The sequence below is a fragment of the Monodelphis domestica genome, chromosome 6, assembly GCF_027887165.1.
Source record: "Monodelphis domestica isolate mMonDom1 chromosome 6, mMonDom1.pri, whole genome shotgun sequence".
NCBI classification, from domain to species: Eukaryota; Metazoa; Chordata; class Mammalia; order Didelphimorphia; family Didelphidae; genus Monodelphis; species Monodelphis domestica.
Genome location: NC_077232.1, coordinates 35842198 through 35914286, shown reverse-complemented (window position 1 = coordinate 35914286; position 72089 = coordinate 35842198). Strand labels below are relative to the sequence as shown.

Here is a 72089-nt window from a genome sequence, read left to right as displayed (position 1 = left end):
ATCATTCTGTCTCAGGATATAAAATGAAAAAAAAAGAAATAATTTCTAGGAAAATATGATGTCCTTTCTCTTCAGAGGATTCCATATTGTACTGATATCTGTCTTCTTGGCATTTTCCCTGTGATTGGAGAAAGGCCTCAGTGTCGGTGGTCCCTCTTGCAAGAGTCTCTCAAAAGCCCCAACCCACAAATAGTCTTTCCTCTGTGCCCTTTGTGTTGACATTCAATGATGTATATGTATTGTTTATGGTGGGGGAGGGAGGACAATACATATCAGTGCTGATCCCTGACCCACCTATCACAACCCTACCCTCCACTTGATGCAATAAGGTACACCTTAGCTTCTACCCATCTATATCTGGTTCCTTCCCACCTCCCCATCTTGAAGTTGCTTCCAGATAGATATTTGGCCAATGAAATAGTTTCTTCTTTAATCTCATTCTCTGGCATCATAGACTTTCAGCAAAGGTTTGTATAAGGATATGAATAGGTAGGTAGCATGACAAGTTCCTCCTGCTTTGGATATCAGTTGGTCTTTATCCTTGGGTCTCCTTAAGAAGTGGGGCCAGTGACCCAAAGGTAGACAATGTATGAGGCAAGCAGGGATATAGAGGAAGCAAAGACAGAAATATGCTCTGCAATCCATTCTCTGGAACCTCTATCCCTATTTCTACTTAACTTGTTCTTCATCCAGAGAACCACAAAAGTTTTTGCCTCAGGTACCTTTCCACAGAATTTTAAATCAGGAAAGAAACTCCACTACTATTCTTGGTCAAGGCATCCATTGTACAGATGAAAGAACTAAGGCACAGAGAGAAAATTATTTGCCCTTAAGTCCCACAAATAAGAATGATAAAGCCACCATTTGAAACCAGGATATTTTCATACCATCCTTTAATTCTAGGGTAGTTGTGGGAGTGTGGAAGATGCCTCCCCCTTTGCTCTGCTCCCCTCCATTCAGGATGTATAAAGTTGACTACCTCATCAGGACCTCCTTTCCCTTCTCCAGGAGCAGGAAGGTACTCATTAAGTTTATAATATCAAGTGCCTCATGAAAGAAGGAGGGAAGAAGAGTCACAGGGCCATGTGGGACAGTGTTCTTGACTCAGGTCCACCACAAGATTAATAACAAGGCTTCTGTAGATTATTTTTCAGGAGTCATGAGCACCATACAGAGTTATAATAGGAAATACAATATAGTTCTCTGAAGGAAGGGAAGGGAAGGAAGAAGGGAAGGGAAGGGAAGGGAAGGGAAGGGAAGGGAAGAGAAGGGAAGGGAAGGGAAGGGAAGGGAAGGGAAGGGAAGGGAAGGGAAGGGAAGGGAAGGGAAGGGAAGGGAAGGGAAGGGAAGGGAAGGGAAGGGAAGGGAAGGTATGGGAAGGGAAGGGAAGGTATGGGAAGGGAAGGGAAGGGAAGGGAAGGGAAGAAGGGAAGGGGAGTGGAGGGGAGGAGAGGAGAAAAACAAAAACAACAAAAAAGAAAAAGAAGGAAAGAAGGAAGGAAAGGGGGGAGGAAGGTAGGGAGGGAGGAAGGGAAAAAGGGAGGGAGGAAGGAAGGAAGGAAGGAAGGAAAGACGTGTTTTCTAAACCTAAAAATACCATATAAAAGATTATTATTATTGTCAATGATTGTGTTATTTTCTTTTCCTACATTGTTTCATTTTAGATTCACAACAACCTAGTGGGATAGAGATCAAGGACATTAGCTTCATCCCCATTTTAACTGTCAGAGCTTTGTGCTGACAGATCTAAAATAGGCCAAAAAAATGAAAACAACAAGAAAATTAAGCTAAACTTTGCACAAACTTCAATTTCTAAAGCCAGTGTTAGTCCCACAAATAAAATGGAAAAATGCACTTTCCTTTGAAAAGGAGTGAGACTATGGATGTCAATGTATCAGATGGCTTTCCCTTAACTGTTTTTTGTTTGTTGTTTGTTTTCTTAGCAAGAGAAGGATTGAGGTTAGAAACAGGACTGATGCAAAATAATATCAGCAGCAACAAGACAACCACCACATTTCAAAGGAATACAAATAATCTACAATAAAGGAATTACTGGAAGACAGCATCTTACTAAACCTATCTTCACAAGCAATTTCTTCTCTGCTTTAAAGTCTGATGTAAATCTGGGTTCTCATTATTAATATCTTGACAAAGTTTCCAAGATTCCTAAAGATTTTCCTCAAATTGCCTGAAAAGGCACAAAGAATTAGGACAATATTGGCACACCCTAGTGCATTTGATTTTTTTAAGAGGAAAAACATAATAAATTCTCTCCTAAGGCCAAGGCCAAAAGCAAAAGAAATTTATTGGATTCTAGAGTGGCTTTAAAGGTCATGGTGGCTTGTTTATACAGTATACAACATTATTACAGTCTAATAGAAAAAGGTAACTCACTCATTTCTCCACTTGGTCATTCTATTTGCCATACAGTTTCATCAGCTGTCAGCACTAACTTAGAACTAATTAGAAATCCAATGTATTATCTAGTCATCAGAAGACTTTAACATTTTTGGGGAGAGGGGATTGGGGAATTACAGAGTAGTCAGCATTTTATGGTAGAAGTAAAGATTTTAACTTATATGTTTGCTCCTTGTCAGCAGTGATCAAAGCTTTTTGAATGAACTGTGATTGAGTATGCTGCCTGAATTTCAAATAATTGCATTTTTACATGTTATTTATTTAAGGGAAAAAACAAAAACAGAAACAAAAAAAATGACAGAATAGAAACCTAAGATCTAGTTATTGAATTTCCTCCTTTGGGAAATGAATAGGAATGTTGAGCAAAATGAAGAATTATCTGTACAGATGAGGAGGCCAGGTTAATACCTACTCTCAATGATATCAGTTCAGAGAACTGCCTTCCAAATGAATCCATTCACAGATCAAGCCCACTATAGAATGTTAATGGGACAGTATTCTAGACACTCCTTTCTCCAAAGCATAGACCATCCATCTGTGTTCTAGAAAACCCAGATCTAAACAAGTCATTGTTCCTACTCAGTAATCTTCAACAATTCCTTATTACCATACCCACCCCCAAAAAGAAAAGAAAACAAAACAAAACAAAAAACTTCTTAATCTGGAATTGGAGTCCCTCTACAACTTGTCTCCCATCTAACTTTCTAGAATTACTACATATGACTCCTCATTTTACTTCCTACATCCATTATTTTACCCAAACTGATTAATTAGCTGCTCTATATACATGCCATTCTATATCCTACCTCCATGTGTATATTATGTTAACATGTTCAGATATAAATGTGTGCACACACCCAAACTTATGTGTGCATAAGTGCATAATGAATATAGAAATGTACACAAATAAATAAATGTGTGTACAATGCACACATATGGGTATGTACATATATGTTATACAAACATATAGAAATAGCTTGTTTGTGTATACAAATAAAATTATATGTTCACATGCACATATATAAAAAGTACTTTCAAGCACACATACACAATTGAGGGGAGAGAGAGAGCTCTAGCTGATGAGAAGATGAGAAAAATCTTCTGGAAGAAATTGCTCAAGCGACTCTATGAAAGAGACTGAGGAATTGATGATATAGTGCATTCCAGGCACAAGGTATGTTTCTTTCCTTATCTATAAAATGAAAGCTATTTTTCCTTAAGTTTCCTTCACTCCAAAGTCTTCTTATTCTTCCATATTGTCTCTTGGTTGTTTCAGGGGTTGTTCCTTTCCTTCATGCCTGTCTGTCAGGGGAACTTGTTACCTCTTTAGATAGGAGGTGGACTGAGGATAGTTCTATTTCTTGCTTTTTCCTGATACTTGCCATTCTGCCCTCCATTAAATGCTTTCCTAGTTGATCAATGATTACTCTTTGGCCCCTTCATACAGAGTCCTCTAGGTGAGGAATAGAGCCCTACATATATAATTATGAATACCTCAAATAGAACCCAATTTAAGTAACAAAATGTTCTATATTCTAGCAATAATTATGTTACTTATCAATTTTTATTTTAGTTATTAATTGAAAAAAATCACAGTCAGAAAATACTGATTAGTCCATCATCCCATTATCATATGTGACTGCTCCCTTTTTTCATAATCATTCAGAGTGACTGGGCTCATCCGATGTTTATATGTCTTAAGCAAAGGAACAGCAGACTGTGATTATGTGAGTTGGCACCCGCACCCAGAGTGCGGGTATAAGTTGGTTCAGTTATATTTAGTAAAAAGCATATACCCATAATGTCAAAATCTATCAGTTCTCTAAATTTAAAAGGAATAAAATTTCATGAACATGGGGTTGTTTGTATTTCTCCCTCTCCCCTCTTATTGTAGAAGAAGAATCTTTGAAAATGAAATAAAGATAAACAGCCTTACAGGAAACCTATCACTGGTAGAAATTGTATAAAGGATTCCAAGTTTAATCAGGGCTCCTAATCCCACTGTGAAATGCATTTGCATTGCCTTTGTCCTATTAGGAACACTGTAGCATTGAGCACAGAATTTAAGGACAGGAAAATGGAAACTAAGAAGCCAAAAAAGTTCAACCAAGCAATGAGTGTCATCTCAAAAGTAAATGACTTTGTACACATAACAAATTCATTGTTTAGACTGACTGGATAGAGGGTTGCATATGTTAGAGAGAGGAAGGCTAAGTGTCTGAGTGCCACTCTATCCCTCCCAAAGGCTTGACTGATTATCACAGTTCCAGAATGTCAGTGTTACAAGGGATCTTGGAGGCCAATAAATCAATCAACAAGCACTTTTTAAGCATCTGTTTGTACCAGATGCTGTGCAAAGGGGTGGGAATACAAAGAGAAGGGGAAAAAGTGTCCCCGTCCTCAAGGAGCCTACATTTTGATGGGAAAGACAACATGGAAACGATAGGTACCTACAAGGTGTAGATGGAAGTTTATCTGTATAGTGATGCATGAGCAGCTGGAGCCACAAATGGAAGAATAGAGAGATGAAGTACTTCCACAGGGCAAATAATAGTCATGTTGTAGAGTCAGGACTAGAACCCAGCCATGTGTTTTGCTTTGTTTCGTTCTTTTTCACTCCAGTTCCTGTATTTTGAGATATAATTTTACTTCCCTTCTGACCATATATGATATATATTCCCAATATATTTATATTCCCAACTCCCTGGCCCATAAGGATAAAGAATGGACCTGTGATTTCATTGATATCATGAATTTTTAGGTGAGGAAATTCCCTATTAAAATGCAGACCAAAACCTTCGCCAAAACTTATAGTTCTAGAGAGTTGCATGGAACACTAAGAAGTTTATGTGCCTTGTCTAGGTTCTCTTAAGCAGCTATTTTTTCATGGTTGGATTTGAAGCCTGGTCTTCATGGCTTAAAATGTAGTTCTTTTTTCCACTAAGATCCACATGCTGTCTATCCATTGTGCACTTATGGCACATGGAAGGCAATTAAGAAATGCTTGTGGGGCATCTAAGTAGCATGGTAAATAGAATGCCAGACCAGGAAGTTGGAGGAAATGGTTCAAATCTGGCTTCAAACATTTCCTTGCTGTGTCACCCAGGGTAAATCACTTAACCTTGGTTGTCTAACCTTTGCTGCTCTTCTAGTTTAAAATTTGATATTAATGTTGAAGGTAAATTTTAAAAATCTTGCCTATTGATTGAATATTGATTAAGTTGCCTATTGAACCAAAGTAGGATTGTAATTCATGCCTTTTGGGTATAATTTACTTTTTTCTGACTACAAAAGAGTTAAAAGAATCCTATTTAGCAAGCTCAGAAATGTGAATTAAAAGACTGGATCCTCTCCATTTCTTGTTGCAGATTATGTTGTTTCTGGAGGAATGATTTTCTGCATAGCTTGTTTTTCAATATTCAAATCAACTTGGGATCTTAAGGATAATCTCTGCCCAAATGAAGAGTCCTGGGGCAATCAGTTTCTGATAAGCTTGCTTGATGTTGGAGCACTGGGGACTTCAAATTACTACCCTCACTCCCATTCAGACTAACTAGGAAGACAAATACTTTGGCCTATTTCCCTTCCAATGAAAATGACATTTAAAAAAATACAGAATATTTGTTTCCTGAAAACATTGGTAAAGTCCAGTTTGCCCATTTGAGTTTAGGGAGACTTGAGATTGGATTCAATTCAAACCAAAATGAAAAATCAAAACCCAACCAAACAGACCACATATTGTAGTTGAACCTTAAAATGTAAAAATCAAGATAAGCCCAGTATGCATGGAGCTTGGGAAGAATGTATACTATGTGTACACATGTAAACAAATAAATGATTTGAGGAGGAAGAAAGAAGTAATACCTAGTTGGATGAGAAAGGGCTCCATGGAAGATATAATTCTTGAATTGGATAAGATTGATTTATAAATGTGATGCTGAAAGGGACCTTAGAGGCCATCCAGTCTCAGCACTTCATTATCCAGATGAGGAACTGGGAGCTAACAGTTAAAATACTTGACCAAAATCAAAGAAATAATCAGAAACAGATTCTTGTATTTAGTTTAGGCTCTCAGATAACAAATCAGCACTTTTTCTTACTGTCTCACATTACCCTGAAGGAAGATAAGAATTCAGACAGAAGGAATGTATTCTGGCCATGGAGACCAAACTGCAAAAGCATGGAATTCGAAGATGGATGTTATTTTAGGAGGATCTCTCTTGTTTGAAATTAGGTGGATTGTAGGGTTCATGAATGGGGATGGAGGAAAATAAGAGAGGGAAAGATAGAAACAGATTGTTGACAGTTATAAATGTCATGGTAAAATGTTCATATTTTTACCAAGAGGCAATAGAGTTCTGTAGAAGAGAAACAGAATACTCAGACTTACACCTTAAGAAGAATTTATCCGCAACCATGTAGAAGGTGAATTGGTTAAGGATAACCAATAGAAGACAATCATCACCATGAAAATGAGAGGTGCTAAAAGTCTGAATTGGGGTGATGATGACATTAGTGTATAGGAGACCATGCAAATGGGGGAAATAAAATTATTAGACTTTGGAAACCAATTGTTTTGGAAGTAGGGGGAAGTGAGAATGAGAGAAGTCCCATAGGTGACTATCATGTACACCAATACAGGTGACTGGGTTGGTGGGGATGCTCTCAAAAAGAAAAGGAATTATGAAGGAAGATGAAGGATGCTCTCAAGTATGGATGGAAGGAAGGGAGTTAAAAAAAACACAACATAGATCTAGAGTTAGAAAAAAAATTCTGATCCCTTCAAGTCTAGCTTCTTCATTTTGAAGATGTAGAAACTGGAGCCCAGAGAATTCAAATGACTTCAATAGGCCCATAATTAGTAAAGTTTCTGGGGTAAGAGTCAAACCCAGATCATCATAATTCCAAAGTCTGATCACTATGTTGTACTGACTTTCCTACTACTATATAGTATGATCTTGGGCCTTGGGGTAAGTGATTTCTTCAAAAGTTGTACTAAACAGGTGATCACAGAAAGAAATTAGATTCCCTACAGTTCTCTGGAGAATTCAGAAGCATCCAAGCGACCAGGTGAGAGAAGAATAAGCCTCTACTTCTGAGGGTTGCTACTATCTGTGTGGGTTGGAGTGGCCAAAGGGACTAATACATAGCCATCTGTTCTTTCCACATGATGTATTTAGAAAAATCTCAGAGCAGCAGGAACACTAGACATGAACCACGACTTCATTATGCCCATGAGATAACTGGAAACCAAGCAAGTTTGGATGACTTGCCCAAGATCACATAATGAATTCTTAGCATAGCTTGTTGAGAAGCCAGGTCACTGGATACCTGGTCCAGGGCTCTGTGTGCTATACTATGTCATCTTCATCACTAAAGATAGGTCCTTGAATGACAGTTCTAGACACAAGAGTCAGAACATGTCAGTGATGGAGTGCCTCCATGAACAATCACCCATTTCATTCTTTTATATCCATGAAAAGCATCTTTTTAATTTGCATATTCAACAAAAATATCACTGCAAAATGGCACCAAAAAAGCACAACTTAAAATAGATGCCAGGCAGACCTCATACTAAATGTTGCTGGAGAATAGAGATTGTCCTAAATTGATTTTGAAGCTTCTATACATTTGGGAACAGCTACCTGTATCTAAACTATAGACTGTCTTTGCAAAGCAAATTTCTTAGTGACTTATATGAAGTCAGAGATGGTTTACTTATATGATTTGCATATTACACAAAGGTTAGAGGAAAAATTAATGCACCGAATGTCAGGATTTTAAAAGTTCTTCCCTTCAAGGGGACAACTAGGTGGCTCAGTGGATTAAGAGCCAGGCCTCGTAATGGGAGGTCCTAGGTTCAAATCTAGTCAACGACACTTCCTAGTGCTTACCACTCTTCTGCCTTAGAACCAACGTACACCATTGATTCCAAGATGAAAGATAGAGGTTTAAAAAATTCCTTCCAGGCCAGGACACTGAGCTAAATTTAATCATATGAAATTAAATAGCAATACATGCCAAGTCTTACACATGGTTCCAAAATAAGTTTCACAAGTCAAAAATGGAAGCAGCATGACTAGATCTAATTTTTTAGAGGTTTTCAATGAATAATGATCTCAATGTAAGTCAAAAACATAATCTAGCAGCAATGGCATTCTGAGACTTCATTTAGAAAAGGAATCGAAATCTAATCTTAAACAATCTCAGATTAAAAGCTACTGCATCCTAAGATTTCATTTAGAAAAGTAGTTTCAAGGACTCAGGAACTTGGAACTGTTTTTCTATGCCGTCATCAGAAAGAACACATCTGGCATTCAATGTTCAGTCGTTGATGTCGCATTTTAGAAAGTACATTAAGAAACCTAAATGGGTTCAGGGAAGTCAACTAGGATGGCAAAGGGTCTCAATATCATATCAAATGAGTATGAAGTAATGGGAGACATTTCCCTTTGAGAAGAGGAGGCTCATTAACACTTGCTAACTTTGTACAAGTATTTGAAGGGTTGTCAAATGGAAGAGGAAGGAATTTGTTGTTGATGTTTTTTTTTTCTATTTTACCTTAGAAGGGAGAATTATGAATAATGATTGGAAATGGTAAAGAGTCAACTCTCTACCTGATTTCCCAGGAAAAGTGTCCTAATGACTAGAGCTATCCAAAAGCTAAACAGGCTGCCTCAAGCAGCATTGGGTTCTTCCACTGAGATCTTGAGGCAAAGGCTTCATGACAGCCTGTTGGACATGGTATGAAGGCAATTCCCTTTCAGCTATAGGCTATACCAGATGGCCATTGAAGCCCCATTCAACTTGGAATTTCTGTGATTTTGTGATTGATCATGGTTTAATTCCAAGTCACAGATAATTAAGCAATGTCCTCTGTTTATAGAAAGGGGTAACATTGATCATTCCAGGGGATTTCTTGCAGTTTCCAGAGAGACCAAAGAAACACTGGGGATGATTATCAAGTGAGTTGTCACATTTCAAAATTACTCATGGAAATGTTCCTAATTACCTGTCTTAGGCTGCAGCAAATAACAGGCTTACTAAATTAGTAATGCGCAGCATGATTTAATGAACCATCCTGACACCTACTTCCCTTATAATGCAGGGAGGCAACAGAAAGACTTTTTTTTAATCATCGTGAAAACAAAACAAAACCAAAAACTCTTCAAAATGCACTTTTTATTGATGTATTATACAAATTCTTAGTAGCCATTGGAAATATTTAAAGGTCTGGCAGAAAAGGGGCTATAAGTATAAAAGGGAGAGCTCTTGAAATGTTGTCTTCATGAAAAGCTAATGAAGTTGGAATAGGCTGGGAACGTGTTCCCTTTCTTCTTCTCCCTGCCTCTTTCTGTCTTCCCTCTATGTTCTTTATTCCATTATTAGAAAGTAAGATCCTTGGCAACATGGATTGTCTTGTTCTCTTGTTTTTGTATTCCTAGAACTTAACACAATGCTTATCATATTGTAAGTTATTAATAAATATTATCTTTCTCCTTTCTTTCATCTACCTTTATCTCTTACCTTTACATCCATTTCTCTATCCATCTCATCCATCTATTCATTTTCCTATTGATCTCTCTATCTCTATCCATCTAACCATCTATCTCTCTATTCAATTATTCTCTCTATAAATAATTACATATATTTATGGTATTTGTGCATGTGTTTATTCCACTATTTCAAAAGTACTAGTTATTAAGGCCTAATAGCAGCATAGTATTATTCTACTTCAAGTCTTTGAAGACTGAAATGTTCCTCTATAATTCAATATTAAACACCAATAATGGTGATATGTTGCCATTAAAAGGTCTTGACTTTCTTTCAAAGAGAATTTGGAATCATCAAAATAATTTTTCTATTTTTGGAGTGCCTGTTCTTCTGTATGGTTCTGGGGTTGGGTTATCATTCATTTTCAGTATTTGTTCAAGATATTCTTGTCCATGATGGGGTACCACTTCATACCTAACAGATTGGCTAATATGACAGTAAAGGATAATGATAAATGTTGGAAGGGATGTGACAAAATTGGGACACTAATGTATTGTTGGTGGAGTTGTGAGCTGATCCAACCATTCTGAAGCACAATTTGGAACTATGCTCAAAGGGCTATAAAATTGTGTATACCCTTTGACCCCATAATACCACTACTGGGTCTATATCTCAAAGAGATCATAAAAAGGGGAAAGGACCTACTTACACAAAAGTATTTATTTTTGTTGTTGGAAAAGAATTGGACAAAAGTCAGGACAACTAGTGATGGTCTAGGATGCAGTGGATGATCTTGGTTTCTTTGATGTTGGATCAAGTTCTGAGCACTCTACAACCCTACTTTGGCTGCCTTTTTGGACACTGGAATACATTGTTTTCATCTGTCCATTCAGTCAAAAGAAGCCTTCACATGCTTGGAGTAGCCTTCTATCCTCCCCCTACTCATGATTGGGTTTGAGACCTGTGATATATTTTACCTGTTAGTTCCCCTTAACCTGGTTTAGCCCATCTCCCAAGACAGTATTACCATGGAGTGGCAGTTATTTGTCATATAGTTATTGGAACTACAGGTGAGAGTGGGGTGTCAGGTAGAAATCAAAGATGGATAAACAACTCTGATTTTGAAGATGAGTAAAATGTATTTCATTAAGATTAAGTGACAACATTCTAAAGGTCATTCATAGTAAATATTAAATGTGATATTTGAACCCATGTTCACTGACATAAGAGCCACTGACATTTCTATAGCAAATATAAAATCTGAACTTTTTCATTTTACAAATAAGCAAAATGGAGTCCAAAGAGTGACTTGCCTAGAACCACAGTAAGTATATATCTAAGATTGGATTTTACTTGATTCTTTTGAATTCCAGTTCTAATTCAGTAATCACTACACCAGTGGGGTCAAATTCAAATAAAATCAGGTTTCTATGGGTTCATATAGACTTAGAAAACAATATATTATCTGTTTTATCATATTTTACATGTTTTATTGAACACTTTAGTTTGGTCCCAGAAGCAAAACCACATATGTTTCTCATGAGTAGCTTGGAGACCACAACAGAATAAGAAAAAAGTACACAGAAGAGAAGACAAAATTTTTTGTGCCACCATTTTGAAAGGGCATAAATGAGAGTCACAGAGAGTAAACAGGTATGGGTGGGTGACAAACTGCATGATTGGAGGAAACATTTCTATGAGTGAGTCTATGAACTATAAAAAATCATGGTATAGAAGACAAAATAACATCAATAATAAATAATAGTGAAATAAAAATCCTTCCTAGATGGATGGGAGCTGATAACCACTCACCTAGGGACCTCTTCAGGACCAGTAAAGCACAAAACCCCTTGTGCTCTCGAAACAAGGTTTATTTTTTAGAATAGGAGTAAAGGGGAAATGATAGGTAGATTCCTAAAAGTATAGATCTAATCTCCATCCAACCTCTTTCACCTCGTGGTGAATTATTTCTTCTTGAGAATTCACTCAAGTTACTCTAAACTCCTTATCTCTAGCTAAGACCCAGAAAACCCAGCTATCTGACTATCCCATTATACTAATTAGCATGAATTATCAAAAACATAATGAGGAAGGACTCACAGATGTATTTGAGCCCTTATCTGAAGCCTGGGGTTGTTCCTAGGTATACCCAGAGTTCCATATGACCAAATCCTGTGGTTTACTGTCACCAAGTGGATTTCTGACAAATGGATCTGAGGCCGATGGTCTCTGTACTTCAGAGAAAAAGCATCATATTCCAAGGCAAACTCTCAAACCCAGGAATCACTAACCTTTCCACAAGATTAGGATTTCCAAGGGAAAATTGCCAGAGCAAAGATCCTCCTTCCAGTTCAGTCAAAGCCAGATCCAGAGAAAGTCGCAGTTAATGCCAATAAAACTCCCATGATCCTTTTCTCCTTGTCAGAATCTTCTCCCAGGACTTGCATCCAAATTCTCCTCCTTTCCTCTTAAAGCTAATCCATGAAATTTACTCTATTCCAAGAAATATTGGTTGCACTAATGGAATCATGTTTAGAATTGGAGAGGTATAGGGGAAATAGATCTGCACCTGAGATATTAGTCAATAAGTAGTTAGGTGGCATAACAGATAGAGTTCTGAACTTGGAGACAGATAGTCCTGAGTTCAAATCTAGTATCAACTCCTTATTGGAGGTATGACTCTGGACAAGTCACCTAAGCCTTCTTTGCCTCGTTTTCTTCATTAATAAAATGGCAATAATAATATCATTTATCAGAGTTGATTCAAGAATAAAATAAGATATTTATAAAGTACTTTTCAAATCTTACAGTGCTATATAAATGTCACCTATTGTATTGGTAATGATAAAAATGATGAAGTGAACTCCTTTTGCCAAAGCATGCCAGTAGTTTCTCTGTAATTTACTCAAACCAGTAAATGAGTCAAAACTAGTTAAAAGTGAAATAAAGGTGTTTTTTTTTTCAACAAAACTCCTGACACAGTTATTAAATAGTCATATGGTCTTAGACAAGGCAATTCTTCTCTCTAATCCCCAGTTCCCTCATCTATATAGTGAGGCTCTTCATCTCAATAATCTCTTTCAACACTAATATTTTAGTTTATAAGGACTTTCCTTCATTTAATACTTTTTCCCCTTTTCATAATTCTAATTCTAAAATATAACACCTCAGGAGAAGTGTTTCCTATGTGTTCAGAACTAGAAAAGAGATCTCCACATTCTTTTTTTTTATTTTTCCATTTAATATATAATGTTATTCTGATATGTCAGTCAACTGTTACTATGTAACTTTTGAATATGCCCTTCTATACTGGTACCATCTTTGTCCTTTCATCTAGTCTTCACATACCATGGAAACCCAAGACAATTTACTATCTTGGTATTCTTTCTCTGGACACTTTCTGGCTTATGCACAACTTTTCTAAGTTGAACTCAATGATCCAAATATCATCTGACCGGAACAGTCAGTCAATTAACCTTTATTAAATGCCTACCATGTGCAAAAGGCACTGTGCTAAGCAAGAAAGGAACAAAGAGAAAAAAATAAGTTTCTTCTCTCAAGGAGCTCCCAGTCTAGAAGAGGAAGACAGTACGATTCAGTATGATGCTACTTTAGGAGAAAACTTATCTCAAAATAATTACATATATACACATATACACACAAATATATACCCCTTTTATCTTTATTTTTTGTTAACACTTAAACCAAGGAATGCTCTTGTTTACTTGTTTTGAGTCGTGTATGACTTCATTACCACATACACATACACACATGACTTGAAGCACTGCAAAATATTTGCTGTTTACCAGAAAATGAACATTTTCACAGTTGAGGGAAGTTAAAATAATGTTCTTGTGTCTCAATAGAAAAGAGAAAAAAATAATAATAACTATCATTTATTTAAAGTTTTAAAGTCTGCAATGCCTAAATACTTTTCAAACTATCTCTTTTGGTTCTTAGAACAATGCTGTGGGGTAGTTACCATTATTATCCCCATTGTTCTTATGAACAAACTGTGTCTGAGAAGTTCAGAGATTTGCCCAGAGTCAAACCAGTCTCCAATGGCAGATACGACCTTTCTATCCAAGGTTCCTGACTCCAAGTTGAGTCCTTAATATATTACTCTATTTCAATAGACAATGTTTATAGCTAAGGCCATACGTGCCCTTTTATTTTTTTAATTTAAATTTATTTGTTTGTTTGTACATTAAAATACCCAGCTAATTCCCTCCTGACCTTCTGCTCTACTTAATAGAAAAGGCATCATTTGACAAAAAGATATTTGTGTGCGTGTGTGTGTGTGTATATATATATATATGTATATATATATATATATATAAGCTATGTCTAACATTTCTATTTATCAATTCTTTCTCTAGAAGTGGACTTGTCTAATTCCACCCCTCTTTTTTATCTTTTATTTTCTTGTTAACAATTAAAACAAGGAACACTGTTGTTCAGTTGTTTTTTAGTCATGTATTACCCTATTTTGGGTTTTCTTATAAAAGATACTAGAATGGTTCACCATTTCCTTCTCCAGCTCATTCTACAGATGAAGATACTGAGGCCAATAGGGTTAAGTGATTTCCTTAGGATCTGTTGGTATCTGAGGGAGGCCAAATTTGAACACAGGAAGATGAATCTTCTTCATTTCTGACCTACGTGCTCCATCTACTTCACCATCTATCTGCCTCTAATTAAGGAATAAGTTATGACCAAAAGGAATAATAGCCACTTTCTAGAAACACTACCAAGGACAGTAGTCTAAGAGACAGAAGATCCAGTCCTTCTTGTTCTTCTTCCACTACATAATCGAATGTCCTGTCATCTTAGTAACCTTTATAGACCTGTTTTCTCATGTGTAAGATGAGGAAATTAAACTGGCTGAGTGTCTCATAGCCCATGCTAGACAATGGACTGCTGAAAACCAAAAATATGTAGAACAAGCTATTAAGGTCTTCAGGATATGTACTCAAATCCTCCAAGAAGACCTGCTGTTTCATCAGTTGGTTGGCTCCCTTCCATGACACCTTGGTCTTGACCTGGCCATACCTGTCTCTCTTGCTTAACTCTTATCTATACCTAATTATAAGTTTACCATAAGTAATCCACTTAATGGAATGGAAACCCTTCCTCAATTTCTCCTAATATTTTAAGGATGTCACTGGAGCAATGGGATTGGCATCTCTCATCTTCATTGTATGATAATCTTCCTTCTTTTTCAGTAACATATTTCTTTGATGATACCTGCTATAGCACAAAATATATATTCATACATATGCATATCTATGTGTGTACAAGTCTGTATTTATATATTAAATGATTCAGTAAGATAAACTTTTTCATTTAAATCAGGGTTTTAATTCATGTTTTATTATCAAAATAAGACATTCCAGCATGAAGGAATTCTATTTAAATATAGATTATGTGAAATTATTATATGAAATATGCAAAATGATACAATTGTAAAAATTGAAGATAATCAGTGTGATTATTGTTGTCTTTTATTACTCATTTTTCTCATTTTTTCCCCTTTTTTCATTTACTTAAGTACTTGAAAAGCCCTTTTCAGAAACAACCTCTTTCTCCAAATAGGCGAAGAGGAAGGAAGGGGCTCTGCATTCCAAAAGGCTAAGCTAGAATAAATGAAAATGAAGAAAAAAGAGAGAAGGGATTGATTTCCCTAAAAGGAGGGAGAAAAAAATGAATTTGGTGTTGATTAGATCCCTAAGTGTTTCTGGAAATAATCCAGTTTGTTTGTTTTTTCCTCCTAGCCTATTCCATTATTCCTTTAAAATATTTCTAAACACTTTACATTTATAGCTCTCACAACCTTTCTTTCCTCATCTGTAAAAGGGATCAATGAGTCTATAATTGAACTCAGTTCTTCCCGACTCCAAACAATGTTCTATATACTGTGTTACTACTTAGCTATGATACTTTATGTGTACGTTGAATGTAATGGAAAAAGCTAGTAAGACACTGAGAAGTAATGGATAATAAGGTCAATATGTGTCAGAAGCAGGATTTAAACCCACATCTTCCCTGGCCAAAGACAGTATTGTCAGAGGGTCACTTTGAAACTACGTCTTGCTACCTCCATCTATTATATCACCTTGCTTCTCAAATAAAACATAGATGGCCATTGATTTAAAAAAAGAAAGACAAATTGTGCTAATGAGTGGGGCTACCAGAAAAGATGGTGGGTGGTTCAGTGGATAGAAGATAAGACCAGGAGTCTGGAAAATTCAACTTGAGTATAAATCTGGCCTCAGACACTTACTAATTGTATGACCCTAGACCAGTCACTTAACCCTGTTTGCCTCAGTTTCCTCATCTGTAAAATGAGATGGAAATTACTCTATATCTTTGCCAAGAAAACACCAAATGGGGTCACAAAGAGTCAGGCACAACAACAACAACAACAACAACAACAATAACAAAACTAGTCAAAAACTAGAAAAGATTTCCCATAAGAACTGTAGCTAAATTGGGCTCTGGAAGAAGCTACAGATTCTTTTTAATCAGAAATGAGAAGTAGCAACTGTTAGATCAATAGATTATGATAATATTTAAGGCAAGAGTAGAAAAGCATCTGAACTACTACAGAAGTGGTAATGAGCAAGGGAAGTGAGGATTGCAACAACAACAACAAAATACTACTAAAAATCAATAGATAGTGACACCAGCTTGGATTTGAGAAATGAGGAAAAAAGAGTTGAGCAATCAATTTCAATACTGGTTGTCTGGAAGGATAATGGCCCCATCACCAGACATAGTAGATTTAGAAGGAAGGACAAGTTTTAAGGGAATAGCAATGATTTTGTTTTCTTGTAACCTAAAGCTAAATGTGTTGTATTATTGATGATAAATGAAGAATTTCCTTCTAGTATCCCATGCTGCTTTGTTGCTTTTGTTGTGCACACACATGCCCATAGGTTCTGCATTCTATGCGATTTGTTCACAAATATTTAAAAAATTAATAATTCTTTCTCTGTCCTGATATACCACAAATTTTGCCAAAAGTCTTTTTCTGATTCATACTAAAGGCAGTTATTTCAGAGTTGATTGATATACTAGGGGTGTGATACACAGCTTTCAAAGGAAAAAATCCTTTATTGTTCCTAAATTAAAATTTTTCATCAAATACTTCTTCCACAGCAGTCTTTTTCTCCATAAAATACTTCCTAAGATAATGTTATTTTGGTTTCTATGTCCCTATATTGATTTACACTGAGCTGAAACCCCTTGGTCTCTTTTATCTCTTTTTTCTTTTTCACTTTTTTGACATAACCTCCTGTCTAATCCCTCTTTAGCCATCAAAATGTCATGTTCCATAGAGAAATAAAAAAAATTGCCTTTTCAATGTGCATATCTTGAGAATTACTAAGCAAATGCTCATGCCTGGAAGCACCCGTGGGTGACATTTAGGTATAAACATTTTTTAATGCAAGGAAAACATACAAGAATAAGAATTTATTAAGCATCTACTATGCCCCAGTCTTCAAATTCCAAATGAAATCTCACCTTCTACAAGAAATCTTCCCCAATTTTTCTTAATTTTTAGTGCTTACTCTCTTTTAATTATCTCTTATTTGTCTTGTATCTATGTCTCTTATTTGATTGTTAAAATCCTTTTTGAGCTCTTGTGGGAATTCTGTTTGGTGCTGAGGCAAATTTCCATTTTTCTTTGAGGCTTTTGATGTAGCAGTCTTGACTTCATTGACTTTTTCTGAGTTTATGTGTTCATCTTCCCTTTCACTATAGTGTCTTGCTATGATCAGGTACTATTTTGTTTGCTCATTTTGCCAGCCTATTTTTACCTTTATCTTAAAGTTATGCTCTATTTCTTCAATGTGTTCTGTGCCTCATTCACCTAGATATTGATTTTTTCATGTTTTCCTTATATCACTCTGAGATTCATGCAATTAATTTTTACTCTATTATTCCTACTAAATTTCATTTACGAGATTGAATTCATTATTCTGGTCAGCTGAGATAATGTTGCTCCTATTTCATTCAGCTTGAGTGCTTTCTCATAGTTTGTGTCACATCAGATTTGATAAATATGCCAACTATATACAATTTTTGACCAATTCTGAATCTTTCAAACTATGGTGTACTATCAATCAGCTAACTTATCTCTTCATCTTGTCCACAAGATTGTAATCAGAGACTTCTTAAATAGCTAAGTCTACTGTTTTTGCACTAATCTATTGGATTTGAAATGTGTTTCATGTATAATAGTCCTTGGCAAGTTCCTGCTTTTCAAAAATAAGCCAACAAACTTCTTAACTCCTATGTTATCCAAAAAGAGTTTGGCTGTTCAATTATAGTTTACCAGCCATTGAACCATATATTAGACTTATATTATAGACTTATAACCATATATTAGACATATATTAGAACCATATATTAGGTAATGGATTAGACTTGTTTGGCACCAAAAAGCAGAACAGTACATAGGAGAAGGAAGGGGAAGTGGCAGCAGGGGAATTTGGGGAGAAGTGGGTATTTCTGAAAATCCCAGTTATTCAGAAGTGGAATGAGCCTCCAGAAGAAGTATTATGAGTTCCACCTCAGTAGAGATCTGTAACTAGAAGTTTAATGACCACTCATCAAGTGTATTATAATGGAGACCATATCTGTTACGTATGATCTGGACTCTATGATTATTGAGGTTCCTTCCAACTGTCAGATTCTAGGATTCTGTGAGTGCTATCAAAAGCCTCTAGTGTCTACCATGGTCTATTGAGTTGGAAAGGAGATGAAAGGGAGAGCATGATCATTGTTTTCAAGTATTGGATGGGATGTCATATAGAAAAGAGAATAGAATTGCTATGGCCACAGAATGGAGATCTAGGAGCAATATGTGGATGTTTTAGAGAGAGATTCTGCTAGGTGCATAACAAGCATTCATTATGTACTCCTATGTGCTAGTCATTGCCCTAAGACCTAGAGATGAAAAGACAAGCAAAAAGAAAGTCTGCCCCTGCCAAGATTGCATTTTAATTGAATAAAGAGACAGAGAAAGGGAGATGTAAAGCATAGAGGTACGATGAGAGAATGGATGCACTAATTTTGGGGCATAGAGCTTAAATCTGGAAAGTAGGAAACAATGAAGAAGAGCCTAAAGGTTGGCCAGCTTAGTTTCTTCTATAAAATGGAGGGCTTAGGAGAAACTCACCAATAGGGAAAAGGGGTTGGCATCATAGATGGATATTCCTGGTTGAAGAGTCTCTAGGACTGAGTGATGTTCCAGGGAAAGACCAAAGCAGAGGAATGTGGCTGAAGTCTAGACAGATATAAGGAAACAACTTTCTAGTAACTAGACATACCCTAAAGTGAAATGGGTTACCCATAGAGATTCAACATCACCAGAGGCATTCAAACAAATGTTGACTGGCCAATATTTGACCAGCAGATCTTTTGAAAAAGATTCTCAGTCAGGAAATTGGTAGACTTTGTAGCCTCTGAGATTACTCTTCCCTCTGAGATCCCTTAAATATGCTGGTTCGAAAATAGGATCTATTCCTAGGTTTTAATCAATTCTTTTTCTTCAAAAGGTTAGACTTTTGAATCTTATGGCAACATTCATCCAAAGTATCCATACTAAGGTACAAATATTAATGCAGGTAGTTGCTAACTCATGAATCTATTAATAGAATCATCAAGGAACAAAGAGATTTTTTTTTCCACAAGGTTAACTAACAAATACAGAATTTGAACTCCCAAGTCATCAGCACGTATTCCAAACAGAAATGAGGGTCACAATTTCCTATTCTGTCTGAACGTTAAAAGCTTTGTTTCTTCCAATCTCTTCAGTGCTAGTATTTAACTCATCACTTTGAAAGCCACTCTGATGAGCAGATACCTTGAGAACTGAGGGGGCTATTAAAAAAATCTGCTTTGAAGTCTTAAAAATTCCATTAAAGAAGAGTTACTGAAATAGAAAATATTCCGATTGTTCACATCAGGATTTCCTAAGAGAAAGAGGAGAAATGTCTGCTTTCCATTGCAATTAATCAGAGAAACACAGATTTAACTGTTTCCATTTTGTAAAAATGCAGTTTAAAAAAATAAAAGTAGTCTTATGCTTAACCAAGGATTCATTGTTCCCTAATCCTTCATTAAATGTCCACTATAAATCTTTTGGGGAGTATCTGCATGCACCAAGTACACTGATAATATGGCTGTGTAGATTTAAGGACATTAAGCACAAATAAGAATGTCTCAGGAAGTTATTTGGATATAAAAAAGAAATATGGGACTCAAAACATACCACACAGCCCAAGTAGACAGTCAAGGCTGCACATGCTTTAAGCCTTACGTGCTTTCCAAGCAGTGGAGCTCTTTTTCAGTCCAAGCCTGTAATACATTTCTGATTCTCACAGAGACTTTTTGTTCGCAGCTGTTGGGGCATTTCCAAATTGGAAATTGAAAATTAGTCTTTGCCTCCTTCACAACTATCCAGGAAGACCAATGACCCCAGTAGCCCCTGGACTATGAATGAGGAAATCATAAAGCAGAAATGCTACATGTTGTTTTCTTTTGTTTTGTTTTTTCCATTAGAGTCTAACAAGAGTTTGGAGACAAAATCTCTAAAAGAATAGCCAGTGTGGAGTTCTGGGTTTGTTTGTTTGTTTGTTTGTTTGTTCTGTTGCCTGCTTTCCCAATTCCTCATTACTGTTGCCATCAGCTCTTCCCACCTCAGTTTCAACTGAACACTACCCAACCCTTCCACTGTACCCTGAAAAATGCCTGTTCCACAAATAACAAATTTCCCTTCATCTTATATTTTTCTTCTCCAACTCCTTCCACATAGTAAGTATTAATGAAATCTGTCTCTCCCTTAAGCCTTATCTAAGCTATGTGCAAAACACTTCTCTGTTCAGGACTTCTGAAATTCCCCCATTTGACCATAAGCTATTGGCTTTTCACCTCTCCCTCTCCCTTCCTTTACCAAACTCTACTTTTTGTCTACTCTATAACTTCTAATCCCTTGTCTGCAATATCCTCAGAGACCATCTCCTCTGCTTTAGCTATTCTCTCCAACTAGTAAACCAATTTAATATGAAACTGTCCTCCTTGACAGATTAGGAAACTGAGTCAAACAAGGTTGATGACTTTCCCAAGGTCACACAGCTAATAAAAGTTTGAGGCCAGATTTTAACTGAGGAAGGTGAGAATTCCTGACTCCAACACCAGTGTTCTATCCACTGTACTTAGCTTTACCCAATGCATAATATGTGTTTAATAAATACTTTTTCATTGCTTTTGTCTCTCCTTTTCATTATTATTTCCATCAGACTTATGAACCTGAATCTCACAACCAATAATGCCAACAACAATAACTGACATTTACATTTCTCTTTAAATTTATGGAGTAGGAACAGTCTCAGAGAAGAGTTTATACTACCCTCACTTCATTTTTGAGGTGGGGAACTATGGTTATAGAACGTTGCATACATTTTCAAATAAAGTTGAGTTGTTTTTAGCTTTTCTGAGCATCCCTCTCTGTCTGTTTGCCTGTCTGTCTGTCTGTCGCTCCCTCTATCTGTGTCTTTCTTTCTGCCTCTCTCTCTCTGTGTGCCTCTTTCTCTCCCCTTCCCTTCCCTTCCTTTCCCTTCTCTTCCCTTCCGTCCCCTTCCGTCCCCTTCCCTTCCCTTCCCTTCCCTTCCCTTCCCTTCCCTTCCCTTCCCTTCCCTTCCCTTCCTTCCCTTCCCTTCCCTTCCCTTCCCTTCCCTTCCCTTCCCTTCCCTTCCCTTCCCTTCCCTTCCCTTCCCTTCCCTTCCCTTCTCTTCTCTTCTCTTCTCTTCTCTTCTCTTCTCTTCTCTTCTCTTCTCTTCCCTTCCCTTCCCTTCCCTTCCCTTCCCTTCCCTTCCCTTCCCTTCCCTTCCCTTCCCTTCCCTTCTCCTCTCTTTTCTTCTCTTCTCCTCTCTTTTCTTCTCTCCTTTTGTCTCCTCTCCTCTCCCTTCTTCTCTTCTCTTCTCTTCTCTTCTTCTCTTCTCTTCTCTTCTCTTCTCTTCTCTTCTCTTCTCTTCTCTTCTCTTCTCTTCTCTTCTCTCTCCTCTCCTCTCCTCTCCTCTCCTCTCCTCTCCTCTCCTCTCCTCTCCTCTCCTCTCCTCTCCTCTCCTCTCCTCTCCTCTCCTCTCCTCTCCTCTCCTCTCCTCTCCTCTCCTCTCCTCTCCTCTCCTCTCCTCTCCTCTCCTCTCCTCTCCTCTCCTCTCCTCCTCTCCTCTCCTCTCCTCTCCTCTCCCTTTTTTTCTCCTCTCCTCTTCTCTCCTCTTCTCTTCTCTCTCTGTCTCTCTCTCTGTCTCTCTGTCTCTCTGTCTGTCTCTCTGTCTCTGTCTCTGTCTCTGTCTCTCTCTCTCTCTCTCTCCCTATTTCTTTACACAACAGAGGTTCACTGTGAGCATAGTGGATGGAAGTGGAATATATTCTGAAGCAAAATGAAGTGCAGATAATAGGCATCAATTAAAATAAGATAATCTTAAAAATAAAATTTATAAAACATTTTTCTGTGTTGTCAGTTAAGTCTCACAACAGTGTTATGAAGTGGTTGCTAAAAGCAATTATTAACCTCATTTATAGATGAAGAAGCTGAGACAAGAGTTTAAGTGACTTCTCTTGATCATACTAAATTAACAAATATCAGAAATTGGATTCAAACCCAGGAATTCTTGACTACAGAGACTTCTACAAAGATTTTCATGAAGTAATCTCTTGTCAAACACTATATCAAAGCCAAGTTTTGTACCTTTTTTACATGGAATATTTGTTACAATTATAAAGTGGTGAGCAGTTAGGTAGCCCAATGGGTAAGCACCAGACCTGGAGTAAAGAGGACCTAGGTTCAAATCTGGTCTCAGACATTTCCTAACTGTATGACTCTTCAGCAAATCACACTAAAATAGAAGTTAAGGGTTTAAAATTAATTATAAAACAGTTCATTATTAGATAGATTTGGATACATCCCAGGTCAAATGTTTTTTGAAAAAAAATAAAGTATCAATACAGGGATCTTCTTTTCACTTGAAGATCTCTAATCCTGGGGATATTTATTCTGTGAAATGGACTCGGAATGGATGGAACCACCAGACCCCAAGAATAGTGCTTATAAGCAGCAATGTTCCACACCCACAGTTCCCCACTTCTGTAAATAAGCATAAAATGAGGTAGGGAAAAGGATAGACAATATGTCTTTTCATAATCATTTATTTATGGAAAATTCTGGTATTTATAATTTTGCAACATTCAATTTCAATTATTAATAAATTGTGTTTGTTTCTTTTTTAAGGATCGAACATATTTAAAGACAGAAAAGAAAGGCCAATAGATAAGGATAAGTTGATGTGAATCAAGAGGAAATGAGGTTTAAAAAACAAATGGAGGGCTTAGCCTCAGTTGGGAAAAAATCCACCTCATTCCATGATCTGGTAACCAAAAGTATTTGTGAAGCTACTGAGATATTTTTAAGGGTAATGGAGAGGAGATAAGGGATTTCAAAGTAATGTCTTCAATCTCAGTAAATTAGGATTTAACATCATTTACTGAGGGATGGAAGAGAAGGAATAGAGTTTGGGACTTAAGGTATATAAAAGCTGCAATGGACTTTGTTATAAGCATTTAATCAACAGTGGGGAAAAAAGGATTTTCAGATAATATTAAAAGCTCTGTTGACATTAGACAACATAAATTTATACTCAACTGAATCATCACAAGTTTATGACTTCTTTTAGCAACTTGAATGGCTTAGGGGTTGGAGAAGAAAAGACAGATATTAGTATTGACCCAAGAATAAGCATTATTTTTGCCAGTCTAGGAAAGTAGGAAAACAAGAGGGAAAAAATGTTAGAAGGGGAGATGGTAGCCCACTGAACTTCCTAATTTTAGAATCAAGACAGTGAATGAAGGGAAATTGAACCAAGAATAGAGAATTTGGAAAGCTTGCAAGATCATGTGCTATTTGAAAATGAAAGGAAAGTTCAAGAAGATAAATATAGATGCACAAGAAAAACATAGTAGATTCAGAGCAGGGATTTTCACCTATCAGAATTATGGGGTAAAAGAGTTGAGTGTGATCATCGGATCTAAATTATGCCTATCCCTCAAACTGCTTGAGATAGAATAAAGATAGAGGTCATGGGATCTTGAGAAGGTTGATGAATTGGGAGACAAGGGTCCACAAGGATTTTCCATGTGAATCCTGTAACCACCAATAATTATGTTTACAAGGGTTGGTATAGAATGAAAAATTGGGAGCCAAGTGTTGAAGTCACTGATGAATAAGGGAGGCCTCCAATTAAATGACTGTATTTTAGGATATATTATTGGATGACTTAAACTTTAAAAATGCAAGTGTTGAAAGTGGCAAAGGCTGAAGAAGTGTGTACAAGTGGCTTTGAGGAGCAAGGAAAAACAAAACTTGTTAGTGTCATGTATTGGGAAGAGGTAGATTAGAGGGTTTAAAAAAAAAGTCCAACATGGGGCCTCTACATGAATCCTTCCTAGCTTGGTGGGAAATAACACTTCAATGACAGAACCATCAAAAGTCCAGAGTGATTTTGCAGATTTTACTAAAGTCCTAACACATGTATTTATGAAATATTGAAAATTTTACATTAAATTAAAATAAATTAAAATTTTAATTAAAAATTTAAAAATAAAAAATATTTAAAATACTTTATACCCTGGCACATTCCCATCTTTCCAGTCTTTTGATATCTTATTTCCATTCACATGGCCTTCTATCCCGTGACCCTGGCCTCTTTGATGATCCTCAAGCAAGACAATCCTACTTCTGATTCCATACCTTTTAACAGGCTGTCTTAAATGACTGGATTTCTCTCACTGCTCTTCTCTAATTTTTGAGAAATTCTACCTACTATGGGAAATTCTACCTACTACATGAATCTTTTCCTGTTCTCCTTAAAACTAGAGCTTCATTTGTGTTATTATCTTCCATTCATCCTTTCTACATCTTCTTTTAATGTAATTGTTTGCACGTTATTGTCCCATTAGATTTCAAGCTCTTTGAGAGCAGGGTGTTTTCTCTGTTTCTTTTTTCTTGCTGGCCTTTTGTTATTATACTCATTCTTTTGAACAATGACTAGAAATTAGCAGGTACTTGCAAATCCTTGTTGACTTATGATCATCAAATAGACATTGACAAATTCTGAAAGCTATCAATCAATAAGCATTTTGTTAAATGTATACAACATATCAATAATGGTGCTAGGTACTTAGGATATGATCAAGGCTTCTTTTACCTGGTAAAAGGACAAGATTGACTTGACTTTAAAAAGAAAATGTTGGCTGCCAAAGATTCACTGGGCAGTGGATCAATACTGTTCACAGCTCCTTGGAAAGGGTCTCCCAAGGAAAGTGAAAGTACCAATGGAAAATACAATATTTGGAGGCCATTTTCTTGGCTCCATATTGAGACTGGATGCTCCAGTGGATCAGTTTTTCTTTAATTGTTCATTGCTCTATGCACACACGATTTCCAATTTGGTTTCAATGAATATCTCTAAGAGGCATCTAGACAAAAGAAAGTGTGTCTGCTTCTTTCCTTCCTCACACAGTGAATAACAAGAAACCCATTCATTTAAGAGTGCTTGTTTTTTTTTTCAATTGGCATGTTACATAATGCAATATAAGGGCTCAGTTTTAAGAAAACAAAAGTCTTTCTTATCTGCATAGTATAATGGCATCCTTTGAGTCTGTGGTATTAAGGAAGTGATATTTGATGACTGGTGAAATGAATATACTTTAAAATACAAATGAAGTGTCATTATTCTCCTTCCATATTACCAGAGATGGGATGCCATAGAAAGATGGCGCACCGAACAAGGTAGCATGGAAGAGTAGGAAGGGCACTACTTGTAATAGTGGAAGACATGCACACGAATTTCATTCTATACCATAGAAGGAGCAAATGGAGTCCAAATGTAGATTGAAACAGACCATTTTTCACTTTATTTCCTCCATGAAATTTTCTTAAACAAATACAGTATAGGTCTTATTTTACAACATAACATACAACGAAATCTGTATTATATGATAATATATGTACAACCTATCACATATTACCTGCCTTTTTGGATAGGAGGGAGGAGTCAGAGAGAGGGAGAGAACATGGACTGCAAAATGTAAGAAAACGAATATTAAAAATTGTATTGATGTAATCTGAAAAATATTACAATAAGTTTTTTTTAAAGAATTGAAACTCAGTTGTTTCATTTACGAGCTATGTTCTAGGTGCCAAAATCTTGGCATTTTCTTTTTCCTGTAATAGTCTGGACCCCACCATCCTCACATGTCTGTCTAATGATTGGCATCCTGACAGAGTGAATGGGGCTAAAGGCAAAACCTACATGTTTTTGGATTTATTGGAACTCATATCTTTCCATCACTCCAAACCCAATGATTTACATAGAGACATGATTGCTGATCCCATGAGTGTCAATTGGGTCACTAAGACAAAGACAGTAATGATGGAGAGAAGTTCAAAGCCATACTGTATATCTGCCATCCATAGGAGGTGGGCATAAATGACGGTCCAGCAAAAAGAAATTGGGAAATTGTCGCCAAACAGAAGAAAAAATCAGAAAGTAATGCTCTCCCCCAAAAAAAACATGGAATAGAGAGTATCTAAACATCATTTCATGCTATGACAGCCTTTCAAATTCCAACCCTATTTTTTATTGCCTGTGTAATTTTAAACAAAACATTACTTCTCTGTGCCTCGGTTTACTTATCTGTCAAATGAGAGGTTTCGAGTTGATGGTTGTTAAAGACATTTCCATTCCATTTCATAACATAATTTTGTAAGTACTACAAATCTAGGTGGTTTGAGCAGTTTGTTTATGTTTAGGAAGAGTGAAAAATATGATTTAGGAATAGAAAGGGCCTTAGGGATAGCATTAGGATATAATGATTCATGGCCAATAACATTCTTAGATGTTCAATCAACTCTGGAAGGAGATTTAAAAATAGATGCCATTAGATGATCTGTGATTTGCTTTCTTGTTTTCTCTTGTGTATTGCAACAGGGAAACCAATAAGTTCTGTTTATTACAGTTCATATGGTTAATTGGCATCTAGATTCAAGCCTTGGGTAAAAAGAATCTGTAACTTAAATGAGATCTCAGTTTATCATTCTGGTAAGTGTTCATTCTTAATTGAGTTTATTACAAATATGAATGTAGTAAATACTTTTTGACTTCTGTATAGTTAGGCTACGCCAAGGAAAGATGGGTAGTCAGGTCACAGAAGAACTGCTCTGAGAATTTATGTAAAATACCTGATTAAGGTCATTATTCTTTTTTTTTTTGGTGGGGGACTCTGGGTGAGAGCTAAGAGTAGATAGTATGTCAATCTGTTATTTGACTCAAGGGAGGGAACTTCTGCCATGGTGATTTCTACCATCAATGCACATTATTAGCCCATCTGCCTTAGAGAATTAGCTGAAGCATGAAATAGTGATCTATATTATTCCCCAACTATTCCATGTACATAGGGAAAGACTGGAATTCAGGCCTTCCTGATTCCAAAGTTTACCCTATTCTCCACTCTACCACTTTGCCTCTCCATTAATGAACCATCCTTTATTAATGAAGAATTCACTTCCAATGCCTACCCAAAAGCATAGTGGTAAAGATGAGAAAAAGGGAAATAAAATTTAGAGGAGTTGTGGAAATTAGGAATAATCAGGCACTGTTTGTGAAGTAGTGAATTAATTGCCTCAACCATTTGGAAAAACCATATTAAATTTGATCCAAAAAAATCTCTAACTTGTATATACTCTTTGATCCAGCAGTAATACTATTAGACATATATCCTCAGGAGAATAAGATCATAGGGAATGGATTCATGTGTACAAACATATTTATAGTTGCTCACAGAAGCATTTAAGAATTGGAACCAAAATAGGTGTCTGTAACTGGGGTATAGCTAAACAAATGATGATATGTGAAAGTAACAGAAAACTATTGTGTAATTTAAATCTACGGATTTGGAGAAACATGAAAAGATGTATAAACTGATACAGAATATAATACAGACAAAGAAAACAATTTACATAATGATAACAAAAATAATATTGAAGGACCTCAAAATTCAGGTCAAAATAGAAAACAATAATGGTTTTATGACTCATGATAAAATTTACCTGCCCCCATTTGACAGAAAGATAATAGACTGAAGAGGCAAAATGGAGTGTATTCTCAAGACTGGCCAGTGTAGTGATTTATTATTTTTGGAATTTATATCATTATTACATGGGAAGACTTCTAATTAGCTAGAGTAGTAGGAGAAGATAATGTCTACTGATAGATTGGCAAAAAAAAAAATTATCAAAAATCTATTTTAAAGAAAGGACAAATAGAAACTTAGAATGGGACACCTACAGAAAGTGGTTGGTGGGGGAAGCTGGGTTTCTCAGTGGATTGAGATTCAGGCGTAGAGACAGGAGGTCCTAGGTTCAAATCAGGCCTCAGACACTTCCCAGCTGTATGACCTTGGGGAAGTCCCTTGACCCCCATTGCCTAGCCTTTACCACTCTTCTGCCTTGGAACCAATATACAATATTGATTCCAAGATGTAAGGAAAGAAAGAAGGAAGGAAGGAGAGAAAGAAAGAAGGGAGGAAAGAAAGAAAGAAAGAAAGAAAGAAAGAAAGAAAGAAGAAGAAAGAAAGAAAGAAAGAAAGAAAGAAAGAAAGAAAGAAAGAAAGAAAGAAAGAAAGAAAGAAAGAAAGAAAGAAAGAAAGAAAGAAAGAAAGAAAGAAAGAAAGAAAGAAAGAAAGAAAGAAAGAAGAAAGAAAGAAAGAAAGAAAGAAAGGAAGGAAGGAAGGAAGGAAGGAAGGAAGGAAGGAAGGAAGGAAGGAAGGAAGGAAGGAAGGAAGGAAGAAAGGAAGGAAGGAAGGAAGGAAGGAAGGAAGGAAGGAAGGAAGGAAGGAAGGAAGGAAGGAAGGAAGGAAGGAAGGAAGAGAGTGGTTGGTATTACTTTGTTAAATTCAATATGCTGAATGATAGTGACTTGGTTTATAATTTTATTGTTCCAGGGAACTGATTGATCAATTCATAAACATTTATTAATTACTACTATTAATTATTAACTACTACTATATGATAGAAACTTTGTTATATGGAGATAAAAGAGAAACAAGGCAATTCCTATCCCAAAGAACTTATAATTGAGGGAGAGATGACATCAAACAAATAAATTCAAAGTAAACTATATACAGGATAAATAGGAAATAATTAGCAAATCGAGAGGTTAAATGAGGTTGGAGAACGCTACATTTGGAAAAGGAGATCTTTGTTGGGACTTTAAGGAAGCCAGAGGGTTCAGTAGTCATAGAGAAGCAGGGAGAATGTCCCAGGCATGGAGGTCAGCCAGAGAGAATGAACGGAGCTGAGATATAGAATGTTTTCTTCATGGAAGAGCCAGAAGACCAATGCCACTGAATGGAAGACTATGTGTTGGGGAATAAGGTATAAAAAGACTGGGAGGGTAGGAAGCAACTAGGTTATCAAGGACTTTGAATTCCACAGAGAGTTTTTTTTGTATTTGATCCTTAAGGCAATAGGGAGCTACTGGAGTTTATTGAGTGTTGTGGGGGTGAGGGGAGGTGATGTGATCGTACCCACAGTTTAGTGTCTGAGGAGATGATAGACTAGCGTGGGGAGAGACTTCAGGCACGCAAACCCACCAGGAGGCTATTTCAATAATCCAGGTGTGAGGTAATGAGGACCTAATATAGAAAGATGAAAGTGTTAGAGAAGTGGGAGTATTCAAGAGATATTCCAAAGGCAACTCGCAGGAAATTGGCAACAGATGGTCTATGGAGATGAGAGATAGCAAGAAGACAATGATTGGAAGATGATTTTATCCTCAACAGAATTAGAGAAGGTAGGAGGCATGAAGAGAGAAAAAGGTAATAAATTCTCTTTGGGATATATTGCGTTTAAGATGTCTAATGAAGATCCAATTTGAGATGACTGACGGCAGCTGGAAATGAAAGATTGGAGGTCAGCAGAAAGATCTCAGCAGCAAGAAAGTTGGATTTGAGAGTCTTCAGAACAAAGATAGTAATTAAATTCATGGGAGCTGATGATGTCCCCAAGTGAAGTCTTATAAAAAAGAGAAGATAAGAGGGTCCAGGACAGAACCCTAAGGGAAACTTACAATGAGAAGCTGTGATCTGGAGGAAGAGTCAGGAAAGGAGACAGAATAAAGAGAGTGGAGAGTGGAAATAAAGAGTGGAATCTAGCTTTTGTTTGAAGTCCTCCAGTGAGAGAAGAAGCACAGTTTCCTGAAGCATCTCATTCCCATTTAAGAAGTTCAAATTGCTGGGAAGATTTCCTCCCCACCCTCCCACCCACAAACACTTCCACTACATATAAAAGTCTAATTTTGATTTTTTTTTAATTTCCTCCCATTGCTCATAGTTCTACCCTCTGAGTTCAAATATTAGAAGCCCAAACTCTTTTTCAAATAGTTGAAGACAACAATCATGTCCATACTACATCTTCCCCAATTTATAGACTTCCACTTCCTACAGATGATGCTCATATGAACTCTGGAATTCTCATTAGCTACACTCTACACTTGGATCATCGCTCTGATCCATTCTTGATGAATCTTGATAAATCTCTCATCTATATCCCATTCAAATTAATTCATCTAAGTTGAATCTTCCAATCATTATGAATCCACATTATTGTACTGTCAAGTCAACACATCTCCAACTTTTGAGCAAGAATAACATACCCTATGGATGAACACCTCACATTTCTCCTTACCCAAATGGATTGAGATAAAAAGAAAAGTTCAGGCATTTGAAGTAGTATTTAATTTTAAAGGATTGGGAAGTCTAAAACTAAAAGTTTTATTGTTGATACCTCCCCAGAAGTTGAGGCAATATAATGTTTGTCCTTCCTTTCAAAGAAGACCAATGACATCATGGGATGATTTCTTGACTGATGCCTTGACTTGCTTGTGAATTGAAGTGAAGTCAAGTTGCACAGAGTCATCAGCCTCCTTCTCTCATCAAAGATCAGTAGAAGGACAAAAGTCAGGATGAGTTTGGCCTCTTCTGTATCTGACCAAGCTCTAAGCACTCCACAGCACCTACTTCATCAAGTCTTCATATCCAATGGAACAAATGCCAGGGAAGACTTCCCCTGCCGGGACCAAACATCATCCTACATCACTCAAGGGTTTGAGGACTGGTTCTATCCATCTGCTAAGATGGGTTTAGCAGGGGGAAGTCACTGAGTGCACTACAGCTTCTTGGAGTCACAGGTGAGAGTTAGGAGACAGATAGACATCAAAGGTGGATGAGCAGCCTTGAAAAGGATACCAGAGATTTTAATCTTCCCTATTTGTGCCAAGTTAGCGTATGAAACTACCAGAGCCCTGATAAATCTTTCTTGACATTATTATACATGGAAAATACAGAAATATTTTTTCTTTTCCCTATCCACTTTAAGTGAAATAAGAGATAATTAGAATAAGTAAAACAAAAACTTAATTATGAGGCACATTTCTTCAATTGATTTTAATGCAAATAACCATAAATAATTTGATACCTTAATTCACTATTTCTTAATATTAAATCACTGATTAATCCAGCCCTGATTTTGCCACATGGCTCCAATAGAAAATGTATTTTCCAAATATCTTGTATAGCATAACTTTTAGTAAAAATCTTCCCATCAAATGTAAAGGAGGCTTCAGATAGGTTGCTCAGTGGATAGAAAGCTTTCATTCCTATAGAATATTCCCACTGAAATTTTATCCATTTCTAACTTCTAAATAATAAAAAAAATCTTTGCCTTTCTCTGGTGACATAAAAGTTTAGGATAGTTTTATCAAAATTCCTTAAGGGGGCTGATTAGTGCCTCAGTGGATAGAGAACCAGGTTTGGAGATGGGAGGTACTGGGTTCAAATTTGATTTAAATACTTCCTAGCTGTGTGATCCTGGGCATGTTACTTAATTCCAATTGCCTATTCCTTACTGCTCTTTTGCTGTGAAACTGATCATTGTATCAATAATAAGACAGAAGATAAGGGATTAAAAAAAAAGTTCCCTCATTCTAGTGAAAGAGAACTAACACCTAAACTAAAGTTAAATGTTATTTTGCTTTTTCTAAATCCTGTTCTCTCCTTATATCAGCTAATATGAATAACATTGAAAATGGATGATAGTAGCAAAGGAAGAGGTTTGAAAACAGAGGATTTTCAAATATTCCTACAAGGTACTGGAAATCAGGAGAAATGGAAACTGAACAATCAGAGGGAAGAGAACCAAATTAGGACAGTGTCATAGAAGCCCTATCTTTCTGCATCTCTACTTAATTGCTCCTGTTTTCTCATAGTCTGAAAGGATTACATTATTTGAAGTCCCCTGTCTTTTTGTGGTTGGCCCACCTGAGTTTCATATATAGTAGTTTAGTTGTCTAATCTGTCATTCATTCTCTGCACATTTTTTTTAGTAAAATTGTGAGGCATTCCCCCCAATTTATTTATTTATTTAGCTCTCACTTGTGGCTCCCAGTAGCTGCTAGCATGTGGCAGTGGCCACACCCTGGGCAACGGCTTCGACAGGCCGGCTAAACTTTGTGAGGGTAGCCATCGGGTCATCAACCCCTGGTGAACCAGGGCTATGCTCACCCAGCATGTGAAGACTGCTTCGGCCGAACAGACGGAAGAAACCAACAAGAAGGTTCAACGGCTGAGAGGGCGACGCAGCAAAGCACTGTGGAGTGCTTAGGGCGTGTTAGAGCACAAAGGACAACATGGCCATCCAATGCAGCTAAGGAAGTCTCCAGGTGTAACGATTTTTCGTGCCACTGGATCCAGGCTTCCAACGCCGAGAGAGTGGGACTGTCTCTGAGCACCGACTTTTCCACTTAAATCTCCTTCACGCACAAGTATCTTTGTGCACACTCATCTATTCTAACCCCGTCCACCCTCTTCAAGACCTACAGTGATGGGGGAGTGGCAATGCAACAGGTGGAGGTGACCACTGGCAGTTGTAGTCATGATCCTGCACGTAGGCGACCCACGGACCAGTGGTCGCTCAGCCCTGTGGGCAGCAGGGACGTTCGGCAGCATCCTGGGCGACTGAGCAGCCCTCTCTAGGACAGCACTGCTCACCCTAATCTAGGGAGGGGACTAGAAAAGGTGTCCCAAACATTGCGTGCCCTACAAACACCCAGTCAGCACACCGCGACTGGCGGGTCATCCCCTTTAAGTGGTCGAAATCAAAGAAAACAAAATACAAAGAAACTCCTACTAGGAGCATGGAACATCAGGACATTACATGATAGAGAGAATACCCCAAGACCTGAGAGAAGAACAGCTCTAATCGGTAAAGAACTGGCGCGATATAACATCGACATCGCAGCCTTAAGTGAAATACGCTTACCAGAAGAGGGATCACTCAGCCAACCCACCACTGGATACACCTTCTTCTGGAAAGGTAGAGCCTCAAATGAAGACAGAATCCACGGTGTTGGCCTGGCTATCAAGACCAGTTTGCTCAAACAGCTGCCAGACTTGCCTGTGGGCATCAGCGAGAGGCTCATGAAGATCCGTTTGCCTCTCAGCAAAGACCAGTATGCCACAATCATCAGCACATATGCCCCAACACTGACCAGCACAGAGGAGACCATCGAGCAGTTCTACTCTGACCTGAGTGCCATCCTGCACTCAGTGCACACAAATGACAAGTTGATACTACTGGGACACTTCAATGCCCGCGTTGGCCAGGACCATGAAAGATAGAAAGGAGTGCTCGGCAAACACGGCGTGGGCAAAATGAACAACAACGGCCTACTGCTACTCAGCAAATGCTCAGAGTTCGAACTCACCATCACGAATACTGTGTTCAGAATGGCGAACAAATATAAAACAACGTGGATGCACCCAAGATCAAAACAGTGGCATCTCATTGACTACATCATTGTAGTCCGGCGAGACATCCAGGATGTAAAGATCACCAGAGCCATGAGAGGAGCTGAATGCTGGACAGACCACCGATTGGTTAGAGCGACTCTTCAAATGCACATTGTGCCTCGCCATCCAAAATGCACCCAGACAGTTCACGCATTTTACAACGTGAGTCATCTTAGAGATCCATCTTATTTGCAAACATTCCAGTCCTGCCTGGACAACAAGCTCTCTTCCAAGGGACCACTCACTGGAAGCTCAACCGAGAAATGGAACCAGTTCAGAGACACAGTGAAGGAAATATCAAAGGCAGTCCTAGGCCCAAAACAACACAACCACCAGGACTGGTTCGACGAGAACAACACTGCTATTGAAGACCTATTGAGCAAGAAGAACAAAGCCTTTTTGGAGTGGCAAAATAACCCAAACTCTGCTCCTAAAAAGGACAGATTCAAGTCTCTCCAAGCCACGGCGCAGCATGAGATTGGAAGATACAAGACAAATGGTGGGGAAAAAAGGCAGAAGAAATCCAGCGGTTTGCTTATATGCAAAACTATAGACAATTTTTCAGTGCCCTCAAGACTGTCTATGGGCCATCAAAACCCACCACCACTCCCTTGCTATCCTCTGATGGTGACACTCTCATAAAAGATAAAAAAGGCATCAGCAACAGGTGGAAAGAACACTTCATTCAGCTTCGCAACCGACCCTCTTCAGTCGACCAAAGCGCCCTTGACCAGATCCCCCAAAACTGCTCCATTGAACAACTTGACGTCCCTCCTTCAATAGTGGAAGTCCAAATAGCCATTAAACAAAAGAGTGCAGGCAAGGCACCCAGTAAAGACTGGATCCCAACCGAGGTGTACAAGGCCTTGAATGGAAAGGCGCTCCAGGCATTCCACATTGTGCTGACCAGCATATGGGAAGAGGAAGACATGCCCCCAGAACTCAGAGATGCCTCCATCGTAGCCCTATACAAGAACAAAGGCTCACGAGCAGCCTGTGACAACTACAGAGTCATCTCACTACTCTCCACTGCTGGAAAGGTCCTCGCCCATGTTATACTCAACAGACTCCTGTCATCTGTTTCAGAGCAAAACCTGCCTGAATAACAATGTGGCTTCCAACCAGATCGCAGCACCATCAACATGGTCTTCACAGTGAGGCAATTGCAGGAAAAATGCCTTGAGCAGAACCTGAGTCTCTACATTGTCTTCATAGACCTGACAAAGGCGTTCGACACATGAACAGGGATGCATTGTGGGTGATCCTCAGCAAGCTCGGTTACCCAGCAAAATTCATCAAACTGATCCAGCTCTTTCATGTCGACATGACAGGGGAAGTCCTATCTGGTGGAGAGACTTCCAATGGCTTCAACATCTCCAATGGCATGAAACAAGGCTGTGTCCTCGCTCCGGTACTATTCAACCTATACTTCACCCAAGTATTACGACATGCTGTGATGGATCTATACCTGGGCGTCTACATCAAATACCGACTGGATGGCTCACTATTCGATCTTCGCCGCCTGACTGCAAAAACAAAGACAACAGAGAGGCTCATCCTGGAAGCTCTCTTTGCAGATGACTGTGCTCTCATGGCCCACCAAGAAAATCATCTCCAAACCATTGTGGACAGGTTCTCCACCGCAACAAAACTGTTTGGCCTGACTATCAGCCTCAGCACAACAGAGGTGCTGTTCCAACCTGCACCAGGGAGGCCAACGAACCAGCCGTGCATTACAATCGACCGCTCGCAGCTTTCCAACGTCAACACTTTCAAGTACCTGGGCAGCACCATCGCCAACGATGGGTCCCTAGACCACAAGATCAATGCCAGGATCCAAAAGGCCAGCCAGGCACTCGGGCGGCTGCGCTCCAAAGTCCTCCAACACAGCGGTGTAAGCACTGCGACGAAGCTCAAGGTGTACAACGCAGTGGTCCTCAGCTCGCTCCTGTACGGTTGTGAGACACGGACACTGTACCGGAAGCACATGAAGCAGCTGGAGCAATTCCACCAATGCTCCCTCCGGTCAATCATGAGGATCCGATGGCAGGAGCGAATCACTAATCAGGAAGTCCTCAACAGAGCCAACTCCACCAGCATCGAAGTCCTGGTCCTCCAAACCCAGCTACGATGGTCTGGACACGTCATCCGCATGGACCCACAGTGAATACCAAGACAGGTATTCTATGGTGAACTGTCAGCTGGACTCAGGAAACAAGGCCGACCAAGGAAAAGATTCCAGGATCAGCTAAAGTCCAACTTGAAGTGGGCTGGTAGGACACCAAAGCCACTAGAACTCGCTGCCTCTGACAGAAGCAGCTGGCGAACCCACATTAACCAGGCCGCCACCCCCTTTGAAGATGAGCGACGTCGACGTCTTGCCGCTGCGCGTGAACGCCGACACCAGGCCACAACCGCACCTCCCATAACAACTGGCGTCCCAGGCCCCGTGTGCCACAGACTGTGCGCCTCAGCCTTTGGACTCCAAAGCCACATGAGGGTACACTGTAGATGAAACTGCACAAAGACAATAGTCATTCTCGGTCACCGAGAGACTACTATATATATATATATATATATATATGAATAACTCACTGCTATTCAAAAAGATAAAAATGTCTGCTTTCTGGCATCCAATTCATTATTTTTCTTGCATCTCCATCTACCAAGCTGCCAAAAAGTAAAACAGCTAGTGTGGTCATATAATAACACTAGCCTTTATAAATCCCATCTTTCTTTTTCCCCAACCAGAAGAGGGTTTATCAACTGCTTTGCTAAGTTGTTCCAAGCTTCTCCCACTGCCTCTCATGAATACTTTAGCTGAGCATTATGTGAAGCAAAATTTACATTCTCCCATTACCATAGCAACTAGCTGGAGTTTAGATACAAACATTTTCTAAAAAAAAATTACAAAATTCTCAGATTATATCATAAGATGCAAAATCAGATTCAAACAGTTCAGTGATGTTTTCAGATGTAGAAATCAATTTTATTCTTGTGTGCCAAAAGAAAGCATCTTTTGGCATTTGCCATTCATAGACTATAGGAAAAATTTAACATACCCAAGTCATTTTCTTTGGTGGTATTTAGCGTTCTTTTGGGAAAGTTGTAGTTATAGATTATTGCAGTGAGAGGGACTTGGAACTGGTACAATATCGTAATTTACCTTCAACCTGGAACCTTTGGTTTTATTTTTAATAATTCTTTTGAAGCACATAACAACAACAGTATGGAAAATTTAAGCTTTTTGATAAAATAAATACATTAATGAATTAAATTAGACACAGCTAGGGAATCTAGGAGCACTTTAATTAAAATCAATAGAGAAACTAAGTCTATCTAAGCTGAAGTCAGGAAAAGTCAAAAAAGAATGTTGTCTTTAAAGGAGAAAGGTAAGAATTTATAAGGAAAAATGGAAACCTTCCAGGCTACATGTCTCTCAAAAGGAGATGTAGAAGGGGCAGCTGGGTGCCTCAGTGGATTGAGAGCCAGGCCTGGAGATGGGAGGTCCTGGGTTCCATTCTGACCTTAGAAACTTCCTAGCTGTGTGACCCTGGGCAAGTCACTTAACCCCCATTGTCAAGCCCTTACCACTCTTCCAAGATGGAAGGTAAGGGTTAAAAAAAAGGAGATGCAGAATTGTGGATCTTAGCCTACATGTTTGATGCCAAGGTATCTTAACCTGTAGTCTGATGTTTCTCAAGAAAATTCTCCTCCTGAAGCATGTTAGGCTTATTAGGATACAGCATTAATTCTGTTTTGTAAACCACTGGAATGATCTTTATTTCCATAATGCCTTCCACTTGTTCCCCTCCCCGCCAAAAAAAAACCCAATATATCTTCTCCTACTTAATTAAATACACAAAAAGTATTTTATTCATAGAATTATTCTCAATTACTCTGGTTTGTTGTAGTTCAACCATTTTCAGTCATTTCCAACTCCTGATTCTATTTTGGGTTTTCTTGACAGAAATGCTGGACTGGCTTGTCACTGTCTTCTCTAGCTCATTTTACAGATGAGGAAACTGAGGCATACAGGATAAAGTGACTTGCCCAGGACCACAGAGCTAGGAAATGTTGGAGGCTAGATTTGAAGTCTGGTCTTCCTGATTCCAGGCTTAGCACTCTATCCACTTTGCTAACAGCTGCCCTAACAAATCTGGTCACATCATAGAACATGGAGAAAGTTTAAAAAATTGGGAGAGTATCCTTAGTACTTCCAGCTGGTGATCAAAGCTCTCTTTTCTAGATAACAATCCCCAAATATAATTGCATGCTTTGGGTATCAAGTAAGTTCATTGAGAATAGGGAGTCCATCACCCTTATATTTGGATTTCCTTTGCCTAACATTGGATCTCTCACACATGGAAATGCCTGATAAAGTCTTGATAAGGAGTTGATTTCATGTCACAGTTGATATGAAGACTGAAATTATGTCGCAAAATTCCTCAGAATTAAAACCACAAGATAATTGATTTGTGCAGAAATAAAAAAGTATTGATCATTTTGGTTTATCAAAAACATTGTGTTCATGTTTATTTTTATTCCAGTACTGGCTGCCATTTTACACGTTATTTCACTAATACTCCAAACATATTACCGTTATATGGATTAAGTTAGGATGGTAAAGAGCCTTGAATTTATTCAGTATGAGAATGGCTTAAGGGAGAAATAGGTCTGTTTGATTATATCGGTCTCCAAATACTTTGAAGAATAGGGTTTAGACAGGTTCATTTTTCGCTTTGAGGATACAACTAGAACCAATGGGTGTTAAATTGGAAGGAGATAAATGTATCTATCGCCTTGTATTTGAAGTAAAGTGAGACTTCCTAAAATTAAAGATGTGCAAAAGTGAAATGGACTATATCCAAAAGTCGTGAGTCCTCCCTCTCCCCGACTTCATCCATGAAGCTCTTTAACTAAATCTTGAATAACCATTTGTTGGATTTGTTGTAAAGAAAAACCTCCCCCCACACGCACCCCCTCAGGTACAGGTTGGACAAAGTGAGCCTTCTCGCTATGGGATATGCCTAGTTAGCCCTCCTTTGAATTTTCCCCAGCCAGCCCATGTCCTCCCAAACTATGGTGGAGAGCTGACTCCTTTCTTTGCAGAGATGTGGATCAATGAGCAAAGAACACATTGCAAAAACCTGTGAGATTCAGCTATTCCTTAAATTGAATGAACTGATATTTTTCCTATTTATTTTAATTATTTGTCACAAATTTTTACCACAAAACAATTTTAGAGGAGTCTTTGAAACAAGGAGATTTCTGTCCTTATTCTTTTTTTTAACCCTTTACCTTCCATCTCAGAATCAATTCCTTCAAGACTCAACAAACAGCATCATCTATAAAAGATATTGCCCTGGTCCATTTCCTTCCTTCCCTCTGACAGCACTTTGAATTTATAGTGAATATACTCTCTATAAAAGGAGTGATTTGCATGTTGTCTCTGCTATTCAAATATGAGAATCCTGAGGAAAGAAACTATGTTATTGCCTTATTTGTATTCTCAGTTCTTGGCACAATCCTTAACAAATGTATTTGATAAATGCATATTGACTGATTCACTGAAAATTTATAACTTTTTATGGATGTTCTCTTGTCTTTTTCAGTCATGTCCAACTTTTGTGACTTCATTTGGGGTTGTCTTGGCAAAAAAAAATTGGAGTGGTTTGCCATTTCCTTATGTGTTTCTTTTTACAGGTGAGAAAAGTGAGGCAAACTGAGTGAAGTGACTTGCTCAGGGTCACACAGCTAGTAAAAGTCTGAGGCTAGATTTGAATTCAGAAAGATATCAATTCCTAACTAAAAGTCCATCACTTTCATCCACTATGCCACTTGGCTGCCCCTGATACATGGATAAATGCCCCTCAGTATGGATTACAGCAATGAAAAGACTTCCCTCTCACTTTGGAGAACACATTATTTTAGCTACAAATTTTAATGATTTCTCTAAAGTCAATTTTTTTTTCAAAGAAACTTTGTTTGAGAGGGTAGCTAGGAAGCTCAATGGATAGAGAACCCTAGGAAGGTCCTGTGTTCAAATCTAGCCTCAGATACTTTCTGACTATATGACCTTGGGCAAGTCTCTTTACCCCTATTGCCTACCTCTTACCCATCTTCTGCCTTAGAGCCAATATTTAGTATTGATTCTAAGACTCTAAGATGGAAGATAAGGGTTAAAAAAAAAGGAACTTTATACTAAAAGTGATTATGAAGTGGTGATGGTGGGAGGGTGTTACTTCTCTCTGTTGCCATGGTTTTTATCACCTCTTCATTTATTGGACAACAAACTTTGACCAGGCATTTGTGTCATAATTGAGCTGTATGAGGTTCAAGCTGGCAACCTAAAAAAAGTGATTGCAAACTACCAAATCTTTTGGTAGAGTTGCTTACTGCTTCAGGGTGAGTATGAGATTCAATTCCCTTAAAATACTTGATAGGTAATATGCAAAATGGGGAAAAAAAGATGGTGAATGTGATCTGCCATTGTTTCTGGGACAACTGGTGAATAGATGGGTCCGGTTGACGGGCTCTTGACTGTTCTTAATCATCTTTTAACCCTAACGATCCTTCTGTTCCCTGGAAATCAGAGTCCATTAGGGATTTCATTTTGTTATTTTTCAGCCTTTCTGTTGTCCCTGACTCTTCTTCATCCCTTTGGTGAATTAAACTGTCCAAGAACTTTTCTTGACAAAAATGTTTGAGTGGTTTCCCAATTCCTTCTTCAGCAGATTAAGGCAAACAAAAGTTAAATGACTTGCCCAGGATCACACAGATAATACCTGTCTGAGGCAGATTGCAATACTCAGATTTTCCTGACTCCATGTCACTGATGTATCCACTGTGCCACTTAGCTGTCTCGCTGCTCTGCAATCTATTCCATAGCCTTGGCTTAATCAGAATGTCTATTAAAAATGGCATCTGAATCAGTGAAGGAAATAGATTATTCCACAAAAGAGAAAAAGATGAGTTTCATTTACGAATGAGGACTTAACTAGAAGCTTATATAGTACAGTATAGGGGAGGGACAGACAGAGAGACAGACATACAGACAGAGAGACAGACACAGAGACAGAGAAGTCTTTGACCTTCATCCTGTGATACCCTACAGTAAAAAAGATAAGAATTTGTGCATAGTAGAGAACAGAATAGATGCTATTATAAAATAGAAATAAAGATAAGTTTGAAGAAAAGAGAACAGGAAAAGGAAAGAAAATATGAGAGAAAAAAATTGTTCAATTGCTTGCTTTCTAGGTCCAGAAAAGAAACTAGGCTGAACAAACTGGGACTTAATTTAAAGAATTTTTTGTTCTTTTGCATTTTAAAAAATCTACAATTTTTTTAAATCTGTGACTTAGATGGAATGATAATCAATTCTATAGATGTTAGGAAAGGACAGCTAACACAATGGATCACATGTGGCAGGATCCAAAAGGATTCTGGGCAAGCTAGAACATCTAATAAGTTTTAATTCAATAAGGGTCAAAGCACCTTCATAAGTAAAAGATGGATGGAGTATGTAGCTAAGCAGTAGTTTTACAAGAAAAAAAGAAAAAATGATTTTTCTTTTTTTAATGGACCACAATAAAAATATATGGCAATATTATTCTTATGTGACCATCAAAAAACTCACGTAAATTTTAGGATGCATCGAGAGACAAAAACAAAGACTAAGGAATGGAATATCACACTATACTTTAGTGAAGGGAGGGCACATCTGAAGTATTGCTTATAGTTCTGGATATTAATTATAAGAAAGATGCTGATGAACTAGAGGTTATCCAGTGGTGACGAAGCAGATTATATCTTGAGATTAAATACCATCTAATGATCATAGACTACATAGGATCCTGTGAAGAAATTGGGGATGGTTAGCTTAAGGGGGAAAGAGTTCTCAGATGGAACAAGTGTTGGAAGTACTCTCACATGATAAGAGGAAATTATCTTTCTTTGACCTAATTCAACAGGGAAGGAAAACCTAGGGGAATGAATGAATGAATGAATGAATGAATGAATGAATGAATGGATATAAGCTGCAAAGAGGAAAATTTAAGCTTTATGAAAGGGGAAACTTACTAACAATTAGTGCTTTCCATAAATAGAATGGGCTGCCTCTGGATATAGAGGATCCATCCCTCCTCTCTTGAGAGTCTTTAAACAAACTCTGTAGGCAGATTACAAAGAGATTTTTTTTCCTTCTGAAAAGACACAAAAAATGTGGTTTCTGATGTCTTTTCCCATAAAGAAAAACATGTGATATTTCTCTAATTTTAGGTTGAAGAAAATTTGTTCATATGCATTGATGGAGAATGTTTTCTCATATAGGAATTCTATCAATGAAATTATAGCTCCAGAAATTCCTAGTCATCATATTCTAGATATATTTATCAACTAGTTTATCAATTACCTTCTTATTATATGGACCTGATCTCTCTCCATTCTTTGCAGAGGTAGGAGACCATGGGTGTAGAGCATTGGGTATACCCTTGTCCCTCAATATTGTGCAAAGAAATAGAATTCCTATTCTAACATGTGGCACTGAGAACTGAAGACAGTACTCTGGATGCCATCTTGGTGACATCAGAGAAAAGTGAGACAGGAATGTCTAGTCTAATACAACTTCCGTTTATGTCTGCTGAGATTTATGAATCTTTGTAGATGACAGCAAAGAAAAGAGCTTTCCTCACACCTATAACCCTAATCTATCTGAATGTTGTGTCATAGGGAGAGATGATATGAAATGAAATTTTGCCTCCAAAGATTTTTGTCCTAAGCGAGTGGGGTCTAGGGATCAGCCTAGAGTTGGGAAGATTCTTCTTCCTGATCAAATATGGCCCCAGGCACTTACTCATTGTGTTTCCCCTGGCTAAGTCATTTAACCCTGTTTGCCTCAGTTTCCTCATCTGTAAAATGATGTAGAGAAATAAATGGCAAGCCACTTCAGCACCTCTGCCAGAAAACTCAGCCAAGTGATGACTGGGGGACCCAAATGGGTCATGGAGAGTCGAACATGACTGAAAAATGACTGAGGAGGAAAGTAGATAATTGCCCAGATACTATGGTGACTGTAAGCTCTTCATTCATTGGACAACTAATATAGAAAAGACCTTTCATGTCATAATTGATTTCTATAAAACTGAGACCAATGACCTTGGGGAGAGGGAAGGGAGGGTTTATAAGCCTTAATATTATGCACTGGGGATGCTTGGTAAATACACCCAGTATAAGGAGAAAATATGAAGTTCATTTTGCTTAAAATCATTGCCTGTTTAAGATCCAAAATAAGATCAATTTATGAGAGACTTTTTTTGAGAATATCAATTAATAAATACGTGAAAAATCTGCTACAGGGGGAGGCAGAGAGAACCTCCTGCTGACCTTCCATTTAAATCTTCTCCATCCTCACTTTCTGACAAAATGCTGAACACGTACTCAAAAAGTCATTGATCCAATAAGCACCAAATGTACTAAATACCTACTATGTGCAAAGCACTTTTAGGCTCTGAGGACAAGAAGACAAAAGTAAAACCATTACTGAAACAAAACTCTTTCCCCCACTGAGCTTATGTACCATCAGTGGAAATGTGGACATACAAGAATATGCAAAATTATAGAAAAAATAAATTTGAATAAAGTAGAAGCATCAGTCAGGGCGGGAGGAAATGGGTAAAGGAGAGAATAGATCTAGAAAGTCTCCAGGTAGGGAAGAGTCTTTAAACTAAGTTTTGAATGAACTATGAGCTAGGGAAGGAAGGCATTCCAGTTTCAGGGGGCCAGCTTGAGGGAAAAAAGTCACAGAGACCCAGGATTGCAGACCCAGGGTTTTACCTTGTCTTTTTGAAGCCAAATGCACCATTCCAGTCTCCAGAATCGTCCTTAGACTCTTTTCACTACTCCATAGTAGTTCCATCCCTTCTCCTTTTCTAGGGAGCGTTTGCTCATCATCTCAATTTAACAGCAATTAGAATCTAGAAAGGACTCTGATGAACACAATCAGTAAGAATCCAGGCACTGTGCTGGGCACTGGACAGCCCTCAGATGTACAAGCTTAGTATAAACAAAAATGATCAATTGGGAGGACCTTGAAGTCCCCACAAAGCATCTGAGCTTTCTTTTCTCTATTGTTTTCAACCTATTTTTTTCCTCTAAAAAGCATCAAATAACTAATTTTTGCAATTGCACCTACAAAAGTTTGTTTTTCCATAAGGATATTTAGATTCTGTCAAGGCTCAGCATAGAGTGAGATTGCCTCTTGCTATGAAGACTTTCCTGATGCAAGCTGGCTGTGGGGGTTCCCGTCTTCCTCAAATCATCTTTGTACTTAATTCTTTATTATGTTATGGTCTCCACAAACAAACAAAGAAACAAAAATCAAAGGAAAGGAAGGCTCCCAACTTCTCCAGGAGTTTCTCTATGGAGGATTTATGGACAATGTAGAAAGAACCATATTAGATGCGAAAACATAAGATGCAAGTCAATGTCTGTAACATACTCTTTTCCTTAATTATATATTAAAACTATGTCGTTGTTGTTCAGTTGTTTTTTATTTGTGTTCAAATCTTCATGACCTCATTTGGGGTTTTCTTGGCAGAAATACTGGAGTGGTTTGTCATTCCCTTCTCTAGCTCATTTTACAGATGAGGAAACTGAGGCAAATTGAATTAAGTGTCTTTCCCAGGATCACCCAGGTAGTAAGTGTCTGAAGTGGGATTTGTACTAAGGAAGATGAGTCTTCCTGCCAGGTCTACACTCTATCCAATGGGACACTTAACTGTGCTCTTAATTTTTAGTTATATTTGCATTTTATATTTCCCACCAGAGTACAAATTGCTTTTGGTTTAAGGGTTATTTTCATTTACCATCTGTGTACCCCCAGAGCCTAGCACAGTAGGTACTTCATAAATATTTATTGAATTAAAATAAATAAACATATATTTCAAGAAATCAGTTTGAAGGAAACAAAGGTTTCTAAGAGGCAAATATATGGTGGAGTGCCTCTCAGGTATTGATATTAGCCTTTGCTGTGAGATATAGAATCATGTTTGAGAAATAGCAAGAAAGTCCTTGACTGGTAAAGAATGTCTATGTGTGGAAAGATGGGTTGAACATAGGTTGTGAAGAGTTTCAAGTACCTAACCAGGGGAGAATAATATTAAGCATGATGGCAATGGGGAGCCACTGAAGTTTATTGAACACAGGAGTGACCTTGTCAAATTTGTACTTCAAGAAAAACACTTGGAAAGCTCTAGGAAGGATGGATTGGAATGAGAAGATCAATGAAGAAGCTATTGTCACAGGTTAGGGGCAAGTGATGAGCACCTGAACTAAGGTAGAGTCTTGTGAGGCAAAAGAAGGAAAGAAATGGAAACAAGGTTTAGAAACCAAGAATGTTGAGTTCCAAAGAGAAGGGGGCATGAGGAGAACCCCAAAAAGAGGGGCTCAATCAGAGATAAAAAAAAATAGGCTTGATGTTTTTGGTCTCACTAGGTTTGGTCTGCTGTTCCATACACCATATTTTTGGGGGTAAAATTGCTTTTGCCCATCAAGGTCAGCCCAATCTGGACAGTTGTTCCATTCTTCCCATTATTTACAATTGCTATAAAGATTCCCCGCTGCCTACTACCAGTATATCAATTTCTACGCCTTCTGCAAAGTCAAGGATTCCAAAGCACAGTACGCTTGCAGGGAGGATCCATTAATCATTTCCATCAACCATAGCAAAGGGGTGACTAAGTGTTGGCTACACAAAACATTTGATTTCCCCAGCTGGATTCCCTGACAGTGTCTTCTCTGTACATAACACTTGTCACAGTGGTTTAACCGCAGCTTTAAAATGCATTTATTTGTGCCTCAAGCTAGCAGGCGATCTTGCTTGTTAGTTCTTCCTTCACCAACTGAGAAGAGGAGGTAGGAAAAGGTGAGCTGTTAAAATGCTAGCCCCAACTAAATGGACAAACTGGTGTCCTGATAAAATGGGAGGCTAAGACATGATTTCATCTGTAGGCTCTTATTATTTCATTTCTAATCTCCCTAACTAGGTCAGCGAAGGCAGGATTCTGCCCTAGGACAGAAAATTTGGGGGGCTCTGAGTTAACACCTTCCTCCTTTGTCCCAAACACCCTGCCCCTAAAAGCAAAAACAACACCTTCTTCCATTGCAAATTCCTTTGCCCCCTGCAATCCTTGTCATGCCAGCTTCTTATTGCCCCCAAAACTTTTTGCTTTCTTGCCCTGACCAATTCCTCCTGGGGTGGAAGCAAGATAGAAACTTCCAAGACATCCATCCCAGGGTTTACTTCCTCTCCATCCCCAAAGAGCATCCCCTTAAAATCTCTTGGCCTTATCAGGATTCCTTTTCCTAACTGGAGGAGTTAGATAAGACAGGATAAGCCCTTGTTTAAATCTGTTATCCTATCATCTTAATGACTTAACCAATTATTTCAACTATAAAATGGAGTTGAATGAAATGATCAGTGGTTTCCCTTTAGTGGTACATTCCTCAACTGCCTGTATGTTATATATATATATATATATATATATATATATATATATATATATATATATATATGTGTGTGTGTGTGTGTGTGTGTGTGTGTGTGTGTGTGTGTGTGTGTGTGTGTGTATTTATTTATTTATTTATTTATTTATTTGTGTGTGTGTGTGTGTGTGTGTGTGTGTGTGTGTGTGTGTGTAAGGGTGCTAAGGGTCCATGAGACTTTTATCTATGATGGTATTGCTTTTAAACAATTAAAGAGAAAGAACACTTGATAATGATTTGTAAAATCCCATGAATCTTAGTGGCTTGCCTTGTCTTTACTCTGAGTAGCCTATCCATTCTAATAAAGTTCTAAAAGAAAAAGAAATATGTATATATATATATATATATATATATATATATATATATATATATATATATATACCCTTTCCTCCTATCTTAAAATCAATACTGTGTATTGGTTCCAAGACAGAAGAGCAGTAAAGGTTAGGTAATAGAAGATAGGTGACTTGCCCAAGGTCACACAGCTAGGAAATATCTATGCTCCAATTTGAATGCAAGATCTCTTGTCTCTAAGCCTGGCTCTCAATCTACTCAGCCACCTAGCTACCCCCAATCTCTTAAACTCATTATGTCCAAAACAAAACCAATAATTTTTCTTTTTTATTTTTTCATGAAATAGATAATTCATTCCACTAATGTTTTATTTCCCCCAATTACATTTAAAGACTTTTTTTTTTTTTACAAATTCTCTAATGATTATATTTCTCCTTAATTTCTCCCCTCTCTCCCACCTTCTCTATGAAGGTAGAGGACAATACCATTCTCCTACTCCCTCAGTCATTCTGGACTCCTCACTCTCTCTCCTTTCTCACATCCAAGCTATTGTCAAGACCTGTTATTCACCTCTGTAGCCTCTCTTGTATATTCTCTACTGGTGTAGGACTCCTTTTCCTCATAGCTGGACTATTGCAATAGCTGCTGTTGGACCTCTTTGCCTCCCGTCTTCTCCTGCTCCAAACCATCCTGCATTCAGGCAGTAGAATGATTCTCTAAAGTTCAGTTCCAATCACACATCACCCTTACTCAGCAAACTCCAGTGGCTCCCAATTGCCTCCAGAATCCTATACAAACTGCTTCTGTTTGACAAAATCTCTTATTACCTGTTCCTCTCCTAGTCTTCCATCTTCTTAAACCTTACTAACACACACATATCTTTTTTTGATCCAGTGAAACTGTTCTGTGAAAAACACAGTGCTGTCTCTTACCCTCAGGCATTTTCTCTGATTGTCCACCATGCCTGGAAAGAACCTTTTCCTTCACTCAGATTCCTGATCCCCTCCCTGGGGAAAAAAATATCATCATCTTTTACTGGAAGCCTTCCTGAAACCCTCTTAATTATAATGAGTGCCTTTTATCCTACATAGACCTTATTTTTTATATACTTTATTTATCTACATGTTGTCTCTTCCATTAGATCGTAAGCTCCTGGAGGGAAGAGATTATCTTTTGTCTTCTTCTGTATATTCGAGAGCTTAGCGCAGGTCCAGGTACACAGCAGGGATTTATTAAATATTTACTGATTCATGGGGTTTGCAAAACCCTATGAGATTCTTGACAATAGTCCAAAGAGTTTTGCTAAAGAGTCAAAAGGAGTCATAAATTGAATTGTGAAGAGTATTATGGAAAATGTTAAATTACAGTGGAAGTTCCCAATACAATTTTGGGGGGCTTACAGAACAAAAATCCTTGGGAACCACTCACCTAGGTGATGACTCCATGGTCCCTTCCATCGCTAATCTCTTATCTAAGGAAACCCCCTCAGATTTCAGAGAGAATGGAAAGGGTCAACAGACTCTATAAGCTGATCTACAATTCATTCTCATTCTTTTTGGGGCTCCCTTTGAAAGCATTCTTCTTCCAGATATTTAAACACATTATATGCCTGTTGACAGCACTCGCTGCCCTTTATTAGACTGGAAACAATTAAGATTACTAGATAATAAGAATAATCAGGTCAAATAGGAAATTACCTAAATTTTCTTCTCTGGAGAGAGGTGAGTTCCTCCCTGGTCTGACATGACTTAACTGGCTCCTCTCAATTCCTTCCATATACTATTTTCCTCATCAATATTTTGTAATGTATTAAGATCTTCTCACCCCACATGGAGTCTACCCAACCCTTCTAATATATTTAGGGGCTCATTTATGCCAGTGGTTCAGGTACATTTCCCCTCTTGTCTTACAATACAGAAGCTCTGAGTCTTATCGTTAGTCAGGAAATTTCTACAGCTTTAGAATAGCAGAATTTCATAGTTGGAAGGAATTTCCTTGGTTATCCAGTCTAAATTCATTTTGGGGGTGAGGAGCTCTCTTTTCAATACTACACAAAAGTACCCCCTTTGCCTGTGATTGAAGACCTCAAAAAAGTGAGAATTCTTCAGAGTAGCTTCTTCTGCTTTGTAAAGGACAAAGAGAAGAAAGGAAGGAAACATATTACACATTTATTATGTGCCAGGCACCATAGAAGGTCCTTTGTAAATATCTCAACAGCATTGGGAGGTAGGTGCTATTATTACCATCTTCTTGAGGGTGCAGGGGCAAACGGAGGTAATGTCACACAGCTACTTAGGATCTGAGGTCACATTTGAACTTAGGTCTTCCTGACTGAGGGCACAAACCTCTCCCACTATACTACGTAACTACCTCTAGCTCTAATTGTTTGAAAGTCTTTATTATATTGAACTGGAATGTGCCTCCCTGAAAATTCATCCCATTGATTGATCTTAGTTCACTTCATTGAGAACAAACAGAAGAAGATCCAATACTTCCATAGATCAATCCAATAAATGCAGGACCAGCATTCCCACAAACACACTCTTCCCCATCTTCAAATCTTATTTGATTCATGGTAGAAGTGGATTGTGCAAGGAAAATTATATTCATCTCTTTTTTCCTTCTTGCATTTTGACTCCTATCCTCCCTTTCTCCTTTTCATTCTCCTCCTCTTTAGGGGATGGAGAGCTCTATGGGTGATTGTCTATGAGATGATTTTGCTTAGGAGAAGAGGACCAGAATCCACCCTCTCCCACTAGAGTTACAGTCAGACAATTCTTAACATCACCAGACTGCATCCAACATTATGACTTGGGGTGAGAAATAGAGGAAGTAGCAAGAATTCAGATCTGTGTTTGATGACGGTTCAACATTTCCTCTGCATAGAGATAAGCATAGACTCTTGTGATATTATCATGTTTCAAAAACCTGGTCTTCCATTGTGTGGGTACTCTCTTCAGTGCCCCATTTTGACTTGAGCATATATATGAGCTCTGAAAACAAAAGGTCACTACTCTACCATTCATGTTGGTGATGAGAATGGTTTTTCAAACAACAGATAGACCATATATCAACAAGTTGTTAGCTGAGAACTCACACGGGATCTACCAAACTTGTGAGGACCAGGGGCTAAATTCATACCAATATATGAAGCTTTAGGGAAGGATTCATTGGATTAGATCCAAAGCGTAAGCTAATTAATTACTTCCAAGCACCCAGTTACTATAGTTGACCACCTAATACAGGAACAAGAGCCCTGGTCTGGGGCTCAAGAGACCCAAATTCTAATCTCAATTCTGACATTATATTGTGGAACAATTTTTACCAAGTTGGCCTTGGCTTTCTTCTCATTAAGATATCATCTTGGACTGTAGAGATAGTATTGCATAATACAATGATTGCTGGCTACGGAACCAAAGGATCGGGTTCTAATCCAAGCTCTTATTACATCTGTGGCTTAAATGGGTCTCATTTTCCTCAATTAAAAAATGAAGAGTTGTATTAGATGAACTCAAAGTTCTTTTCTAATTCTCATTCTATGATTTTTCTCATTTTATGACTAAATCTGAAGTCCCTCCTAGATCTAATAAGTTCACATGTTGTATTTTTATTACTCTAATAACATGCTCATTTAAATCTGCTTTAAAACTTGGCTCATTTTTATATTTAAAGATTACTTACAAATAAATCATCATTTTTTTTCTGTTTCTTTCTCTAGCTCATTGCCAGTAGAAGTGTTTCCAAAGCAGGATGGTGAAGGTTGGAATCAACGGATTTGGCCGTATCGGGCGCCTGGTAGCCAGGGTTGCATTTACAACAAACAAAGTGGAAATTGTAGCAATTAATGATCCTTTCCTTGATGTAAACTGTATGGCTTACTTACTCAAGTTTGATTCCACACATGGCAAATTTAATGGCACTGTCAAACCTGAAAATGAGAAACTCAATGTAAATGGAAGATCTATCGCTGTTTACCAGGAAAAGGATCCTGCCAAAATAAAATGGTCAACTGCTGGTGCTGATTATGTCTTAGAATCTACGGGTGCCTTTACTACCATGGAGAAAGCTAAGGCTCATTTGAACGGGGGCTGCAAACGAGTCATCATTTCTGCCCCTTCAGATGATGCTCCTATGTACGTGATGGGAGTAAACCACGAGACCTATAATAATTCACATACGGTAGTCAGTAATGCTTCCTGTACTACCAACTGTTTGGCCCCTATAGCCAAGGTCCTCCATGAGAACTTTGGTATTGTGGAAGGACTCATGACTACGATCCATGCCATAACTGCTACCCAGAAGACCGTAGATGGTCCTTCTGGCAAAAAGTGGCGGGACGGCCGTGGAGCTGGCCAGAACATCATTCCTGCTGCCACAGGTGCTGCTAAGGCTGTGGGCAAAGTCCTCCCTGAGCTTAATGGCAAACTCACTGGCATGGCCTTCCGAGTTCCTGTTCCCAATGTGTCAGTTGTAGATCTGACCTGCCGCCTGGAGAAACCTACCAAATATGAAGACATCAAGAGGGTGATGAAAAACGCATCAGAGGGATATCTGAAGGGTATCCTGGGCTATACAGAAGAACAAGTTGTGTCCACTGATTTCATTGGTGACCCTAATTCTTCCATTTTTGATGCTGAGGCTGGTATAGCCCTCAATGACTATTTTGTTAAAATCATTTCCTGGTATGATAATGAATATGGTTATAGTAACCGTCTGGTAGATCTCATAGCCTATATGTCCACCAAGGAATAAGACAAAGAAGCTGTGGATCTTCAAGAGAAAATTAGTGCCCTGCAGCCTAGGTGTCCCTAGACCTAGTACTTCTCTAGAACTAATGTGCTCAGTCCAAGGCAGTCATGCCCCCCATGTTAATAGAGGGGAGAAAGCATTGAGTCCTGTACCCTCTAACATCAATAAAGTCAGCGCTGTACCCAATTGGAAAACAAAAATTGTTCTGTGCAGAGAGGACTGTAGGTGAAATTGTGTCAAGGGTGATATGGGTGGAAGCAATGTTCATTTCCTCTTTCCCCTTTCTTTGTGTCTTAAGCCTCTTTTTCAACTACTTATTAAAATTTCTTTTCCTGGAATGTCTTCTCCCCACTCCTCACCCTCTTTTCTAACATAAAAATTTGGTTTCAGGTACTTTATTTTTACGTTGGGTCACAAATGGTTAATACTAGCTCAGTTCATAATCCTGCCATTCTTTAAACGTCCACCCAGATCAGAGTCATACTCAAAAGGGATGAATGAAACACGAACCTGGGACATTTTAGGCATTCCACTTGAGTCAGCTTGTTAGGGGAGATGGGTTAATTAATGACTCAACATGCATTGTGCTATATTGGGCACTGGAATAAAAGACAAAATAAAGATTTCTTGTTGTCAAGGAGCTTATATTCTATCAGAGAAAATAATGTTAGACAAACATACAAAATATGCAAAATAATTATAAAGTAGAATTGTTACAAAGAGGGCACTAGTAATGGGAGGTTCAGGATATCCCCATTTTATTGATTTCATACCTTCAGAAGCTGTCAGGCTAATAACTGGTTCTAACTATGATTCACAATCCTTTTAATGAGTCATTTCTGAGATGGTCTGGATCTACAATATATAATATGATCTTTGAAAAAGAATGCCAATTTATAAAAATAATGAACATTTCTAATTGGTTTGAAGTAGACTGGTAGGTATAGTTCTTGGCTTCAAAGCCAAGAACTCTTGGGTTCAAGCCTTGTCTCTATGACATATTGGTCCTGAAAAAGTCACTTCCATGTTCTAGGCAACTCGCTTAACTTTTAATTACAAAGGATAAAAACAATCTGAATTGGGAAAGGGAGATAGATTATTATTCTCAAAACTCTCTATACCAATAAAATCATATATCTAGTGGCTATTTCTAGACCTAAGTCCAGTTATTAAGGGAACCCTGACTTCTTTTTAAATTCTAACTAAAATCACATATACAAGAAAATTCTGTTGGCTTCCTTTTGTGCATCATTTCCTATTGATCCCATATGTAGCCTATTTGGTAAATATTTGTTTGTCTACATCTGTCTTCTCCCATTAGATTGTAAGCTTTTTAAGGGTGGGGACTATCTTTTGCCTCTCTTTGTATGTCAGTGCCTAACATATAATAGTTGTTCAATGAAAGTTTATTGGTTGATTTTTCCCAACTTTCATTTTACAAAGGAGGAAAGTGATGCCCCAAAGTTAGTGATGTGTGGAAAGCTACTAGAGAAGGTTCTTTCATCTCTCACTAAAACTGAGATTCAGAGGAAGACCAAATCCCTGAGTCTTATAGACAATTAGAACTGAAAAGGACCTTAGAGATCACCTTGGATAACTCCCTCATTTTACAGAGAAAGAAATAGGTAGACTGAAACCAAATTTTCCTGAATTCTAATCCCACACTCTTCCATCTAAGTGGTTGAGATGTAGCCTCTCTCAGGAATACAGGACCTATCTACTTCAGTTTCCTCATCACTAAAGGAAGGAGGATAATGGACCTATTTTGAAAGGTAGGTATGATGATAAAATAAGAAAATCATTATTAAAAAGCTTTATTAACTTTAATTATGTATGTGTGTTTTATATATATTCACTATTACTAAGGATAATTATTGGAAACATTTCAACCCTATCAACCATGATCATGGCTGAAGATTATCACTCCATAATGTGATGTAAGGGCTACAGGACTTGGAAGTCCCCAACAAACTGGATTCAAGTCATATCTTTGACATTTCAAAGCTATGTGACTCTTAGAGAATCATTTTTCATCTCTGAGCCAATGACTGCCGCCATTTATACTGACAATATCTTGCTTGTATTTAGGTTTTTTTATGCTATCTTCCTCATCAGCTTTAACTCCCTGATGGCAAAAACATCTTTCTTCCCTCTATCTTCATGGGAGAAATCCTTAGCTAGTAAGCATCCAGGTCACTAGACATATGGATATGAATAAATAAATGATGGTGATCAGAGAGAAGGAAAGAAGGAGAAATAGCCTTCCTTCTACTGTTAGCCAGAGCTATCATGAGCCATTTTTCCACATGCAAAACATGTTTAAGAGATATTATATTCAGAGTGGCTCAGGAGGAGGAAGAGGATTCTGAGAGGACTCTAATGAGATAGAGCAAGATCCAGGGAGGACAGGAAGTGTTTGTCAAGATGCTGCTTTTGGCACCCCTCCATATTCTCCACAAGAAAATGACACTCGCTTGCACCTTAGTTGTCGCCATACTAATGGCTGATTCCTAAGGTAATCTGATTGTGCCTCTGTGGATGAACTCATAGGCCAGGAAAGGATAAGTATTGGCAGAACTGGGGATGGAGCTGATTCTGATTTCTCACTGACAATGATGAATCACCTGGTATTGTAAATCCTATAGAATCAATGGCACGAAACAGTCACCCTACACATACAGTTCTGCCTAATGAGTTAAACGAATTTCCATACTGAGTCCACACACTTTGACCAGGTTAGCTATACTCAAATTGGGTAAAATATGGCCTTTTAGTTATTCATCCACATCTCATTCAGGAGTCAAAAATATTCAGTTTAACAATAGAGAGTGGGGCCCCAAATTAGATTCATACTGTGCAATAAGTCAAGAATAAATCATTGCGCAAACTTGTTCAATTCCTGGCAAATGTTTTCACATCAGCATCATATTATAACCTTTCATTTTGTCTTAAATGACTTCAGATTTTCCTTTTGGTAGCTTGCTTGGGGAAATAAAAAAGGGAACAAAATTAATGTAGCTGCATTAGTTATAACTTAATTGTGAAATGACATCTTTAATTCACAAAATAAAATAGTATTGAAAATAACAATACTTCCCATTCCTATAACCTTTGACAATTAAAAAAGGCCATCTTTACTGCAGTCCTCTGAGATGCACTGGTCCAGGATTCTTGACCCTATTATATAAATGAAGAAGCCAAGCTGAGAGGGGCTAATTCTACAAAGAGAATGTCTCTGCGATCACGTAGCTAGTACAAATGTAGGCAGGCCTTTGGCCTCTCTCCATCCTAGGATATTTAGAGCTGGAAGAATCACAGGATCTTAGATTTTGAGCTAAAAACTTTAAAAGCTGTCTAGCCCAATCCTCTCCATAGTAGCCTTAACATTTTTTGTTTCATTGGCTCTTTAGCAATCTCAGTCTTATGAAATCTATAGATTGATTGTCAAAATAATTATTTTAAATGAAGCATATATATACATATATTGATATAAACCCACATATATTTATAATTCTATATATATATATATATATATATATAATTCTATATAAGGGAAATGTCTATTTTATTATATAAAAGTATTTTTAAAAATAAAAATTCATAATCTCAAGGTTAAATACTCTTGAATTATACAGATAAGACAAACTGAGGCATACTTAGATTAATAATAAATATGTTACTCTAATCTTTAATGTAATGGAAAGAAGACAAGCTAGGTTGCACAATGGATAGAGTACCAGGCCTGGCATCAGGAAGCCTCATCCGACTTCAAATCTTTTCTCCTTGTGTCTCAGGGCCTCTTTTGGTACGGTGGAAAGAGTACTGGATATTAATAGTCCCAAGGACCTGAATTCAAATTACAGTTCTAGCACTTACTAACTGTACTTGCTGAGGACCTTCATTTCCTTAACCTAAGTGAGGTTCAAAGAGCTAAATCCTTTCCCAGCTAGCATCAAATTGGCCTAAACTTTAAAAGTTTCATGACTTGGTGGTTGGTGGTTTGCTTTCTATTGACACCAAACACAATTCCTTTTCATCTTAATGGTTGGCCTTTATGAGTGGTGATAGGCTCCTTGAATTTAGCTTCAAATGGTGGACAGACAACCCATCTCTTTCCTCCTGTTCAAATTATTTCTACCTACCAGAGTTTGGGCGCCATTGACATAGACTTCCATCTAATCCAATCCAATAAACATTTATTAAACACCTACTATGTGTTGAGCACAATGTTAAGCACTGGGGAGACAATTAATGAAAAGAAAGACTGCCCTGACCTCAAGGAGCTTACAATCTGAAGGTGGAAACTATACACAAAAGGAGGCAAGCCAGGGATGAAGGGTGGGGAGCAAGACACCAAGGATGCTTGGTACAGGCAGATCTTGTTTCATGGAGCTGAAACCAGATGGGGCAGCAGATAAGTCCAGTGTTTGCCTTCTAGGAAGAAAAGCATTGAGAGGAATTTGGCATTCCACCCTCTAGCCTTTCAGTCCAAGAGGAGAGGAAGCTGAATAATATGGAGTCAATCAAGACTTGAGTTAGCAAGATAGTGGTAAATCTAGAAGTGATCAACTCAACATGGGAGGGGTATCTTTTTCCAAGGAGTTTTAATCAAACCATGTAAGAGATGCAAAGTGGAGAATTCAAAGTCACTTCCAAAATGTAATGTGGTACCAGAGATGATTTGAGTGGATATATTTTGGAAAAGAAAAAAAAAACTAAGAAAAAAACTCATTTGTGAATATCATATAAAGATTCATTTAAAAAAAAACTAAGTGATAGCCCATTTTACTCCATTTGATTCATTCTCCAAATAAAAGCATAAAGGTCTTGGATGGATTCAGAATGAATTATCAGAGTATTTTACTTATAAAAGAACACCAATGTTTTAAGTGGCTTTCTGTTATGATTGAGTTCAGCCACTTCATTTGTGGATGATGAAGCTGTGGCAAAGGGACTTGTACTATTTCATACAAGTAGTAAGAAAAAGAACCAAGGGTCTTATCTCGACACTGTATCCAAGCCCAGTAGTTCTTTCCATTTTACTTCACTGCCTCCACATTCTTATCATTATGTGATGTAAAATGGAGATTTGAACCCCAGACTTCAATCCCCAGAAGTCCTTGGTATTTCCCAGAATTCCCTATAATCTCACCTGAGTCTCCACCTGGGCAAGAACACAATTAGTATTTAACTGGCTCTCTGCCTCCCAGGGGTTCTCTGCTCAACCATTTGTAAGATGTAGTAAGTAAGCTTTGAATGGGCTAATCAGCCCTAGGCACATGGCTTTCTTATTTTTGTATTGTCTTTATTCCTTGATTTCTAAAGATCCTTAATAAACCTCATAAAATATAATATTTTATTATTAGAGATATAATTTTAAATTTTACAGTGAGGCAGTACAGAATACTATTTCAATTTCATAATTGATTTTAAAAATTCACAGTTTGGGACTTACCATGGAAACTCCCTACATACCATTTCTCTCATTGCTAAAGAATTTCATTTCACCCAGTTTGTGTTTGACCCTATCCAACAAGATTTAATATTAGAAATATCCAAAGAATCTTGTCATAACATTGGTATACTGAAAACAGTCCCACATGTCTTCTGAGGACAAAGTTAGAGTAAAGCACAAATATGTTTCCCTTTCCACCTGCTGCAGAATTTGGGAAATGTGTCTCTCTGCTGTGGCATAGTCAGCAGAGACTTACCAGGTCTAAGAAGAAAATATTTACTTAAGTCACAGCAGATGATACATTTTCATTTGCTCACACAGAAAAAAGTCTCGTCATCTGAACCAGAAACTATGGGTATTGCTTATTACAGAGTAATCATCAGATTTTAGAAGTGGGTGAGATCGTGCCGTGTGAAGTCTCTGTCTACAGAGAAGAATTCATTGCAATTCTCTATATATTAAGTGCTTGGGGCATGCACAAGCGACGTAAGGAGACCAATGAGACATAACATTTGACATAAATTCTTTGGTGCTGCACTGGACAGCAGTCTGGGGCCATCAGGAAGACAAGTTCAAAACCAACCTCTGACAATTATTAGCTATGTGACACTGAACCTTTACACTGCCTCTACTATACAAAAACAGTAATACTTAGACAAAATCACTCATGGTCGTAAAAACACTTACAGAATGTTCCTTCTAACACCAGTAGACAAAGTGAAACCATAGAATGAGACGCACCTAGATCGGCAGTCTTAATTTCTTTGTAGTAATTTTTTTTTGCAGGATGACTTCATAGCATAGTGCAAGGAATATTAAACTATGGGTTAAATACATATTTTCTTTCTTAAAAAAATATACATTCTGACAAAGGGACTTCTGGTCAAGATGGCAGTGTAGAAGCAGCGAAAGTTCAGACCTCGGAAACCCTTCCTTACCGATCGCAAATAGAGTGCTCCTAGGCCACCGAAATTCAAGCTGAAAAACAGGATAGGCCTGGGGAAACCTCCTCCTGGACCTGGATCAAAAGGTACCACACCCCAAAAGCCAGAACCCTAGATCACTCGGATCTAAGGGGTAGACAGAAAGAAGGTCCCAGGACCCATCCCCCCCAACCCAAAGTGCTGAGCCCGTGGCAGCAGCGGGAACCTCAGGGCTCTGAGGACTCACCTTGAAAACAACCTGAGCCAGTCTCCAGGGCGCCCAACACATACGGCAGGGAAACATAGAGAGAAGGGGGAAGCCTGTAGCCCCCTGGCTGGGTCCTTCCATCTGAATCTCAAGGGAGGTCCCAGCTTTAGGGCACCAGCTGAACCCAATCCCATCAGGAGCCCTCAGAGCTACTGAAAGGACAGAAAACTCAGGGCTGGCAAAGGGGTTGCTCTGAAGAGCTTACCTTGAAAGTAACCCGGGCCAGTTTCCGGGCATTCAACACAGACTGTGGAGGAGCAGGTTGCTGCTTTTTTTTTTCTTCCTTTTTTTGGCTCAGGAATCATATGGCCCACACCACCTGAACCTAATGCCATCAGGAGCCCTCAGAGCTTCTGAAAGAACAAAAACTTCAGGACCAGTGAAGGGCTTACCTTGAAAACAACCCGGGCCAGTCTCCAGGCATTCAACACAGATGGTGGAGGAGGAGGCTTTTTGCATCAGGGCTCATTCAGCCCAAACCAGGTGAACCTAATCCCATCAGGAGCCCTCAGAGCCCAGGCAAGCCACGACCCCTCCACCCCCTTAGAGAGCAGGGTCTTCTGAAAATAAAACAGAAACCTAGAGGCGAAGTCAAAATGGCAGCCTAGAAGGAGCATAGACCTGGCAGCCTGGCCAGAGCTTTGGAGATCCTCCATATCTGCTCCAGCCGTACAGGAAATTTAAAACTCAGAGTAAACCCAGCCCAACTAAGCTGAACTCAATCCCATCAAAAGTCTCCAGAACACAGGGAAGCCCAGGCTCCCCATCCATCATCATTGACTGCTGAACTTTAAGCCAATCAAAAGCCTCCAGAAGACAGGAAAGCTCAAACCCCCAACAACCCTCCCCCAGAGATTAGACCAAAAGATCCTCTGTTAAAGCTCCAAGAGGGGAGACTGATAGAAGTCCAAAAAAAAAAAAAATGAGAGGAACAAGAGCACAGAAAAATATGGGGAGGAAAGAAGGGGTGAATTTGAACAAACAACAGAAAAAGAAGAAAGAAACTACAATAGACAACTACTACTCACCAAATGGAGCAGAGGGGGAGAGATCAGCAAACGATAAACCAGAAATCCCAGCGAATTGGATACAGGCTATGGAAGAACTCAAAACACAACTAAGAGAGGCTGAAGACAATTGGGAAAAGAACTTAAAAATGAAGATAAGTCATCTGGAAACAGAGGCACTTGAAATAAAACAAGAAAATAGTGTCCTGAAAGCCAAAATAATCCAGCTGGAAAACGAGGCAAAGGAGATGAAAGACAAGATAAAGAGGGTGAAAGACGAACTTCAAAGAAAATCAGACCAGAAGGAAAAAGACGACCAAAAAGCCAGAAATGAAATCCAATCTTTAAGAACCAGAACAAAACAACTAGAATCAAGTGACCTCACAAGGCAGCAGGACACTATAAAACAAAACAAAAAGAATGAAAAAATTGAGGAAAATGTGAAGCATCTCATTCACAAAACACACGATTTAGAAAATTGTTCAAGAAGAGACAATTTAAGAATACTTGGACTACCAGAAGACCACGACAAAAGAAAAAGCTTGGACATAATACTAGAGGAAATTATCCAGGAAATCTGTCCCAAGATCCTAGAACAAGAGGGGAAAGTGGAGATTGAAAGAATCCACAGATCACCCCCTGCATTTAATCCCTAACTGACAACACCAAAAAATGTTATAGCCAAATTCAAAAACAATCAGATGAAAGAACAGGTATTACAAGCTGCCAAGAAGAAGCCATTCAGATACCATGGAAACACGGTGAGGATAACACAGGATCTGGCAGCATCCACACTGAAGGACCGAAAGGCATGGAATACGATATTCTGGAAAGCAAGGGAACTAGGCCTACAGCCAAGAATAAAATACCCATCAAAACTGACTATATTCTTACAGGGGAAAGTATGGTCATTTAACACAACAGAAGAGTTCCAAGAATTCATAAATAAAAGACCAGACCTGAACAGAAAATTTGAAGTCCAACCACAGAACTCAAGAGAATCATCAAAAGGTAATTAAAAAAGAGGGGAAAAACATCAACAACAACAAAAAAATTTTTAAAAGACTCAATAAGTTAAAATGATATGTATCCCTATAAGAAAAGAGGTCATTGGCAACTCTTAAAAACTGTTGCTATCACCTAAGCAGCTAGAAGAACTACACTCAGAGGGAACAGTGACAAACTGTATAGGATGAAAGGACAAGACATAAATAGGTATATAGATATATGCATGCATAAATACATATACATGTGTATGTATATATATAAATATACATGACTAAAGCTAAAAAAGAAAAGAGGTTATGACTAAAAGAAATGGGAAAAGAAACAAATGGGGGTAAATTTATATGTCACAAAGAAGCTCATGGTGGGAGGGGGAAGAACATCGATACACTGGAAGGGTAAAGAGGTTAGAGATAGGAAATACTCAACTCCTATGTACTTTGAAACTGACCCAAAGAGGGAAGAACAATCCAATCTATTGGGGAAGAGAATAGATTTGCGCCCTATAGGGGAGTAGAAGGGTAAAAAACAGACTGGTGGGGAGAGAAGCAGTACAAGGGAGGGAGAGGGTGGGGGGGGAATTTTAAAAAGACTACAGGGGAAAATAAGGGAGGGAATAAGAAGGGAGGGGGTAGAAAGGGAAGTACAAGGGGGACTGATTTAAAGTAAATCACTGGACTAAAATGTAGAGCTGAAGAAGAAAGGTTAAAATTAGGGAAGGATATCAAAATGCCAGGGAATCCACAAGTGACAGTCATAACTTTGAACGTGAATGGGATGAACTCACCCATAAAGCGTAGATGAATAGCAGAATGGATTAGAATCCAAAACCCTACCATATGTTGTCTTCAAGAAACACACATGAGGCGGGTAGATACCCACAAGGTCAGAATTAAAGGATGGAGTAAGACCTTCTGGGCCTCAACTGACAGAAAGAAGGCAGGAGTGGCAATCATGATATCTGATAAAGCCAAAGCAAAAACAAACCTGATCAAAAGGGATAGGGGAGGTAATTATATTTTGTTAAAAGGGACTTTAGATAATGAGGAAATATCACTAATCAACATGTATACACCAAATAATATAGCACCCAAATTTCTAATGGAGAAACTAGGAGAATTGAAGGAAGAAATAGACAGTAAAACCATATTAGTGGGAGACCTGAACCAACCATTATCAAATTTAGATAAATCAAATCAAAAAATGAATAAGAAAGAGGTAAAAGAAGTGAATGAAATCTTAGAAAAATTATAATTAATCGACATATGGAGAAAAATAAATAGGGATAAAAAGGAATACACCTTCTCAGCACGATATGGCATATTCACAAAGATTGACCATACATTAGGTCACAGAAACATGGCAAACAAATGCTGAAAAGCAGAAATAATACATGCAGCCTTTTCAGACCACAAGGCAATAAAAATAATGTTCAGTAATGGTACATGGAAAACCAAATCAAAAAACTAATTGGAAACTAAACAATATGATACTCCAAAATCGTTTAGTTAGAGAAGAAATCATAGAAACAATTAATAATTTCATCGAGGAAAATGACAATGGCGAGACATCCTTTCAAACCTTTTGGGATGCAGCCAAAGTGGTAATCAGAGGTAAATTCATATCCCTGAGTGCATATATTAACAAATTAGGGAGAGCAGAGATCAATCAATTGGAAATGCAAATAAAAAAACTCAAAAGTGACCAAATTAAAAACCCCCAGCAGAAAACCAAACTAGAAATCCTAAAATTTAAGGGAGAAATTAATAAAATCAACAGTGATAGAACTATTGATTTAATAAATATGACAAGAAGCTAGTACTTTGAAAAAAACAAACAAAATAGACAAAGTACTGGTCAATCTAATTAAAAAAAGGAAGGAAGAAAAGCAAATTAACAGCATCAAAGATGAAAAGGGGGACAGCACCTCTGATGAAGAGGAAATTAAGGCAATCATTAAAAATTACTTTGCCCAATTTTATAGCAATAAATACACCAATTTAAGTGATATGGATGAATATATACAAAATACAAACTGCCTAGACTAACAGAAGAAGAAATAGAATTCTTAAATAATCCCATATCAGAAAATGAATTCCAAAAGGCCATCAAAGAACTTCCTAAGAAAAAATTCCCAGGGCCTGATGGATTCACCAGTGAATTCTATCAAACATTCAGAGAACAGTTAATCCCAATACTATACAAACTATTTGACATAATAAGCAAAGAGGGAGTTCTACCAAACTCCTTTTATGACACAAACATGGTACTGATTCCAAAACCAGGCAGGTCAAAAACAGAGAAAGAAAACTATAGACCAATCTCCCTAATGAATATAGATGGAAAAATCTAAATAGGATACTAGCAAAAAGACTCCAGCAAGTGATCAGAAGGGTCATCGACCATGATCAAATAGGATTTTTACCAGGGATGCAGGGCTGGTTCAATATTAGGAAAACCATCCACATAATTGACCACATCAACAAGCAAACCAACAAGAACCACATGATTATCTCAATAGACGCAGAAAAAGCCTTTGTTAAAATACAACACCCATTCCTATTTAAAACACTAGAAAGCATAGGAATAGAAAGGTTGTTCTAAAAATAATAAACAGTATATATCTAAAACCATCAGCTAATATCATCTGCAATGGGGATAAAGTAGATGCATTCCCAATAAGATCAGGAGTGAAACAAGGATGCCCATTATCACCTCTATTATTTGACATTGTACTAGAAACACTAGCAGTAGCAATTAGAGAAGAAAAAGAAATTGAAAGCATCAAAATAGGCAAGGACTCTGCAGATGACATGATGGTCTACTTAAAGAATCCTAGAGATTCAACCAAAAAGCTAATTGAAATAATCAACAACTTTAGCACAGTTGCAGGATACAAAATAAACCCACATAAGTCATCAGCTTTTCTATATATCTCCAACACAGCTCAGCAGCAAAAACTAGATAGAGAAATCCCATTCAAAATCACCTTAGACAAAATAAAATTCCTAGGAATCTATCTCCCAAGACAAACACAGGAACTATATGAACACAACTACAAAACACTCACCACACAACTAAAACTAGACTTGAGCAATTGGAAAAACATTAACTGCTCATGGATAGGACAAGCCAATATAATAAAAATGACCATCCTACCCAAACTTATTTATCTATTTAGTGCCATACCCATGGAACTCCCAAAAAATTTCTTTACTGATTTAGAAAAAACCATAACAAAGTTCATTTGGAAGAACAAAAGATCAAGGATATCCAGGGAAATAATGAAAAAAACCACAAATGAGGGGGGGCCTTGCAGTCCCAGACCTCAAACTATATTACAAAGCAGCAGTCATCAAAACAATTTGGTACTAGCTAAGAGACAGAAAGGAGGATCAGTGGAATAGACTGGGGGCAAGCGACCTCAGCAAGACAGTATGCGATAAGCCCAAAGATCCCAGGTTTTGCGACAAAAATCTACTATTCGATAAAAACTGCTGGGAAAATTGGAAGACAGTATGAGAGAGATTAGGAATTGATCAACACCTCACACCCTACACCAAGATAAATTCAAAATGGGTGAATGACTTAAACATAAAGAAGGAAACCATAAGTAAATTGGGTAAACAAAGAATAGTATACATGTCAGACCTTTGGGAGGGGAAAGACTTTAAAACCAAGCAAGATATAGAAAGAATCACAAAATGTAAAATAAATAATTTCGACTACATCAAATTAAAAAGCTTTTGTACAAACAAAACCAATGTAACTAAAATCAGAAGGAAAACAACAAATTGGGAAAAAATCTTCATAAAAACCTCTGACAAAGGTTTAATTACTCAAATTTATAAAGAGCTAAATCAATTGTACAAAAAATCAAGCCATTCCCCAATTGATAAATGGGCAAGGGACATGGATAAGCAGTTTACAGATAAAGAAATCAAAACTATTAATAAGCACATGAAGAAGTGTTCTAAATCTCTTATAATCAGAGAGATGCAAATCAAAACAACTCTGAGGTATCACCTCACACCTAGCAGATTGGCTAACAGGACAGCAAAGGAAAGTAATGAATGCTGGAGGGGATGTGGCAAAGTAGGGACATTAATTCATTGCTGGTGGAGTTGTGAACTGATCCAACCATTCTGGAGGGCAATTTGGAACTATGCCCAAAGGGCGACAAAAGAATATCTACCCTTTGACCCAGCCATAGCACTGCTGGGTCTGTACCCCAAAGAGATAATGGACAAAAAGACTTGTACAAAAATATTCATAGCTGCGCTCTTTGTGGTGGCCAAAAATTGGAAAACGAGGGGATGCCCATCAATTGGGGAATGGCTGAACAAACTGTGGTATATGTTGGTGATGGAATACTATTGTGCTAAAAGGAATAATGAAGTGGAGGAGTTCCATGGAGACTGGAACAAGCTCCAGGAAGTGATGCAGAGCGAGAGGAGCAGAACCAGGAGAACATTTTACACAGAGACTGATACACTGTGGTATAATTGAACATAATGGACTTCTCCATTAGTGGCGGTGTAATGGCCCTGAACAATCTGCAGGGATCAAGGAGAAAAAACACTATTCATAAGCAGAGGAGAAACTGTGGGAGTAAAAACACCGAAGAAAAACAACTGCCTGACTACAGCAGTTGAGGGGATATGACAGAGGAGAGACTCTAAATGAACACTCTAATACAAATATTAACAACATGGCAATGGGTTCGAATCAAGAACACATGTGATACCCAGTGGAATCATGTGTCGGCTATGGGGATTGGGGGGGAGGAAAAGAAAATGATCTTTGTCTTTAATGAATAATGCATGGAAATGATCAAATAAAATACCATAAAATTAAAAAAAAAAACAAACAAACAAAAAAAAGAAAATGGTACAAAGGAATGCTGTGATCCACGGGGAAAAAAAATATACATTCCATGAGAGTAGGGACAGTTTTGTTGTTTCATTATTTTTTCTATATCCTCTTTTCATAGCAGAATGTCTGGCATGTATTAAGAGCTTGATAAATATTTCCTGATTTAATCATTGATTGCTCAGGAAACTTAGGTTACCATTTTTTCTCTATCACTAACTAGCTATGTGACCTTTGGCAAGTTATTTTACCTCTTCAGTTCCATTAATTCTATTAAATCTCTTAATAACCCCCCAGGATTTATCAAAAGATAGAAGTATATTTGGTTTATATACCCATTTATTTCTTTTTTCTAGAGGGTATTTAAATTTGACTGGTATTGTGCATTACTATGTTGGGTTAAGGCTGATCACATGCAAACAAATCAACTCTGATACCCATATTCCTAATGTAAATTCATCCCATGCTTACACCCCACTGCTCTGCCTGTCGATGCCACTCATGTGGAAAGTAATAAATGATAAGACTATATCAACATCACATATATTCTCTATTCTCCCTTTACTTCTCAGTGATTTTCAACACATCGATTTGAATAGGTCCAGTATGGTTCACAAGAAATTAAATATAGTACAATAGAGAGACAGACTTAAAAAGTAGAAGATCTACGTGTAAGTCTTACCTGTGACATATTGATTTGTGATCCGGGGCAAGTCAGTTAAATTTTCAATGCCCCCCAAAATTCTCAAGACTTTAATCTCAAGAAAAATCACTTTCTGCAGGAGATCCTTTCCAATTTCTTCCAGTAACTAGAGTGTTCCTTTCCGTGGTCCCCTTCCATCTATTGCCATCTCTGTTTTATATTTATTTGTCTACAATCTCCACCATTTGAATATAATTTCCTTAAGGTCAGCGACTATATTTGCCTCTTGTTGTATCTCCAACCCTTAGCAAAATTCAGGCCCAGAGTAAGAGTTTAATATAATGATAAATTGATTAATGTCAATAATCCTGTTTGATTGATGATGATATTAAAAGATGATATCATATAAAGTTACTTCCAAATACTTTAAATATATTCTGTTCTTTTTTCTAAAATGATCTTAAGGTATCCAATTGTTAGGTGTAAGATATTATATGAAACCAGACTGAAATATTTAGCCAAATATTGATGGAACCAAAAGGTGTCTGAGATATTATCTAGTCCTAGACTTTCTCCTTAGGAAACAGAGGCACAGAGAGTGGAATGGAATTTTTGGTTCAAGTATCTCTAATAAAGGTCTCATTTCTCAAATCAAGAGAGAACTAAGTTAAATTTATAAAAAATATAATATAGTCTCCAATTGATAAATGGTTAAAACATATGAACAGGCAATTTTTAGTTGAAGGAATCAAAACGATCTACAGTCATATGAAAAGACATTCTAAATCAATCTCGACTAGAGAAATGCAAATTTAAACAACTCTGAAGTACCATATCACATCTTTCAGATTGACCAATATGAAAAAAAAAGACAAATGTTAGAGGGGATATGGGAAAATTGAGACATTAATGCAGTATTAGTAAAGATATTATTTGATTCAAACCTGGAGAGGAATTTGGAACTATGCTCAAAGGGCTCTAAAACTGTGTATACCCTTTGATCCAGCAATGCCACTATTAGGTCTGTATCCCAAAGAGATAAAAAAAAGATGGAGAGGTAAAGACCTATTTGTACAAAAATACTTATTGTTGCACTTTTTTGAGGTAGCAAAAAAATGTGGAAATTGAGAGGTTGTCCATTGATTAGGGAATGACTGAACAAGCTGTGGTCTATGATTATGATGGAATGCTATGGTACTATAAGTAATAACAAGCAGGATAATTTGGGGAAAAACCTTGAAAAACTTACTTGAACTGATGCAAAGTAAGTGAATTGAATCAGAAGAACATTGGACACAATGACAACAATATTTTTTGATGAACATCTGTGAATGACCTAGTTATTCTCAGCAATGCAAGGATCCAAGATAATCACAGAGACTCATGATGAAAAATGCCATCTGCCTTCTGAGAAAGAGTTGATGGAGTCAGAATGCAGACTAAAATATATTATATTTCACTTTTTTCTTAATTTTAACTTGAGATTTTCCACACAAAATGACTAACAGGAAAATGATATGTTTTCACATGTAAAATCTACATCAGATTTCTTATCATCTAGGGCAACAGGAGTGTGAAGGGGTAAGGTAGGTAAGATGAGAAGGTGGGAGAGAATTTGAAACACAATTTTTAAAAAAATTAAGGTTAAAAATTATTTACATATAATTGGGAGGAGATATATAATTAAAAAATAAACTCTCAAAAAATTGCCTGCTCGAGTTCATAGAGTTGTACAGCATTTCAGAGCTGGAAGAGACCTTCAAAATCTAGTCCAATTTCTCACTTTTTGTTGATGAGAAATATGTGGTGAAAGATGATGAAATTCCTTTTCCAACATGACATAGAGAGATAATAGCTAAGTTGTAATTTTGAACATGGCTCCTCTGCCTTCAAATCTAGCACACTATCCACTCTATCACTCTGTGGTCATAAATGATTTCAGAACACAGGTCTCCTGACAGCCATCCCAAGGTTATTTCCACCATGGTGGAAATGGTGCCTTGTGATATTGAGAACAAATGTTGAAAAATCATAGGGAATTTCTTAAATCTTTTCAGCTATTGGTAGGAACAACTTACCTTTTTAAACTAGCCTGTAACACTAACTCAAAAGATATTCTCGGGATATTTCTAGAAAACACAATAACTATATATTCTTAGAATCATGAGATTTGTGTTCTATGACCAGAAGAACTTTAAAGGCCATGTAGTTCAACCACCTCAATCTCACAGATGAGAAAACAGACCTAGATAGGTAAAGTGACCCAATATCATAGATCTAAAGATGCAGTAGGCTCTAGGGAGCCATTATGGAGAGCCTTCTTCAATTTTACAAGTAAAGAAATAGGTTCAGAGAATGAAAACAACTTAGTTATAAAAATCGAACGTTATAGAGCTGGGTTTTGAACCAAGTTCCTCTCTCTTGACTACAAATCCAGCAAATGCACTTCCCACTGTACCATTCTGCTTGCCATTGGGGTCAGAATAGATCATTTATATATAGTGGAAACTCTGGCCGAATTCTAAGGCTCCTGACTGTAATGTACTAAATTTCTTTTATCCATCTTAACATCTGGTTAAAGAACCCCAGTTAAGATTAAATACTTATTGATATCGGAATTGCTTTAAGTGACAGGAGGAAAGAATGGGGGGGAGGGGGGAGACAAAATGGAATAAAAGCTAGAAAACACCTTCCCTAAATGGTATTCTTTAGGGTTCTTTCAATGTTGCCATTTTAGTGATTGAAAAATCTTTCTGCATCTCTCCTGTTTAGCTATAAAAAGGCTACATTGGCAATAAACAGAGATATTGATCTCAGAGAGCGTCAATTCCAATAAGGGGTTTTCTGAACTGCCTAAGGCTTTCTTTAAAGGACGTGTGATTTTTGTCAATCACCAAGAAATTGGCCACTGTGTGATGATTTTTGTTTCTTTTTTGACCACAGTGACTCATGAAACTGACAAAAATATAAATTTACCCTTGGTCTTACGTAGTCAATTTCTGGCTTTTTATTTTGTTTTGTTTTTAGAAAATAGCAAAGAAAGGAACAGAGGTTAATAAGAATCACACAGTTCTTAGTCTGCTTACATATGCTAAATTAGTCAGTGGTGGTTGTCTATTGGGGATTTATCAAAACACACAAACACACACAAAGAATGATATGAGATGAGAAACTTTTTAAGGGAAATAATTTCTATGGGAAAGGGAATCCCTCCACTGGTAGAGTCATGAAGCCATCAAAGAATGAAATTATAAATGTAAATAGAAAAATAACTGAAAAACTAACATAAGATTGTATAATGAAGTGGCATATTAATTTTTAATTAGCATGGGAGCAATCAAAGCAGATTCTTGACTACAGACAAAGTTTTATAAGTGTAAACATATGCATGCACGAGCGTATTTTAATTCAGAAAGTTTGTCAACATCTGTTCATCTTTGAGTGCTCACAAGGCATTGGCACCACAGAGTCAAATAAATAGAAGAAAACAGTCCTTCCCCATGAGAAGCTTAGAATTAATTGAAAAGAAAGACAAATATAAGCAACACCCCCATGCCCCATTCTCCCATCCACCATATAAATACACAAGGAGGAACAGGCAGAAATAACCAGGTACTCACATTTGGTGGAAAGAAGGAATCAATTCAATTTAATTTGACTCCATTCAAAAAGTATTTTTTTAGTGTTTACTACCTTCAATCAATCAATATACATTTATTTAGTGTCTATTATATCTCAGAAACTGTATTAGTTGTTGGAGAAATAGAAGTTATGTGTGTAGGTGCCATAGAGACAAAACACATTCCCTGACTTGGGTCTGGAGAACATCTCCATCCTCACAAAAGGAGGTTTCTTGCTTTCATACTGTTCTAATACTTTGGAAGAACTGAAATCACGAAGTAGAAGGAGGTTGGATATGCATTCATTCATTTCAGCAGGGCCAAAAACCAGTCCCATTACATGTTTAAGAGATTATCAAATATGTAAAAAAAGTGCCAAAATTATTCCATTTATTGATTGAAATAGTAGACAAGATATTCTATTCACCTTTTACCCCGATGTTGAGATTTTTGACTTTTGTCTAACCTCTATAACTACTTATTCTTCGCCTTGATTGACCTTCTTTTAAGTTTCTGCACCCAATTTACTCTATGCCTTTGCTTTTTCTCACATTATTCAACAAAAGTGAACAATGTAGTGAAAGACTTCCTTACACTATTATTCACTCTTCTATGTGCAATCATTGCATAGGTATAGCCTCTTCCTCATTCCATAAGCTAATTCATTCATCATAAACTGCCCTTAAATAGGAAACAATTCCTTAATAATAAGTCATAACTGTGAATAATTATATAATCACCATTTTCCAAAGTAAATGCAGTTAGGAACAAAACATTTCTGTTGAACCACTTTTCTGATTTACTGACTAAATATAATTCTGTGATATATTTTGCCCTTCAGTAATAAACCAGTACATCAAACCAGTACTGAAAATTGACTGAATCCTAGGAGGAACATAAGAAAAGCAAAGGGGAAAATAGTTACTGAGAGGAATTAGTGGGAAAAAATTGAGATACAATTGTAACTCCATAACATGTGCACGCACGCACACACACACGTTTTTTGAACTATTATGGATGTTATTGTCAGTTACAGAAGAGTCACAGAACCAGAGCACAAGATGGGAAATTAGAAATTATTTTGTATTTTAGAGAAGAAACTGATGAGGAAGGTAACAAAGTGACTTTTCCAGTTTTCTTATACATTATTATCCTTTGTATGTGCTACATTTCATTCAAAACTGTCTGATTACTCTTCCTTGTACTTAGTTGACCTTCATTCCTTGAATAAATGAGCCACCTCCTCACCGTCACTTCTCAGAATCTCTTTCCAAAAATCAGTTTATAAGACATCATAAATTATATTAACAATAATCACCTGCATATAGAACTTCCTATGTGCCAGTCCCTGTGCTAGGCGCTTCACAATTTTATCCCATTTGATTGTCATTTTTCCCCTTCAGAATTTAAAATTCCATTAGGAAAAGGAATGTATATTTCTGTCTTTCTATCCCCGGCACCCAACACAAAGCTTCCCACACAGTAGTTATTTAATCAACATTTGTAGATTGTTTAATTGTCCAAAACCTCACAGTGTAAGAAACAGTATATTGGAAAAAGCTCTGGACTCGAAGTCGAACATAACCTTATTTAAACTTTTAGTATCTTCCTAATGCTGTACCTTTAATATCACAAAAACTATGATCAATGGGGAACATCTGGGTAGCTCAGTGGATTGAGAGCCAGCCTAGAGATGGGAGGTCCTAGGTTCAAATCTGGCCTCAGATACTTCCCAGCTGTGTGACCCTGGGCAAGTCACTTGACCCCCATTGCCTAGCCCTTACCACTCTTCTGCCTTGGAGCCAATTGGCTCCAAGATGGAAGGTAAGGGTTTTAAATTTAAAAAAAAAAACTATGATCAATGCAATATGTAAAACCCAGTGGAATTACACATTGGCTATGGGAGGGGGTGAAAGGAGAGAAAGAACATGAATCATGGAATCATGGAAAATTTTTCTTAATTAATCAATTAAATAAAATTTAAAAAAATAAAGGAAAGGAAAAGGGAAAAAATCACAAGTATCCAATAAACTTTTGTTGACTGAATGATTAGATAAATGAACAACTAAGTCATAAACAGAATGTTAGAACTCAAAGGGCATCCAGTTTTGTTTTGTTTTTGTTTTTTACAAAAATTCTTTTTATGACACACAATGAGGTATGTCTATTTAGCCTTTGCTTACAGCCTCCAAGTGAAATGGAATCCATTGCCTCATAAGATAACCCATACCACTTCTACACACTTTTAACTGAGAGGACTTCTTTTCCTGACATCCAAAATAAATGTGTTCTTCTGAACCTTTCAAACACCGAAAATTTAGTTCTTCCCTTAGGGAACGAACTGAACAATTATAATTCCTTTTGCCATGAGATTGTCCTTTAAATGCCTGAAGAGAGTTATTATGTCTCCCTAATGTTTTCTCTCTTTTTTTGCCCTAAGCTTTGCTTTAACTTTTATTTGCAAAATGGGGTCCTTTAACAATCTGGCAAAGCCTCTAAAACTTTTCTCACAATAATATTCTTAAATGCATAAATTAATATATGTAAGATTGTAGAGGAAACTAATTATATTGAAATAAATATATATTTTAATCACCCAGGTGCAAAGAAAATCTATCCATAGACCCTTTAAAGATCGATGCATCTCATTCTCTTCTCACTATGATCCCCACATGTTGATTCTAGCCCAATATTACTGGCGTTTGTCAAATATGGTAAAATTAAGCCTTCAATCATGGTGTTTTGTGTATATGCTCTGATGATCTTTTTGCTGCTAACTAGTTACAAGTCTTCTGGGACCTGATGTTGAGCTATGATTACTAACA

General features: G+C 37.6%; 1 protein-coding gene across 2 annotated transcripts; it reads left to right on the top strand.

The window, feature by feature from the left end:
* The first annotated feature begins 40225 nt into the window (after positions 1 to 40225).
* On the top strand, positions 40226 to 51657 carry LOC100010451 (glyceraldehyde-3-phosphate dehydrogenase-like). Of its 2 annotated transcripts, none has more exons than XM_056801934.1 (2): positions 40226 to 40293; positions 50441 to 51657. In XM_056801934.1, the coding sequence occupies exon 2, from the start codon at positions 50473 to 50475 to the stop codon at positions 51472 to 51474; it is 1002 nt and encodes a 333-aa protein (XP_056657912.1). In that variant the 5' UTR covers positions 40226 to 40293; positions 50441 to 50472; the 3' UTR covers positions 51475 to 51657. The 2 variants fall into 2 exon arrangements, with proteins under 2 accessions (XP_056657912.1, XP_056657913.1); XM_056801935.1 differs by lacking the exon at positions 40226 to 40293 and adding an exon at positions 49414 to 49538.
* The last annotated feature ends 20432 nt before the right edge of the window (positions 51658 to 72089 follow it).

Coding starts and splice junctions, on each gene's coding strand:
- LOC100010451 (XM_056801934.1), top strand. CDS start 50,473: ATGGTGAAGGTTGGAATCAACGGATTTGGCCGTATCGGGCGCCTGGTA.